This window comes from Lactuca saligna, chromosome 8, assembly GCF_052625555.1.
Source record: "Lactuca saligna cultivar CGN05327 chromosome 8, ASM5262555v1, whole genome shotgun sequence".
In the NCBI taxonomy this organism is placed as follows: domain Eukaryota; kingdom Viridiplantae; phylum Streptophyta; class Magnoliopsida; order Asterales; family Asteraceae; genus Lactuca; species Lactuca saligna.
Genome location: NC_136424.1, coordinates 262,986,635 through 263,058,723, shown reverse-complemented (window position 1 = coordinate 263,058,723; position 72,089 = coordinate 262,986,635). Strand labels below are relative to the sequence as shown.

General features: G+C 34.4%; 2 protein-coding genes across 3 annotated transcripts; one reads left to right on the top strand and one right to left on the bottom strand.

The window, feature by feature from the left end:
- Nucleotides 1-33,878: 33,878 nt before the first annotated feature.
- Nucleotides 33,879-39,836, top strand: LOC145013394 (uncharacterized). Of its 2 annotated transcripts, XM_078972186.1 has the most exons (18): nucleotides 33,879-34,334; nucleotides 34,634-34,688; nucleotides 34,798-34,886; nucleotides 35,000-35,232; nucleotides 35,510-35,558; nucleotides 35,900-35,961; nucleotides 36,104-36,152; nucleotides 36,850-36,905; nucleotides 37,283-37,337; nucleotides 37,574-37,617; nucleotides 37,695-37,727; nucleotides 37,823-37,918; nucleotides 38,012-38,096; nucleotides 38,189-38,286; nucleotides 38,389-38,511; nucleotides 38,648-38,762; nucleotides 38,965-39,072; nucleotides 39,271-39,834. In XM_078972186.1, the coding sequence occupies exons 1-18, from the start codon at nucleotides 33,987-33,989 to the stop codon at nucleotides 39,388-39,390; spliced, it is 1,818 nt and encodes a 605-aa protein (XP_078828312.1). In that variant the 5' UTR covers nucleotides 33,879-33,986; the 3' UTR covers nucleotides 39,391-39,834. The 2 variants fall into 2 exon arrangements, with proteins under 2 accessions (XP_078828312.1, XP_078828313.1); XM_078972187.1 differs by lacking the exon at nucleotides 38,648-38,762 and having other exon boundaries at nucleotides 39,271-39,836.
- A 24,968-nt stretch (nucleotides 39,837-64,804) lies between these two features.
- LOC145012023 (uncharacterized) lies at nucleotides 64,805-69,664 on the bottom strand. The gene is made up of 19 exons (XM_078970786.1): nucleotides 69,394-69,664; nucleotides 68,284-68,321; nucleotides 68,184-68,206; nucleotides 67,958-68,064; nucleotides 67,824-67,875; nucleotides 67,652-67,736; nucleotides 67,217-67,307; nucleotides 67,087-67,122; nucleotides 66,920-66,987; nucleotides 66,741-66,803; nucleotides 66,479-66,534; nucleotides 66,314-66,387; nucleotides 66,138-66,230; nucleotides 65,968-66,069; nucleotides 65,759-65,839; nucleotides 65,555-65,646; nucleotides 65,442-65,457; nucleotides 65,198-65,308; nucleotides 64,805-65,101 (listed from the first exon to the last, which is right to left on the bottom strand). The coding sequence occupies exons 1-19, from the start codon at nucleotides 69,502-69,504 to the stop codon at nucleotides 64,994-64,996; spliced, it is 1,407 nt and encodes a 468-aa protein (XP_078826912.1). The 5' UTR covers nucleotides 69,505-69,664; the 3' UTR covers nucleotides 64,805-64,993.
- Between the last annotated feature and the right edge of the window lie 2,425 nt (nucleotides 69,665-72,089).

Genomic DNA, 72,089 nt, shown 5'->3' with positions numbered 1-72,089 from the left:
TTTTTTAAAGAAAAGAGTTGCGGAATTTGTTCCGAGAAAAACATGATAAATATATTATCAAAGTATTTCTGAAGAAATGAATTTTATTCATTTTTAAAACATTGGGATGTCATCGTCAATACAGAAACATAAGCATAAACAGACCTTACAATCATTCACACTAGTGATCTACATCTCCTTAGTCTCTCAGTGTAATGTAGCTTCGTATCCACACCTATGATACAAATAAACTGAGTGGTTAGCTTGGGAAACCTGGTGAGTACATTGGGTTTTCAACCCACAATAATATAATTATTATGTTTAATCATCAAACAATTAACCCAATTACCCATCCCCAATGTCTTCTTTATTCTTAAGGGTTTACCCTAAGAATCATTTATACTACATTCCTTCAATCTGAAGTCCATTGCTTCCAGGGTTTATACGACTGGCACTAAGTCCATAGTTGCCGATGCTCGTTCGTAAAGCACTAATTCCATAGCTGCTAAAGTTCATTCATCGGGTACTAAATCCATAGCTACCAGTGTTTATCTAATAGGTACTAAGTCCATAGCTACCAACGTTTATCTAACAGGTACTAAGTGATGGATTTAGCCATAAGAACATCATATGTGCTAATGCAAACCCTGATGCTTGGATCTAGGTTTCTCTATTGTACATGCAATTCATCCAAGACTTTAAACCCCATATCTAGCATGTGATAATCAATATTTGTGACATCCCCAAAATCACGGCCAGAAAAGACCAATTTTGTTTATGCTTTATAAAAATCAGAGTACTTCATTTTATAAAAAGGTTGCGGAATTTGTTCCCAGAAAAACATGGTAAATACGTTATTAATACATTTTCGAAGAAACGTATTTATTTCATTTTAAAACATTTGGGATGTCATCGTTAATACAGGAACATAAGCATAAACAGAACTTACAATTATTCACACTAGTGGTCTACATCTCTTTAAATCTCTCAGTGTAATGTCACTTCATATCAACACCTGTGGTATAAATAAACTGAGTGGGTCAGGTTGGGAAACCTGGTGAGCACATAGGGATTTCAATCTCACAATGTTATACCATATATATAGTTTAAAATTCACAAAATATACAATTTCACCATACATATATATAAACAACTCTTATCCCACCCCGTCGATCCTCGCAACGAGGCTATCCATACTCTCGGACCTAAGATTAGTCGTTTTACCTACTCCATACTCTCGGATAAAAAATGAACGAATTTACCAAATCCATACTCTCAGACTAGGGACGAATGACTAATCCATACTCTCGGATTAAAGATGAATGATTATGCCTAATCCATACTCTCGGACTAGGGACAATAGCTAATCCATACTCTCGGATTAACGACGAATGATTATGCCTAATCCATATTCTCGGACTAGGGACAATGACTATGTCTAATCCATACTCCCGGATAAGTGACATATACTCACTTCTATTCTCTGAGTTTAACTCACTTGTACTCGTAAGAATATACTACCCAATATTCCTCATATTTACTTTAGGTCTACTATTTATCCTAAATTATCAAATATAATCAGGTATGTTCTTTAACACGAATTTCAAGCAACATCAATTAACTCGCACATAAACATATAATTAATACTTCAATCAATACTTGTATTAAAATCATGTTCATGAAAGGGACTATGCACTCACCTGAGAAGGTGGTGACTCAGTACTCGGACAACGCTTCGTTTACTTTAAAATAATTTCCTTCAACGAAACCTAGTATTATCACCAATAGATTTTAGTCTATTATTCGCCGAGACTAATTAATAGTCTAGCTATTATTACTATTATATAAGCGTTAAAAAAAATACTTATATAACCCATAATAATAGCCCAAGTATTTATTATATGTTCTTAATAACGTTCATATAATTAAATAAAAACTATATTAAAAATAGCGTAGACGTAGCTCACTTACAGCGGGTTTTATAGAAAACCAGGCTTTGCTTGGAGCAGCGTTTCCGAGCCGAAAAGCTCTTCTTCTCGGAGCCGTCGAGCACTCCGGGGCTTCCGCCTCGTGCTAGGGAGGTTCCCTAGGCTTTTCGGGGGATTTCGGGGCTAGAGAGAGGTTCTAGAGAGAGAGTAAAGAGAAGAAAGAATGGGAAAGGTGTGAAGAAAATGAGGGTGGGAGAGGTGGTATTTATAGGGTGAAAATGGCTGAACTTGGTGCCACATGTCACCATCTAGTGGCAAGACTTGGGGAGAAAGCAATGGCCAAGATTGTGCCACATCACCCATTTTCGCACAACACACTTCCGACTTCTAAAATCCGTAACTTTCACATACAACCTCCGTTTTTGACGTTCTTTATATCCACGCGTAGGTAAAAATAATATCTACAACTTTCATTTTGACTCCGTCGGCTAATTCTCGACCGATCTTAAATTTAACAGTACGAGGCGTTTAGACTGTTAAATGACCGCGAAGAATTCGTAACTCCTTCATACGGACTCCGTTTTCGTCTGTCTTTTTACCGTTGAGTTCCTATTAATGAGATCTTCAACTCTCATTTATTTCACGTAAGCCAAAAACCGCTCGAACTAAAATTCGAGTTTCAGGCTGTACACTGCTAAGCCGAATCTTAGAAAAATCATAACTTCCTCATACGAAGTCAGATTTGGGCGTTCTTTTTATCGACGCTCTTATTTTAACATATTCTACGACTTTTGTTTAGATTGCTAAGGCTAAAAAGTCTTCTATCCTAAATTCACTATTTACGTCTTCCGGTGCTGTGCCGGTTTTGCCGTAAAACTTCGGCGGGCCATAACTTCTTCGTTATAACTCGGATTTCGGCGTTCTTTATATGTACGGAAACCTTGTGACATATTCTAAAACTTGGTTAAGACTACTCATTCTAAATAATCTTTTGTCGAAAAGTCATTTTTGACCCCTATTGCCTCTAAATTGACTAGCCCGGATCTGCGGGCGTTACAATATTAACATAAGAATGGGGTTTAGATATTACCTTGATTGTTATGTAGCAATAACAATCTTAAATCCTCATTGTAATGGCTTTAGAAAGCTTAGAGTCACAAGTGTCACTGCTCTAATGGCTTATAAACACCAAGAGCAAGAGGATGAAGAATGAGAAGAGTGGAGGCACCCAAAAACATGTTGAACCCCTAAGGAATCAGTTAGCCACGTTTTTGGTGCCCTAGGGATCCTCAAATAGTGAGACTATTAGGGTTATCTAACAAGGAAACCCTAATTTGACTGCTTAGTCCCTAAGCAGCCCATGGACTCCCTCCTTAGAGGCCTTGGACGATTTCTGTGACAACCGTCAAATTTCGGTCAAGTCAAAGTCAACTAAAGTCAACAAGTCAAACCGTTTGACTCAATTTGCCCGTGAGTACTAGAATTTACATTATGAAACTTCTACATAACTCTCTATTCTAATGAGAAATCATAAAGCAAAAAGTGCGAACATCTAGATCTCCTTAACCTAAAACTGTGGTACGTGGTGAGCCAAACCGATAAAACAATGTTGCATACTCATCGGGAGTGTGTAAGATCCTTAAACAAGGTTTAACAGGGTTTACGAATCATGCATTGTGATGCCGGACACTCACAATTGTCACACATGGAACCTCTCTCAATCGTTTTCACTCTATCTCTCTCTATGTCAAATCTCTCCCAAATCTCTCCAAGTATGTGAAATCTCTCTCAAATATCTCTCTGTATTAGAAATCTCTCCAAGAATGTCAAATCTCTCCCAAATCTCTCCAAGTATGTGAAATCTCTCTCAAATATCTCTCTGTATGAGAAATCTCTCCAAGAATGTCAAATCTCTCCCAAATCTCTCCAAGTATATGAAATCTCTCTCTAATATCACTCTGTATGTGAAATCTCTCCAAGAATGTCAAATCTCTCCCAAATCTCTCCAAGTATGTGAAAACTCTCGCAAATATCTCTTTGTATGAGAAACCTACTCCTACCTACTGCCATAACTCCATCTCGGGAGCGTTAGCAGAAACACTAAGAATAGTACAGTAATGTGCAAAAATTTATATGCGTAAATATAAATTGTAAGGATGCACTTAAGACAATCATTTCCATTAACGAAGTCGTTTTTCATCATGAAACAGAGCTATGTCTTCACCAAGAGGCAACAAACCAACTAGCAAGGCGCCAACACTTCAGATAGACGTGGCAGCCGTCATGGTGCATTTCAATACTAACAACGTCAGCAGGGGTGGAAGCGGTACTAACAATACAAATTGTGGTAACAATCAGGGACTCCAATGGGTACCTACCAACGAAAATACGTCAGGCCACGAACCTACGAATAAGAAGTGAAAGTTTTGGAACATGAAAGAGCGCCACCAATCTCAAGGATACACTAAAAGACAACAACCTAGGGCCGCCCCTACCATTACAACAGCAGTCATGACACATGCCTCGACACTAGCCACGGGGTCTGCCACCCAAATGTCTGCCAGACCATATGAGGGATCACTCCCAAAGTGCAACCAATGTGGCTTTCATCACCATGGGGCTTGCCGGGAGATGCACTGTAAAAACTGCAGCAGGAAAGGGCATACCGTTCGTTTCTGTAGGGCCTCGGCCCATCACCTCCCTTCAATCACCTGCACCAAGGTAGGCCCAGTATGCTACCTATGCGGTGAAACGGGACACTTCAAGAGAGAATGTCCAACTGAGAATAATGACGAAGGAATAGGAGGAATGTGATGAACACACCAACAGGAGCAACAAGGGAACCATGTTAGGACTTTTGTAATGTTCCCAACGACAATACGTTTAAGTACTATATGTTTGTAATGAATTTGGTACGCTTACTAAAGTAACCTTCCTTCTAAAAAGTAGCTAAAATATTTTCTCTCTCATACAAATCAAACCAAAGACATTCATATGTGACCTTAGGAGCATTACCTGTAAGTTGTGATGACCTTGTCCATACATCGGGGTTAATTTAAAATCAAAATACTGAAGTCTTGAAACAGATAATTCCATCCTGACTCCGATTCCATGTCTAGTATTAGGGGTTGAGTGGGGTCACCCACTCGACGATTGCACGATATCAATTTACATACGACGATCATATACCGCTCGATCATGAGGAGACCTGTCAGGAATCATGATATCAAGTATCATTACTGGCTATCGAAAACACACCCACTACCAGTGTTAGACACTGTAGTATGAATCATCTGCAATAATCATAACATTTAACAAAACGGAACACACAGAAAAGAAATACAGGACACTCTATCACTCTAGTGATCTCTTCCTTCGAATACAACTTATCTCATGTTATCTAAAAAGATATTGTTGTCGTTATCCAATTTTGATTGATATAGCCCTCGTTTTCCCGATTTAACGACTACAAAAGGGCACTTCGCCTAACCCCCCGAATATCGAAACTATCGTCTCTCATAAACATCCAGCACGGACCTTTGGGTCATCTCTCGCTGTGGAACTCCAAAACACGCACCAGAGGAGTGTTATACTTCCCGAAGCCTTATCACATGTATATACAGGAGACCTTCGGGAATGTCGCGCATGTAGCAGACAAGATTCAAGCATAGAAGCTTGGGACAGATATGGTACGAGTCCTGCCATGAGCTTCGGGCTAAGGTTGCCCAGAAGGACGAGTAAATGTCCTACCATTCAAAAAGGCCTAGTCGCATAAACCAAACCCACATACTTCCTACCAAGCTTCAAGAGCTGTCAGGTCAAACCTGTCGAACTACTCAACAATGAAATTGAAGAACCAAGCTTCTCACCCTGGAAAACTCTGGTCTTATTCGTCAAATAGAAAATCAAATTGCTCATAATTCCATCGATTTCAGAGGCCCCGACAACATCTCTAATAGAAACCTTTACTATCTGCCTCGCATAGACGAATAGGCCGATCAACCGCAACGAACGAGGTACCCTTCAGGAATTGGACCTGAGATCTGAATATCACCAGTCACGAGTATTGAAGAAGGATGTCCGAGAACAATCCTCCAATTTCGATGCAGACGCTGAAAGTTCGTAGTGATAACCCTCGGATAGGACCAAACCCACTCGTTGGATTCATGAACGTAATAAATAGGATATGCCATTCTTGTTAGGATCAGTTCATCATCGTCATTACAAATGACTTACTTATCTACCCTCGTAGTAAGAAGGAAACCAAGGAGAGCAGCTACAACAAACCGCGAAAGCATTACGATCAGAGAAGTATTACCCGAAGTTCTCTAGATACGAGTTTTGGAATTGAGGAGTTCAATTCTCAAGACACATCGTTACCAAGGTGGAAATTCATAAGGACCCTTTCAATTGATCAAAACCGTTGAGAAACAGTCAGCACCGAAGGTGTTAGCAGAAATACACCAAAATTTTGGGTCTCGCTGATCTATCGTCTTAGTTCCTTTGGAACTTCTCGAAAAATACGGACCCCCTCCCAACTTTGACCCTAAAGGGAGCAACCCTTAACAGGAAGAGAAGCAAGAGGAAGAAACCTTTAGAACTCCAGTATAACCGACCAAATTCCTCTAGAAACACTCACTCTGGGAAGGCTTAGTACGCTTCGGAAAGCGTGGAAAGCCAATACCCCAAATAATTGTGTCTTTCGAGATTCTTGTCAGAATCATCCCTGTAACTCGCTACTTCAATCTACTCCCACGAGCTTGGTAAAGTACACCCTACCCAACACGTCCCAAATTTACAAGAAGTATCTATCCGACGAGACTCTTGCAATTCCCGTCGACGAGATCGAGTTCCACAAGAGCCTCACTTTCTTGGAAGAACCATAGTGACCATGGATCGAGGTCAAGCGGATGAAACAACGCCACTTCCCATTAGTGAAAGTTCACTGGAATACTAACCAAGGACGTAGAGTCACTTGGGAGCGCGAGAATTAGTCGATTAGGAAGTACCCCCACTTCTTGGCATGATTATTCATGCCTACTCCTTGCCTAAATTCAAATTTCGGGACGAAATTCCCTCTAACGGGGGGATGATGTGACAACCGTCAAATTTCGGTCAAGTCAAAGTCAACTAAAGTCAGCAAGTCAAACCGTTTGACTCAATTTGCCCGTGAGTACTAGAATTTACATTATGAAACTTCTACATAACTCTCTATTCTAATGAGAAATCATAAAGCAAAAAGTGCGAACATCTAGATCTCCTTAACCTAAAACTGTGGTACGTGGCGAGCCAAACCGATAAAACAATGTTGCATACTCATCGGGAGTGTGTAAGATCCTTAAACAAGGTTTAACAGGGTTTACGAACCATGCATTGTGATGCCGGACACTCACAATTGTCACACATGGAACCTCTCTCAATCGTTTTCACTCTATCTCTCTCTATGTCAAATCTCTCCCAAATCTCTCCAAGTATGTGAAATCTCTCTCAAATATCTCTCTGTATTAGAAATCTCTCCAAGAATGTCAAATCTCTCCCAAATCTCTCCAAGTATGTGAAATCTCTCTCAAATATCTCTCTGTATGAGAAATCTCTCCAAGAATGTCAAATCTCTCCCAAATCTCTCCAAGTATGTGAAATCTCTCTCTAATATCTCTCTGTATGAGAAATCTCTCCAAGAATGTCAAATCTCTCCCAAATCTCTCCAAGTATGTGAAAACTCTCGCAAATATCTCTTTGTATGAGAAATCTCTCCAAGAATGTCAAATCTCTCCCAAATCTCTCCAAGTGTGAGAAATCTCTCCCAAATCTCTCTCAAAAGTTTCCCGTAACTTTTTAGAATCATTCGGGTCATTCCGGCCCTTAACCGGGTCAAAAACGGCTTAAAACGGGGTAAAAACGAGAAAAATGGACTTTAGGAACCGAAACCCTTCTTAGGAACCGAAACCCTTCTTAGGAAGAGAAGCCTCTCGGACCGAAAGTAAGGAGAAAAGCCTCTCGATCTCTGCTCCTTGCCTCTCGGTCTCTATCTCTCTACTCGCCTCTCTGTTCTCCTTCCCTCCTCTCGGCTCTCTGCTTCGCTTCTTGCTCTCTGTTGCTTCTCGCTCTCTGCTTCGCTTCTCTCCTCTCTGTCGCTTCTTCACTCTCTGTTCCTTCCGCCTCTCTTCCCCTCTCGGTCTCTGTTCTCTCTTCTCTCCTCTCTGTCTCTTCTCTTCTCTCGGTCTCTCTTCTCCCCTCTCGGTTCCCTATCTCTCCTTTCTCCCCTCTCGGTTCCTGCTCTCCCTTTTCTCCCCTCTCGGTTTCTGCCCTCTCTCCTCTCGGTTTCAGCATCAGAAGGCCGAACCTCGGCCAGATTTCGGAAATTTGTCACTTTTAGCCCCTTTTTGATATTTTTAACATTTTAAGCCCGTTTTTCGTGATTTTAAAGCGGGATTTTCTCCAGAAATTATATTTTAACATAATAAACTCTAAATATTCATAATTTAAACATATTTTTGATGAAAATCATTATTTAAATAATAAAAATCAAATGGGTGAATTATTAAAGGTGGAGTGTTGACTTTGCCTTATCCAATGTCACAAGCAACCACCCCACACCCACTCTTTGACTAACCACACCTCCCCACCTTACCTAAGTCACATCAATGCCCCTTGAACTCATTTTCCACCCATTCCCACGTTTTTAGAGCTGGAACAAACATCCTCTCTCCTCATTTCTCTCATTTGCCTCATTTCACTAAGTATCAAACACTACTTTTCTCTCAAACTTTTTCTCCACCAAACTCGAGATTCAAGGTTGATTATCAAGTGTTCTTCCACATTTGGTAAGCATAATCCATTCTCCTTGTGATTATCTCACTTATTTCCACACAAATCAAAGATATCTTACACAAACTCCATCATATTTGTGTTAGATCTTCAAATCTTCAAGCAATCTTCCCAAGTGTTCTTGAGTTGAACACCCCTTATCTCCATCATCCATCCACTGAAATCACTCAAGGTGAGTTCATACCCCTACATTTTCATGTTTTCTCAAGTTTTTAAGGGGGGAATACAAGTTAAAACACCAAGAACATAACTAAATTTTTCTAACAGCCTTCATCAGAAAAGTTCAACTCCATTCACAGACTGTTTTGGGCATCTTAAACATTTTTGTTTTCAAAACTGTACAAGGTGAAAATAGTTCAAGTTCTTAGATTTAAAATGACTACTTGCACATCTCCATAAGATTTTTCTACAATTTATGGTGATTTTTACAAAACTGACTATCATTTCAAACAACAATCCAGACCAGTCTGTGATTTTGGACTTATTCACCCAAGTTGGAGGTCGTTAAAAATCGTGATAAAAATTATGAGTAAACTAGACACATTTTGTGAACTCTCAGAATTTACGGATCTAGTTTTCGACTTCGTATGATTTTTCTATGATTTTTCCAAAACATGGCAGAATGGCTAAAGTTAGCCAACAACATGTAAATATCATAACACTTTGTATTATGTTGAGCAAAGTGTATAATCATAAGTTCTAATTATTGAATGTGTTTCCTTGTTAGTTTGTCATCATGAACTGAAACTAAGTAATTCATAATAAATATTAATCATTCATTTTAGAACACGTATGTTAAACTATAAAGGTATAGTTTGATAAATTCATAACACTAATACATTTTCATAAAAGAGTTTATACATATTACATACATTTTAGATAAACTATAATAGGTATAGTTTATGATACATCACTCAACACACTCGTACAAAAAGGGTACATTTATACAAGAAAGATTTATATTCACACACATTTCACGTAAACTTGTTAACCTATATTGTGAGACTCTCTCTCTCCCCGTACGTCCGAGTGCGGGATATAATTCCTGGTAGTTATAATCAGAATCTCCTTGAGGGAGAACGTGATACTTGTATATAGATCTATATTGGGTTTGACACCCCACACCTTGCTGCTAGCTACAGTGGGACCTGCAGGTCTACGGGTGACAAATATCATTTCAGTTTTCGCGACGCCTGAGAACGTCGTGGCAGGTTCACATAGTCATAGTATGATTTTAGCGACTCACATAGGGATATAACAATCCATAAGTTTACGGGATTTTATTTTTAAAACCTAAATGAGTTTTATGTCGATTTAAAATCGCTTTTTATCTCTATGAGTACAGATATTACTGTACACTTTTGGTTTTGGTAGTTACGACTACACATCATTTGAAACCACATTTATACCTTTAAGTATGGTCAATACTTGTTATTATTCGGTCCTCTAATTTAGGACTACATATATATAAATTATTAACAAACATGAGAACATACAGAAATTTCATTTAATTCAAACGCGTCCATGTCCATTTAAGTACATAACATCTTCTATTAATAAGAAAGGTTACTTATACATTTTGGTCTTCAGTCATAAGACTACATTACACAAATTTTAAAGAAAATATCGGATTTTCTGGATACATATTCTAACGCTTTTACAAGGAAAACGATTTACTTTTCTAACGAAATCTCTTATGAACTCACCAACCTTTGTGTTGACACTTTTCAAAACTACTTGTATTCTCAGGAATTAAGTGAAAACAGGAAATCAACAACGTTTTGAGGATGGGACGATAAATCGTCAAACAGTTCATTTTGTATCATAATGTAATTGATGTGAATCATGTAAACATGTGCTTTGATGTAACGTTTTCAATTATATTTGTGTTGGTTGTATTTACTTTGAGCACTATTATACTCATTGTTGTGATACTCTACATGAAGTCCTCCACCCCCGGACGTTTCCCCCATCCTTGGTTTGGGGGTGTGACAATTTCTAATGGGTTTCCCCATAGAATTCATCCACTCCATCCTTTATGGAGTCCATTAGCCCAATATTTAACTACCACACAATTGATAGTTCTAGTCCCTTAAGTTTAATTAATACCTTTTAGCCACAAAAATTAATTCTTATTTAATTATTGACTAATATTAATTAAACAATATGATTTCTCCTTTAATATATTATTTTCATAATATATTAATAAATCATAATTAATCCTCTCTCTCCTTAATTCATCCTATCAAGTTGCTTCGGTGAAGGCAACCAAAAAGGACCATGCACCATCAGGTCAAGTACATACCAAAATAGTTATAGACTTAGACACTAATCCAACAGTCTCCCACTTGGATAAGTCTAATAACTATTCTGCGTATGACTTCAGATCCTGATCCGCAATCGTAGCTTTCAAAAGCCGTTGTCAACTCTGATCTTATCAGATACGCGCCCTTTAGATAAGGGATCATATATTCCTCCATTCTAGATATCATATAGACTGAGACATGGATTTAAATCATTCTCTTTGTCTATGTGTTGTTTCCCGATTTCCGATTTATGATGACTAACAATAGACTACAAGTGAACACATCAACTTAGTCTCAGCTTAGCCAAGCGCTTAGGTGTCATCACTAAATCATCGAGGGGCCAACAAATATCGCTTTCATCCCATTTTGGATAAAAGGAATGGATAAAATTTGATTCAATTCTTGCTTGCACTCACTCACCAAATCACACACAACAATATGTTTTATAACACCAAGTTATTGGTGCGTTTACATATTATCAATGTGTAACCGACTCGCAAGATACAATTCACACATCTCGGTTTCAAGAATATAAGATGTTATCGTCTCACCAGTCACTCGTGATAAAATCCATGAAGTGATCCAAGTGAGCGTGGGTTTAATCCAATGCTCAAATCATATTCATAAACACTCATGAACGTTGCAGCAAACATTTTCTTATGTATAATACACTTTAGACAATCCACACACCAATTCACGACAATCTTCAAATACCTACTTCCAACATATGAACGACTGTGGACCGTTCAAATAATTTGATTATTCGAAAATAATTTAATTATTCAGGAAGTCAAAACATGCAAAGTGAAACACAAGAATAATACTAATCCCATATGGCCCCAAACTCTGGGCATAAATAAAATATTTTATTTAATCACCATATTGATTACTCATTATTTGTTGTTTCGGGTAATCAACTTCTTACTTGAATTATAACAACAATTGTCCCATGCTCTTAGCATGCACACTATCTTTACCTATGGCCCTTACTTTGTGAAATAGTATAATTGAATAACATTTTCAATCACACTCATTTCACAATTCCTAATCCATTAGTGTAAGAATACAAAATTTTCGCCACTACTAGAATATGTTATAACATATGCAATTCCTAATCAATTAGAATGGTCGAATATTATAACATATGCAGTTGATCCTATACCTGAAGCATATGGGATGCAATTCATAATAAAAACAGGATACTTTACCAGTTTGTTACTATAATATCGTCATAATATTTCTGTTTGTCGTGTTCTCAAAAATTCAAACTATGAAGAGGGATGTCGTAACCAAAATCGTATTTTGAGAATGCAAATAATAAATATACACTTGACTAAATACAATTAAATTTCTCGATCTAAGCTTTTAGATTGAAAACGAAGTATAACATTCTCTCCCTTAATTATAGCAAAAACATCTCTTCAAACCCTACAACCTTGCAAAGTGAAACTTTTGTTTTTCTATAATTAATATTGCCAACTTGCAATACTTAAATCATGCTCCCACTAACATGATGATTATATTCATTCCAGCATAACCCTTATGCTCCCACTAGCTTTGACACATATTTAGGAACCAACAAAACTTCTAGGAATCAATACTTATTGACTTCCAGAGTTCATTTGTTTCTAATACGATATGCTTCGATAAGCCTTTATCTAAGCTTCTTAAAATCACACACCTTTCCTTAGACAGCTCATATGCGTGTCTAAACTAATTTAGAACTTATCTTACGAAGTCCTAAATGTTCTGACTAATTGCTAAATCTCACAATCCGAACTATGAAAAGGGATGCCGTAATCATAATCGAATTTGAGAATGCAATTTACATAGTTGCTATCTCCTCAAAATCTCTCTTAGTGAAAGCGTTTCCTCACAAACATTTTCATGAAGGAGAGAAACCTTATGAAACTTAGATTTTATGGTGTATGTGTTCCTATCTATGTGAATTTTCCATTACCATAATCGAAAGATAATGTTTGTGGCAAATTCAAACTCTTATGGACAGAACTTGTTCATTCTTAATTTATTGCCATCAAGGGTCCCACCATTGCTTCCAAGTTATCCAGCAGCTCACCTATGCCAGTTAATGTACTTTCATTGAACAAGGTGTTTGCCCTTATGCAACCTATTGAGAACTCGTTGAACTCATATGCATAATCACTCAGCTGGATTGGCATAGAAATAAAATTTGTCAACACGATAGGTTACAAACCCCAAGTTGTGTGCTAGTGTTTAATAATAGGTTTACTCTTGATTAGTTCTTGAAACTTTTCAAGATCATTTAGACTCCCACTGACCTCTTGACATATAAGATTCTCTTATGAAGAAACATTTCTTCACAAAACAAATATCCAAGAGTTAGTGTGTGTCTATATCAAGACATTACACACATTTGGTTTTAGTTGGTCTTTGTCTTCTCCATGACATCACAACTTATCAATTTCAAATGTGAAAGAGTAGGAAAAGCAATTTTCTACTTCACATTTGATGAGTGTGTGTCACTCAATTCACAATCTTGGAATACGATTCTAAGACTTGATTTTGGAACGAAGTATGACTCATTCTTTTGATTTAACCATTTCAACAATTTCTGATTCCTCTTCTTAGCCATATCAGTGCACTAAGATGTCCTTAGAGGATCAATTGTGATATGGTTCTTAATCATTAAGATGATTATAAAACCGATACAAAAGTACTCTCCATTCTTCTTAGATTGGAGAAACCTTTATCTTTCTGACTAATTGATTCTTCTTATTCGTTCTTCCATTCATTGAAACCTTTTCAATGATTCAGAATTCTACTTAATCTTGTAAGCATAACCACATTTACTAGACTTTTAGTAAATTATGACGAATAGTTTTATTGTTATTTATGGTGGACTTGACTAGTGCACAACATTATGTTCTATTCCTTTAGTCCTTTACTTGACTCACATACTTGTGTGATCAAGGAGTTAGTCTTAATTTCCTAAGTACCAAGATTTCCATACATCACATGATTCAAATCATATGATTCCAAGTTTCTATCCAATTGAAACTTGGGCGATGGGAATCTTTCCTTACTTAGAAAATTTGACACTACCATAAATAACATAACTAAGAATCACATCCATTTATAGAAATACACAAACATCAATTTTTCACAACGATTTCATTGCAAGGATAAGATAAATCAAAATTTATTTTATTCATAAAAGCAGCAGAAAACATGTCCTTACAATGCAAAATCAACTGAAAAACTATGTAATCAAATATTCCTAACAACTCTATCATAACTTTCTAATCTCAAAATCTGATCTTCGAATCCATGCGATCGTGATCCATTTCTTCGTGATCAAACTCATCCTGCTCTTCCATCAAGCTTCCTCTCTTTTCTCTGATCCTGCAAAACATTCAAATGCAATCTTATCACATTATGTATTAAGAATCAATGACTAGGAACTTAATGGAGTTAGATAGTGGATTTTACCTGAAGTAGAGCCAAACGTCTTGACTCTCCCATCTCTTAGATCTCTCAGGTAGACTGGGCAGCTTCATCTCCAATGCCCCTTCTCTTGGCAATAAAAGCAAATTGACTCTTTTGGAACAGCACACAGAACTACTTCAGACTTTGCCTTTCTCTTGTGATCAAACTTTTCGACCATGGTATGCCTTTCATTGCCATTGCCTATATCCATAGAGGTCTAGAAGGCAGATCCACCAATCAACTTTGCTTTTCCAGTGCGCCAAATCATTGTTGATTCAGCAGCAATAAGCATATAGGTGAGATTGATGAGGGTCACATCGTGGTTCATCATATAGTACTCTCTTATGAACTCAATATATGAGTCAGGAAGTGACTGAAGAACCCAGTCAACAGCCAGCTCCTCACAGACAACGGATCCCAACATTCTTAACCTATCAATGTGTGACTTTATCTCTAGGACGTGTGCACACATTGAATTTCCTTCTTCATGTTTACTTGCCAAAAGGGCTTGAGTGATTTTGAACTTTTCAAGCCTTTGAGCTTGTGGGTTAGGGAGAACAATAGGAGGAGGTGGAGGAAGTGAAGCATGATCTTGTGTTCCTCGATCGAATCGTGGAATATCATCTTCATGTGGAAAGTTTGTTCCACGATATTTGGGAAGACCATAGTTGTCATACTTTGATATCTACAAAACGGGAGAAAATTCATGTTAGTTGATTGATTGAGTCCTTAATAAATCACCCAAATGAGATATTAAGGCTAGGACCCAACACAATATTCCACAACTTGGGAGAGGGATGGCGTAACCCAAATTGCAAAATATTTTAAGGTAAGTGAATGACGATTCACTAATTTTCCACCATGAAAAACGAAAAGGAGATTAGGTTTTAAATGTATTGAAAAACTCCTAGATCCTTTGAGATTCATTGAACTTTTCGATGGCATGTTTAAATCTTGATATGCCCCTCAATTTGTGACTGGGATGTTGAGGATCACAAAACAGGGTGTGAATAACCATGCAAACTTACATGGTGCCCCCAATGTTACAGTCATCTATTCGATGTGCCGGTTAACCACACACGCTCCACCGAACTATGACAAACATTGAGTCACCCTTTGCTACCTTTGCTTAGAATCATTTAGTGTGCCGGTTAACCACACACGCTCCACTAACGTCTTCACAAGGGTACAAAGTGTAATTTCATGGAATTGCATCAAATTCACTTTTGTCTAAAGTAACTAAGATTGGGAATTTTGTATAAAACATTTAGTTACTATATACTTTATTATACTTTTAATGGAAAGGGTTTGCCCTATCCTACCCGTTTGGCTAACGACCCTCCACCAATCAAGGAAGCGGTGGATGAGAGTCGACACCCATTAAACGGCTATTTTATAGGCCATAACCTTATACCCCCCCCCCCCTCTTATAGATCGGCTTCATGAATAAGGCCTACTAACGGTAAGACTAGCAGTTTAAGTTATACATATATAATATTAGACTTTTAATATTATGTATAGTATAAGGGTGTATTTTACACTTTTAAAATACTAGGTGGTCTAATTTAATAAATTATACTTTTAATTTAATTAAATGCAAACAATATCACTATGGATTTATTAACTCTCGTTTAATTATACACTTAATTAATTTAATAAAACCATAAGGGTGCAATTTGAACTTTTTCAAAACTTAGGGTTTTAGAATTTAACATTTTAAAAATTAAACTTTTTAATTAAAATTTAAATTCAAAAACTTGAGGGCAAGTATTGAAACATTTCAAACCATTAGGGTTTAGAATTTAAATATTTCAAAATCAAACATTTTAATAAAAAAATTTATATTCCAAAACTTGAGGATAAGTTTTGAAACTTTTCAAAACTATCTAGATCAAAAAAACAAATAAGGCAATTAAACAATTAATTGGTGATTATCTAGTTTTGTCCTAATCCAATTTCATGCAAGATAATTGACCAAATAATTCAAATAATTTAACAAATATCAAATAAGGTAACAATTATCTAATTAGATGACAAAAATCTTTTATTTTGAGAAGAATAATCATAAGGAATCAATAAAAATAGTATTTTATTAATTTGAAACAATTATGACAATTATCCTAAGTCAAAATAGGCAGAAATCCCGAAAATCCGCCTGTCTGACAGCTAAACTCGTCGAGTCCACTTTGGAACTCGTCGAGTTCATCCAACTCGTTGAGTTCCTCATGGAACTCGTCGAGTTCAACAGGCAGAAAGCATAAAAATCGATTTTAAAGCTTGAACAAATAAACAAGGCATCAATACAATAGAAACCAATCAAGGCTCTGATACCACTGATGGGATTTAGCCATAAGAACATCCTATGTGCTAATGCAAACCCTAATGCTTGGATCTAGGTTTCTCTATTATACATGCAATTCATCCAAGACTTTAAACCCTAGATCTAGCATGTGATAATCAATATTAACATAAGAATGGGGTTTAGATCTTACCTTGATTGTTATGTAGCAATAACAATCTTAAATCCTCATTGTAATGGCTTTAGAAAGCTTAGAGTCACAAGTGTCACTGCTCTAATGGCTTATAAACACCAAGAGCAAGAGGATGAAGAATGAGAAGAGCGGAGGCACCCAAAACGTGTGGAACCCCTAAGGAATTAGTTAGCCACGTTTTTGGTGCCCTAGGGATCCTTAAATAGTGAGGCTATTAGGGTTATCTAATAAGGAAACCCTAATTTGACTGCTTAGTCCCTAAGCAACCCATGGACTCCCTCCTTAGAGGCCTTGGATGATTTCTAATGGGTTTCCCCATATAATTCGTCCACTCCATCCTCTATGGAGTCCATTAGCCCAATATTCAACTATCACACAATTGACAGTTCTAGTCCCTTAAGTTTAATTAATATCTTTTAGCCACAAAAAATTAATTGTTAATTAATTATTGACTAATATTAATTAAACAATATGATTTCTCCTTTAAATATATTATTCTCATAATATATTAATAAATCATAATTAATCCTCTCTCTCCAAAATTCATCCTATCAAGTTGCTTTAGTGAAGGCAACCAAAAAGGACAATGCGCCATCAGGTCAAGTACATACCAAAATAATTATGGACTTAGACACTAATCCAACACTAAGTCCATTGCTACCAACGTTTATCTAACAGGTACTAAGTCCATTGCTACCAACGTTTATCTAACAGGTACTAAGTCCATAGCTACCAACGTTTATCCAATAGACACTAAGTCCATAGTTGGCGATGTATTTATTAGGCACTAAGTCTATAGCTGTCATTATTCACTCATATCATCTTTCATCTCTCATCATTCATCTACCCATGTTTTACCCAACATATTAGTAAATATAAAATACATATACAATTTAAATTATTTAAAACATGTATAAAATCATTCATCCAGCATAGATATCAAATATACAAGTTATATGTACTTTATATCTATGTCTAAGATGAAAGTAACTATGCACTCACTTGTTATGGTGGTGATTCCAACCTCAGACAGTGCTTCGCCTCTATTAATTTATTTTCTTTCGACGAAACCTAGTATCATTACCACTAGATTTTTGTCTAATATTCATTGCGACTAATTATTAGGCTAGATTCATCATTAACTCAAAGTCTACTTCATGATTTATCAAGTAAGGAATAACCAGCTGGTAGGATCATATCGGAGGTAGGGTCTGTTTGGCATAGGAAGTATACTGTTTGGAAATCCCACTTTAAACACCTCACTAAATCACAACCTAGACATCATCCCCGTAAGTAGATCAATCAGTATAACGACTTTAAATCACTAATAAATCTTATTTATAGGTTCATAATAATGATATTATATTTAAATATAAGCTATATTTAAAGTATGGTAGGCGTATCTCACTTACAGCGGGTTTTTATTAAAAATCGGGCTTCGCTGGAGCAGCATTCCAGAACCAAAAAGATCTTTTCTCGGAGCCTTCGGGAGCCTCAGGGCTTCCTTTGGGTGCTATGGGGTTTACCTAGGCTTTAAGGGGGGGGGGGTTTAGAGGCTAGATAGAGGTTCTAGAGAGGGAGAGAGAGAGAGAGAGAAAGGGAGAGAGAGAGAGAAAGAGAGAGAGAGAGATGGCTTGAAAGGTGTGAATAAATCGGCAGCCCTTCATCTTTATTTATAGGCTGAATTGGGGTCAATTCATGTCGTGAACTAGCTTGGGCAACAAGTCACAGCCTGGTGCTGACACGTGGCATCGCACACAGGGGGTAAATCAGTCGATTTTTCAAAAATTCATAACTTTCGCATACGAGCTCCGTTTTCGACGTTCTTTATATCCACGCGTAGGTAAAAATAAGATCTACAACTTTCATTTTGACTCCGTTGGCTAACTCTCAGTCGATCTTAAATTTAACAGTACGAGGAGATTATACTGTTAAATTACCGCGAAATTTTCGTAACTCCTTCATACAGACTCCGTTTTCGTCTGTCTTTTTATAGTTGAGTTCCTATAAATGAGATCTTCGACTCTCAATTAGGTTGCGTAGGCCAAAAACCTCTCGAACTAAAATTCGAGTTTCGGGTCGTGCACTGCTATGCCAAATCTTAGAAAATTCATAACTTCCTCATACGAAGTCATATTTGGGCGTTCTTTTTATGGACGCTCTCGGTTTAACATATTTGATGAATTTTGTTTAGATTACTAAGGCAAAAAAGTCCTCTATCATAAATTCGCTATTTATGTCTCACAACGTCGTGTCGGTTTTGTCGCGAAACTTCGACGGGCCATAACTTCTTCATTATAACTCGGATTTCGGCGTTCTTTATATGTACGGAACCCTTGTAACATATAATGCAACTTGGTTAAGATTAATCCTTCTCAATAATCTTCCATCAAAAACTCATTTTTGATGCTTATTGTCTCTAAATTGACTAGCCTGAATCTGCGGGCTGTAACATTCTGTTTATTTATTAAATAAATTAATTAATAATTGATTAACTAATAGTCGCCATAAATTGATATTATTAAGTGGATTGTGGGTTTTGAGGAGCCGAATGTTATAAATTGGATTATTCGGGGGCTAAAGTGCATTTTTGGGATTTATTTTGTGAAGACTTTTAGAAGTCAGGGGTTGTTTGGTAAGATTGGGACTTAAATTGAAAATATATTAAAGTGTTGAGGGCTGCTTGGTAATTATTAGGATTGTTTATGAAAGGAATTATGGAAGGGAGGGCTAAAGGGTAACTTTTGGAGTTAAATTGAAAACAAATGTTGTGGGGAGGGATTGAACTTGGTAAATGTACAAAATTTGAATAAACATGGGACTTTAAACTCGTCACCTCCCATTCTCACACTAACCCTAACCCTCACCTCTACAACCAGACGCCATCTTTTTCTCTCTCATCTAACCGTCGTTACCACCCCAACACCCTCTCATCTTTCCGATCGGTCGAAGTCCCAAGCCACCAGACGACCACCTCGTGTCCAACTTCGCTGTCGGATGTCATGAATGGCTGAGAGGGAAACGTTGAGGCCGATGAACGACCACCACCGCCAAAGATTGAAGACACACCACAATCCCACTGTTGCATCTGTTGCCATCAGCTGTCGCCACTTTTGTGGTGGCTGAAGAAGAAGACCGACGATTTGATGGTGGGAGGATTGGTCAGATTTGCTGCTGTCAGGTTCTTTTCTATTGCTGAAGAGCATCGCCGGCAGTTAACGATGTTGTTGCTTGCGGTTCTGTCGTCCTCCGATCGCTGCACGCCACCAGGTGGGTGGTGGCATCCGTTTTTGGCATAAGGAGTCGAGTGTCGCTGCTACTATTGGTGTGTATGCCTTTTTCTTTTGACGGAAGTGGAAGAGAACCACCATGGCCGCCAACCATGGTGGCTGCCACCATCTTTTGTTGTTCTGCTAACACCAACCGCCATGTGGTGATGGCTGTGTACGTGCTAAGGTGTTCGTGTTCGTGTTCGTGTGTTGTGATGGTTTAGGGCTTCAAGTGTGCTTCTTGGTTGGAGATCCAAAGGAAGACCCCACCGCCACCACCGTAAGGTGGTGGCTGCCGCTCTCTACCGTCGTTTGCTGCCACTAGGTGGTTATGTGTGTTTGTGTATTTTAGTGCGTGTGTGAGTGTGTGAATTTGGTATTTTGCATTATAACTTTGCAACCGATGATTATGTCATAACTAGCGTTTTGGCTAGGAAATTTCGTCCTTAAGTAAGTAAGGACTATTATGAGACTTATGCTAACACATCTACGTGTACAATATGAGTTCCTAATGATCCATGTAGAGTTAGAATGCAAATCTCTCCTAAATCTCTCCAAGTATGTGAAATGTCTCCCAAATCTCTCCAAATATGTGAAATCTCCCCAGGTATATCCAATCTCTCCCAAATCTCTCCAACTATGAGAAATCTCTCCCAAATCTCTCCAAGTATGTGAAATCTCTCCCAAATATCTCCAAGTATATGAAATCTCCCCAAGTATATCGAATATCTCCCAAATCTTTCTAAGTATGTGAAATCTCTCCCAAATCTCTCCAAGTATATCGAATCTCTCCTAAATATCTCCAAGAATGTGAAATCTCTCTAAGTATGTGAAATCTCTCCCAAATCTCTTAAAGTATGTGAAATCTCTCCTAAAGCTCTCCACGTATATCAAATCTCTCCATGTATATCGAATCTCTCCTAAATCTCTCCACGTATCTAAAATCTCTCTAAGTACCTTCCTCAGGCGAAAACAACTCAAAACCGAAAGAGAAAACCCAAAAGAACCCTCTTGGTCCGGATACTTACTAAGGAGCCAAGAAGGTTCTCACTTCGAATTTCAGCATGCTCCGGACAATCTCGCTTCGGATCCTCCTTAGTCCGAACTTTCCTCCTTCTTCGGAACTATATTCTGACTCTAGAAGATGTGGGGCGGTTCGGACCTCCAAGCTAAACCGGACAGCTTCGCTCCTGACCTCAGATCCGAGAAGAACACTCCGGACCCCGCCTAACGCCTCCAGAATTTCTTGGTTTCCACTTCGGACCCTCGCAGCCCTAACCCTCCCCTCCGGAATTTGAGATATAGCTTCGGAACTCACCCAACAACTTCGAAATTCATGCTGTGGCTCCGGATTTCACCTTTTGACTCCGAATTTTGGACTATTTCGGACTTTTTCTCCATTTTGGGGTATTTTGACGTTGGGAATCCCATCAAACGCGTGTTTTTCGTAACTTAGACCCCTAAAACCTCTAATTTATGCCAAAATTGATTATTTAAATCATATTTACATAAAATAAAAGTTTAGAATTTATGAAGATCTTATCCTAAATCAAGATAAGGACAAGGAGGTTTGACCTTGTGATTTGATGTAATCTTCCATTTCCCATGCAAATCACAGTATCTAATGTTTTAACCACCAGACAACCATGCATGAACCATCAGATCCCCATGCACCAAAGTTCCTTCCTTTTCTTATACTCTTAAAGCAACGTCAGTAAAAAGAAAATGGGGCTTCACATTCCTCTCACTTTTCTCCTATTCTCTCACATACTCCTCCCAAGAGCAAAAATCAAGGATCTTGCTGAAGCAAGATTTCTCAACTTCTCTCTAGAGTTTTAAGTAAGTTTCTCCACTCATCTAACATGTTATGTAATTTTCAAATGAATCCATATTATTTTATTCATAATAATATGTGGTGATCACCTTTAGGACAACATTCCTCCCAGGAAGTTACTCATCTCAGCCAAAGGTCTAAGCTTGAGATCTTCACTCCATCCTTCCAAACAACTCACAAACTAACTCAAGGTGAGCTTCATACCCCCAAACTTTTTCTCAAAGTCTTATTGTTTTTGGGGGGAGAATACAAGTCAAAGTCTTGCTTAAATCAAAATCAATTTGTTTAATGTGTATGCATGCCTTTTTACATGTGCTTAAGTATGAAATCCCTTAAAAATAGTCCAAAAACTCGAGATTTTGGTTAAGTCTCAAGAGTTTGGATTATATTTCACAAATCATGTTTGGAAACAAGAACTAGTATATATCTAGTATAAGTCACGAATTTTGGATAACAACAACTATAAGGAATTACTTCTAGCACATGTAATAAGGCATGCATACACATCAAACATAAATATAAAGGTTATCTTGGAATGTTGAGTCATACTCATGACTTTTTACCAGATTAACAAACTAGTTGAGATTATTTATAAATATTTAAAACACATAATTTATCAAGAGGAGTATATGAAAACAAAGTTTTCATGACAAAAGTATTTGCATGTCATAAACTGTTGTTGTAAAACCTTCAGGAACATAGGTAATATGTCATGAAACAGAAAATGCGTGTCATAACCTGGCGTCACGAATTTACACAACTTATAACTTGGCACTTTTCCTTTTGACTAATATGAGTTCGAGCCGACCATTTATAGAAAGGAAAGACCCTGTTTGCCAATTTTGAAATGTTGGGTCATTTTGATAAATGTCCAAAATGGCTTATTTTTCAATAAACGAAATGGAACGAACACGAGCATCCAGTTAACAAGCACAGTAAACGATATGGAACGAGAATGATATTTCTATTCAATTAGTACAAATTTCATTATTTTTCTAATAAATAATGGATCTCCAACGATTGCTCAAAAGGTTGCTAATATATTCTAGTCAGAAAAATCTCAAAAGTACCTAAATATAAAAATATTAGTGTGCGTCTAAAATCCTGTAAGGAGTTATAGCCAGAGTCTCCTGGAGGGAGAGTGAGAATTTGTGTATAAATCTATATGGGGTTGACACCCCTCACCTTCGTTGTTTGCTACAGCTAGACCGGCCAGTCTAGGGTGACAAATGTCTTTATCCAAAATGAGGGCGCCGGAGAAACGCCAAAACATTTCCGTCATATTAGTATGGTTATAAAGACTCACTAGAATATGTTATGTTATCTAGAAATTTATGTAAGGAAAACCTCATAAATAAATTTTGGCATGTTGTGTCGACTGTCCTATACATGGTAGTGATGGTCCGCAATTGTTGCCTTGACTGTCCTTTTTCATCGCGTAGGACGTCCGCAATCGCCATGTCGATTTCTTTCGCTTAACAAGTATAAAGTCTTAATACTGCTGTTTTACAAATCAGAAAACGTAGGACTTTATGGAAAGCGTTTTTACATGATTTTGAAAACAATAAACTAACACACACATATGCAAGTACACACAGTTGGAAACAGAACTTACGAATATTTTATAGCAGAAAATATGGGATTTTTTGGAGAAAACGATTTTATACGATTTCGATAACGATAAACTAGAACGTACACTCAATTTTACTCGATAAGAAAAACAAGATGTTCAACTATGTTCTCTTTTTGAAAATAGGGGATTTACTAGAAACGATTGACTATTACTATACAAAAGAACTGTTCTCGAACACAGCTCGCCTTTACAAATTACACTACTTTTCAAAATCACTCCTTATAAGGATGAACAAAAGTAATGACGTGCACATATATATATATATATATATATATATATATATATATATATATATATATATATATCCATGATTTTTAAAGCAAGACTTCAAACGATTTCATAGAAAATATCGGATTTTCTGAAAGTGCGATGAGAACGATTCTAAACAAGTGTAAAACTATTTATACAAAAATGCTTATGAACTGACCAGCTTTTTAGTTGACGCTTTTCAAAAAGACTTGTATTCTCAGGGATCTAGTAAGCATGTAACAAGGGACGCGGATGCTGGACTATTTAGCTGTAGTTTGGAATTTTTCTGCTTATGTCTCTTTTGTGTAACTCGAAGAACAAATACAATATGTAAACAATGTAACTTTGATATCTCAATGTATGATGTTTGGATTGCTCTGTTTCATTTATAATCAATTGTTATGATACTGCAAAATGAAGTCACCCACCTTCGGAAGTTTCCGTCGTCTGGTCAGGGGGTGCGACAAATAAGAATAATGAGAATAAACCCTAACCACCACCGTGAGGTGGTGGCTGCCACCTCCTGCCGCCACCAGCCACCGTGTCGGGTGGTGGTGTGCTTTGCATTGTTGTGTTTAATTCGTTTGGGGTACTTGAAACCATACTGGGCCCAATGAATCCCTAATGGGCCTAATGAACCCTAATTGGTCGAAGGACCTAACTTTTGGGCCTATTTGGCTAAGATGGGTTGGAAACTCTAATTAGGGTTAAGAAAACCCTAATGCCATGAAACCCTAATTTAGGACTTATCAGGACCGCATCAGAATTATTTAATAAACCCAAAATATTAATTAACAAACATTGGCAATTTAACTTAAAGACAATATTGGACTTAATGGATTAAGTCCTTAATGGGTTAAGTAGGAACACTTAACCCTAATCGACATTTTATGGAAATACCCTAATATTGGGTTTATGGGCTTGGACTTATCGGGACCCACTTTTGGGCCATTGGAATGGAATTGTGTATTAAGCCCAATCATACCATATAATTTATCTAGAAGAGTGATGGACTTAATGGATTAAGTCCTTAATGGGTTAAGTTAGAAATACTTAACCCTAATCGTCATTTTATGTGAAACCTTAATTTTACTTGGGTTTATTTTTGGGCCTTTCTATTGGGCCTTGATGATTGGGTTATTGGTGGTCCATCCACAAATAATCATACAGACTAGAATATTTAGATGGGCTTTAGGGTAAGGCCCATATGTAAGGGTTTGGGCCCAATTTGGAAAATTGGGTCATAGATGGGCCATAAATGGGCCTTTATGATTATGAGATGTTGGGCCACTTGAAATGCCAAATGTTTGGACTAGACTAAATAATTGGGCCTTAGAATAATACCATGTAAAGGTTTGGGCCCAATTTGGAAAATTGGGCCATATGTTGGGTTTTGATTCATAGTTTAACTTTTGGGCCTTGAGTTGAATCAAGCTAAGATAGGGGTAAAGCAGTCTTTTACCCCGAGCTTGGACTTATGATTTTTGTGTTGGAACTCAATTATTAATTGGGTGATGTTTTTATATTGACAGTTTAGGAATCTGTCATCCAGTAGTTGGGATTGTGTCTATGGGACTTCAGCAGTGTGAGGTGAGTCTTCTCACCATACCAATGGGTCTAAGGCACCAAGGTCGACCCATTTTATGTTATGTGGTATGATAGTTAGCTTTATGCTAGGTGGTATGCTAGTAATTATATGATGTGTGGTATGCTAGTTGTCTTTGTGATACTTGCATGGAAGACCCCGTTTAGAATTTATTCAGATAGAGGAACAAATTATGGTTAGGCTATGACCAATTTCGTGAAGATGATATCATATTTTAGATCAATTTTTATAAACCTACAACAAAGTAATTAACCGGTAAGAACTCTGAAACCAAACGACATCAACATATATTTTAGTCGAAGCAGAAGTACCTTGTCAATGAGGTATCTGATCACGAAATCTACCACTTGTTGCAAATTTAGGGTTCTTACCGGGAGGTTTCCATGTTCAACCATCAACGATCGGAAGCAAACAAAAGCGACCCACTTCAATTTTTGTACTTATTTCGCTTTGATTTCTCGGTAGTTGCTCCTGAATATATATTAATATGTCGCTCGGTTCAATAACAGATGTGTATAATTTATATAATGAATGTAATAAGTACAACAACATGTATGTACACCTAAAATGGAAAAATATCAATAAACTCACCTGGGAAGTTGGAGTCTCTTTTGGTGAGTGTTTCGCCTCCTTTGTGGGTTTATCCAATCACCCTACTTCCCATTACTCGTGTTTTAACCTGCAATCTTGCTATCACTATATTTCAAGATATCATCATATTGATAGGAAGCTGAAAACTTTACATAGAAACACATTGAGGGCTTACATATCGAATAAGGAAATACCTGTTGACCTGAACTTTGGGGTTCACAGTTGGACTTGAAGCCCTATCATTTCAAATCAAAAAATTTAATTTTCATTCTACATCAACTGAAGTTTTGAAACATTATTAAGAGAATTCTTTCATCGAACATGCCACAATTGTTAAATTCACTACTAGAAAAACAGTCTTTTACGACGCTCATTGCGCGTCGTAAAAGGCTCAGACGACGCGCAAATGCGCGTCAAGGAAGGCCCTGTCATAAAGAGAGACGACGCTCATTTACGACGCACAATTACGACGCGCGTTTATGACACGCAATGCGTATCAAGGAAGGCCCTGTCATAAAGGAAGATGACACGCATTCGCGTGTCGTAACCTTATGACGCGCGTGTTAATGACACACAATGCGTATCATTAAAACCCCTGTCAAGAAAGGCCATGTCATAAATGAAGATGACACACATTTTTGCGTATCGTAATTTTTATTTTTCTTTTAAAAAAAATTATTTATAGATTTACTATTTTTCAAATTAAGTTTGCATTTCATGTCTCATAATAGAAAATAAAATACCATATACAAAAAATACAATCCATTACACAAAAGTTAATGTCATACAAAATACAAAATAAAATACAACAAATAAGAAAGATAATTCTTTGCACTAAAATGTCAAATACAAATAATCATTGCTAACTATATAACCTAGTACTACATTGCTATTAAAGAACATCATCATAACTCACTGAAGGTCTTGGAACAATGTTCTCATCATCAACTCTTACACCAACCTTGCTTTAGTAAATGACTTTCACGCAATCAATTTCAAACAATTATACAAATAATTATAGGAGGCATACAAGATATCGAAAAATTTATAAGATTATCCAACCAAAATAAAATAACATAAAAAAAAACATACCTGTTATGTGGCAGTGGCAGCAGGATTTCTCCGGGTTGGCATTAAAGGTGGTCTTCCGGTGGTGGCTGGTGGTCACCGAAAAACAACACATCAGTAAAAAAAAACAAATCAAAGAATCCTTACCTGTTCTGTGGGCAGTGGCCACCAGATTTTTGGGGTGTTCAACAGTGGTCCTCCGGTGGTGGCTTGTGGTCATCGGGGATATACTAGAACACATCAACAAACTTCAACAATTGTATACCAACAAGAAATTACTAACCGTAACTCTATATGGATGATTGCTTTTATGAGGATAAACCTCAGCACCAACAGAAAAGCACTCAACACATACATCAAAATCAGAGCAACAAGCACTCAACACAAAGAAGAGGACCTAACTTTAACTTAATGTAATTTTAGTTAATAATAGAAAAGAATCCTCTCCCTTTGTTACTTCCTTTTCCACAACCACTCCCTTTGTTTTTGCTTTTTCACCAACACCATAGTTCCCCCCTTTTCTTTCTTTCCACTTTTATCTGCAAACATTATTAAAATTAAATAATAATAATAATAATAATAATAATAATAATAATAATAATAATAATAATAATAATAATAATAATTACCAACCCTTTTGCTTTCTCACTAAATATTCAGAGGTTCAGGGTTTTCAGGTAAAAATGATAATGACCTTTATCTTTATCTAAATTCACTCGATTGAAATTCCCTTTGTTTTTCTTACTTCGAATTGTGATACTTGCTAGAACAGAAGAAGCAATCTCATTGGCTCCATAACTAATTGAACTCAAGATTCCACTAGATGATGATCTACCAAGTCCTTTAACATATAAAGGGGATAAAATCAATTTTTAAAAAGGATGACCCCTCTGGTTGATCTATCACCTCAGTCCACCTTATAGCCCATTGGTGTAAAACTTGCCCAACCTGCTGTTATGAGTCTAAAGCAATATTCAGTAGAAAACTCAAGATTCAAATGAATCGTATTATACACCTAGCTAGCTTGTTTAGCTATACATATAATTAAACAACTTTAAAAAGGGTACATAATGAGTGAACATACTGCCAACTGGCTATTAATTTTAAAGAGTATTGCATGTGTCGTGTAGTGTTAATTTAAACAAGAAAGAAATCAAGTGAAACTCCATCATATATATATATATATATATATATATATATATATATATATATATATATATATATAGAGGGAGAGAGAGAGAAAGAACCTGTTGTGCCTGAAGACAAGCATATTTCCAAAAATGCCCTTGCACAACAAGGTGGATTGCAACCATTACTGGATTCCAAAAATGCCCTTGCAGGACAACAACCTGTTGTGCCTGGAGACAAGCATATTTCCCTTGGATGCCCTTTGCAAGCCAAAACGGAGAACAGGTTGACAAGGGCAATATCGGAAGGAGGAGCTAACAAAAACCATGTGTTAAGAGTTAGAAACTTAGACTTCACAATGAAGAAATAAATAAACAATGGTTTGAGAAAAATTTGACAAAAATAGACAAACCTGCCATATGCATATTGTGGAGAAATGATTTTGATTCCTCTTTAGTAAGTGATCCAACTAACCATGGTAAAACACATTCAGTTACTCTAAAAGGCATTACACATAAACTTTGGTATAAGAGCTCTCGTTGTCTTTTAGGAGTAAAATGCTTGTGTGCAAGTGGGAGAACCTGAAATTGAAATCACATAAGGGCGTTATGGTAAATAAAAGTCATAAAAAGAAAGACTAGTGATTCACTATTTCACTCATTCACCTGAAGTTCTTCATTTTGAAATGTTTCTCAATGATGGACATGATATGATCAGCATGTGAGCATAACTTTGAACAAAATTCAGATAAAGATGAATTTGCTCCATCTTTTTCTATGCTTTCAATCAAACATCTAAATTTTTCAAAGTCACTCTCTTCTTCTGTGTGTTCTTGGGCGAATGACAGCTCAGCATCTACAGCAGGGAATATAACTTTATCTTCTTCAATAATGCATTCAAAAGGATAAAATTAATATCAAAGTATCAATGTTTCAATATGCAAACTTTTCAAATTCACGTGATTGCTACAGAAGGGTACCTATGGAATATGCAAACTTCTGGAATAAATTGGAGTCTTTTATTAAACGCGGATATATCTGAAAAGTCTCCAAATAACTGTATCCTTCTAGCTGTTTCAGCTATATCAATTAATTCTTTTATTATAGCTTTGTGCCAGTGTAATATTTCATCTACAGGGCGATCAGGTAGTGAATCTATGGAATCGTCAATTGACCTCAAGAAAGATTCTCGTTTTTTAGGTCTGGAAGATAAACATGGACAATAATGCCCTTCCTCACACTCTTCAGAGCTTTTTCGCTTTTTAAAACCATTTGCACCATCCATCCACATGAATATAATCTTAAATTAGTATAAGAAGTAATTTGTCAAATAGGAACGAGAAAATGAGTAAAAGATGAACATGGACAAAAATACCCTTGCTCACCTGTTGAAGTAGCTTTTCTTATGGGATTACTTTGCATAAACAATTATGCATCTCATGGCGTTCTTCAGAAAATACAGAAGCTGAAAGCCATGGAAGAAACTCTGCCATCGTGTTTATAGGAATGCTGCATAAAAATTGCCAAACTAACGAAGCTTGTTCCTCAAATGAAAATTTCTCAACGAGCAAGGGGAACACCTAAAATGAGAATTAACAATTTTTTTGTTTGAATATTGAGATAATAACATGATTCTTGGATAAACTTGTTAGACATTATTACCTGTTCTTCTTCTTTGGACATGTGTTGATTGATTGATGTTTGAAGGGCACCTGTGCAGGATGCTAATTCTCTTCTAAAGCTTTCTTCATTTTGCATGTCTGAATCCAGTAATGTGAACAATTGATCAAAGATGACACTTTCGCCCTCGTGTTCAAGAGAATACATTCTAGCCATGTTCTTGACACGGTCGTCTAAGGCTGGAAAAATAACCTGAAAGTATGAAAGAAATAAACATGTTACAAATCTTATGCAGCATAGCACCATATCATTTTAGAATGAAGCCACTGATAAGAAAATTAGTAGGATTATTATGTGAAAGTGCAATTCTTCTGTAGTAGCTGGAATATCCCCTGAACACAATATTTCGAACATAACCAAGTTAACATACAAAAACCCTAACAACTTACACATCCATGAAATCAATAATAGATGTGCAAATCGCAAAAACATAATCTTCCCTGAATTCATTGAATCTTCTAAGTTTCTATTCACTGATATTGCATTCTTGAGGTCAACAGAAGGCATCAAATTCGAATCTTGACTTGTGTTCATATGATGAATAAACATATAAGCAAACTCAAAGAAGACGATGATAAATGGAAGGAGAAGAGGGGTGATGGTTGAGTACACGAGTCCAAGAAAGTGTAATCGAGGCTCGGTTACAGGCCAAAGCAATGAACCAAGATCCATGGTTTCCTCTGTCTTCGCCGGGATGGTGACTGATTCAAGAACTCTTTTAGTTGCTGAAGCGCGGTTCCAGTTATGATGCTTCTGGGAAACACGTTGAGATGTAAAAAAAGATGAAAGAGATTAGAATGTCGCATACGAAGATACGTCCTTCATATGGAGCCTAAATAGAATTTGGATCAAAGAGATTAGAAGGTAGCATACAAATAGTATACAACAAAGAATAATTTGATTTATTACCGATAGATCTTTGAGGAGGTGAAGTGTGAAGAAAGCTGTGGGGACTAGGTTTCCTTTACGATTCTAGGGTTTGATGAATTGTGTTAATCGAACGATACATCCTAGGAGATAACTGCTTGCTCTTTCATGGGACTTTCTTTGAGAATTTTAACAAATAACGAGCATACACCGGTGTTCAACACTCTCAGGATTACGACTAAGCAATCCGATTGCAGACGCAGTGTTCTCCTGACCTTCTGGAGATTGAGAAATGAACGAGAAGAAAATGTAGAGAGAGAAAAAAAAAGTCTGAGAACCATTTGAAGAAGTTAACGAATTCAGATGAGAAATTAGGGCTCCTATGAAGTTGTATCTCTTCCGTCGAGAACCCCTATGGGTTTGATCTGTTCAAAAGACGGGATTATATTGCGATTTTGTTGTGGGAAAAAAGAGGATTGGTGATGCTATTAGGGTTTTTTTTGGGTATCATAGTGAGAAAGATAGAGAGAGAAAGAGAGAGAGAGAGAGAAGAGAGATGGAAATAAGGCAGAGGGAAACAATGGCGGTCTTTCAAACTTTTGGGATTTTCGTTTCCCCCCAGCTGCAAAAGAAAAGAACGCGCCTTTCATTAAAAAAATATAAAGTGACATTTCTAGACGACACCCATTTTTAAATAAGTGCCCTCCGTGTTTTTTTTTGTTCGACATTAATTTTAGGGTACGCATAAAAGCGTGTCCACTATCCTTCAAATTTTAGAAGAGATAACATTATTTTTAGGGTACACGCTTTTGCGTATCTTAAATCACCGCGTGTCATTGTTTGCGCGTCATTAAAGGGCTATTTTCTAGTAGTGATTATAAACTTCCAAAGAAGTAATTGGAAATTTCTTGAACTATAAGCCCATAATAATGTCATGTTTATTTACCAAAATCAAAATTAATGGGTCATCAGAATCACAAAACAACATAAGAAGTAACTATTATCTCAAACATAAATGTTAAGTGAAAAACAACTTTATGAAAAGCCATGAAAGATCGCACCAAGGTTCAACCTTCTCATGTGTATAATTCTAGAAGGTTTGATTAGGTTAACTTACCGTGAATCCTTGTGAACCACTATATCAAACCAGTGGGTTTTTTTTCCTAATCGTAAGGAAAGCAAGATGGAACTGAAAATCCCTAATCAGGAAAAATTAGGGCAACACAGAGACAACTCTAGGATTATTGATTGGAGATCAAATTCTTCAAATGAAAATTTGAATTGATTGACCATGGTCACGGGATGATACCTTAATCGTTACAGCTTAAGCTACTTGGAATTGAACACGTGGGTAGGTAATGCTTGTACTTCCGATGGAGATTACACACATATAGTTAACATACAAACAGATGAGGAAGAACTTTGATTCAACAATTCAATCGATCGATGGCTTGAAAAAATAGAGTAATAACTGGAAGGGAAAGAAGTTAATCGAGTAGAGTAGTCGCACCCAACAATCAGGACGGAAGTGGAGCGGGTACCTGGTTCTTCTCCACCTGTGTGAACATCACAGGTTTGAACCGGGATCAGAACAAATAGAAAGAGAAAAAAAGCGGTGGGAACAACAAGTGGAAATGGAATAATGGCGGTGGGGGATTGAGATACTGAACGGGGATACGTGTGGCTTTAGCTTACGAAATTGGTGCTCCACACCGGTTTCGTCTGTTTTTTTATCAGATGCCGGCATCACTAATTTTCGATCACCCTATATTGGAGCAATCCGGAGGGAAAGCATTGGGAAAACGGAGTAGATAGAAAAACGATCAGATGAAAATCGGAGTAAGAAGGGAGGAGGTGGAATATTGGAAGATAAATAGACAACGTTTGATTGGAAGATGAGGCGCTGAGTCGATGGGAGGAGCACAACGTGTCCAAAATGGGAAAATCCATATAGAGGAAACGAACACGTGGGCACGCATTTAGTTGGGAAGAAACCAGGGACTAACATGGAAGACGACCGACATACACACAATTGGAAATTTAATATATATATATATATATATATATATATATATATATATATATATATATATATATATATATGAGAAAAAAACCATCAAATTAACTGTAGCTAACGTAGGAGAAATTTAATATATATATATATATATATATATATATATATATATATATATATATATATATATAACATTTTATCATGTCATAATGATCAAAATCAAGATAGATATAAAATAACATATTTTAATTTATTTGCTGAATTATACATGTGTTATTGTTGTCCTTTTTATTTTATGTTATTAGTCAAGGTTCTAAATAGCATGAGGTGTGACTTGACGGTAAGGTTAAAGTTAAGTTATAACACATGCAAACCATTTCTTTTTTCAAGGGGTTGACTATTTTATATACACCAAAAGATACAAATCATATAATTATCGATTTTTATCAAATATATCAAGTTTTTATAAGTGTTATATTAATATTTAATATAAAAAGTTAACAAAAACTCAATTAATTTAGTCTCGATAAAAAAAATCTTGCGTCTTGAAAAAAACTCGCGTCATAACTCGATAAGGTTCGCCTTGACACGTTATTTAGACGCCACACTTAACAAACTTGCCTTAGATGTTTTCGTAACGGCTATACCACACCTCGTGCGTGCCACGCTTTTTAGAACCATGCTATTAGTTAATATACATGAGTAAAAATAGAAAAAAAATAGAAAAAGCAAATAAAATAAAAATGATAAAATAATCTTTTTACATGGACCTCATATTCAATATAATTTAGGAATGTGTCACGTTTTTAACGATTGGACCAAAAGTATAAATATGACTAATCCATATGGACCAAAACGGTAATTTACTCTAAAATTAGTGACCATTTCGAGAAATTACAAATAGCTGGTTACCAGTTTTAACTTTTAACCCTAAAAGTATCACCTTGCATACTCGGTCTTCAGTCAATCCCCCGTCTCTGCAACTCTCTGCAAACTACCCTCCAGAATTCAAATTCACCTCCGATTTCAAATGCATTGATTGATGATATGGCAGAAATGAATCATTTCAACACTAGCAATAGTAAGATGCCCTTGGACATTAACTGGGGATTGCTCTTAGATGACTCTGTCGACGATCGTCCACCGGACATCGTCATCACCCCCGCCGAGAAATCGAAGGGCCGCGGTGGAGACCTGCAACAACCTGAAATGGAAGAGGAAGACCCGGAGTACCGAATGAAAACGGATGGCGAACTTGAAGGCTTGAGAGTGAGGACAAAGAGTAACATTTTGATGCTAGGTCCTAAGTTGTCGGATAAGGGAGAGAAACTCAAGGCAACGCTACGGAGATGCGAAGCGGAAGTCGAACGACGAAAGAGAAACCGTTTGTGCAAGGTTTTCACCTGCATCCCCTTTACAGATTTCATGTGCAATGTACTTAAATTTGATCACATGAATCGGCTAGTTATATTAGGGCCTGTAATCTAATAATGGAATTAGGGAAATGCATCAGGAATTTGTAATATGGATACATGATTGAGGCTCTGGAAAAACGAGTAAAGTTTCATGTCTAGGTTGAAGATCATCGAGATATCTTAAGCAGTAAATCATTACATGACATGACTGCTTTGATGATGTATTTACCTGGAGCTTGATATCTGACCAATGCTTTGTTATCATATTCTTTTGATCAGGGTAGTACTACCAGATATAAGGAGACTTTACAACTTTCTAATGAAAGTGATGATGGTGAGATATTGATAGCTTCAAGCAAGTTGTATTAAAGTTAAACTTTATATATATTATAATTTATATCAATTCATATGTGCATGCTCTCAGACAGAGCTTTCTCTTGTAGGTGTATCATGTGGGAAAAAGAAAAGTGATCAGAAATCTTCAGCTTCACCAAACTTTACAAAACTATTTTCTCAAAAGCTAGATGAAGATGTATGATCCTCCACCATTACCTGATTTTTAGTTGTTTTAAGTTTCCCCTCTGGTTATTTATCTGATACTTGAGAAAGAAAATGAGTATTCACATATATTTGTTTGTTTAGCAGAAGACATCAAGAACTGTCAATGCATTTCAAGGTGAATTGTCTTTCTTTAAACCCTTTCAAGGAAAAAAGATGAAGCAAAGTTGTCAGCATTTATCTTCAAGATCAAAACAATTTAGATGCTCAACTAGTTTCAAAAAAGATAGTGAGAAACAGAGAAGCTCAAATGCTGATAAAAAAGTTAGTCATTCTGCTACCTCTTCTTCTTCCAGAAATATGTCAAGCTCTTCCCTCAAGTATGAAATGTTTACCTTCATCTGAGTCTTATACTCTTATTACCAATAATTTCTTATAGAATCCTGCTAAAAATCTTGCAGCAATTCTTGAATTATCATCTAAAGGATAACCACAAAAAGACCAAAAATGGTGATCCGATTTGACAAATTGATTACTTTTTAACCTCTTAACAAAATGACCAACTATTTTGCAATGGGCCAATTTACATTCATGTAATAAAACTTGTATTCGGTTTACTTGTTTATGTATACTAAGATTTCTCTTTCTTTTATTTAGGGCAAATGCTCCTATTAACCAACCTTCAAGAAAATTGAAGCATACACATGTAAGTCATTTCCACTGTCTTTCTCTCATTACTTCTTCATACTTTTTCCCCCCCATTATTCCCCTGTATTTTGTTCACAAATCTGTAGACTCTCCATGGATGACAAGACATGGTCATGAGATTAAATTAAATGACTTTTTTACCCCTGTTTATTTATGTGAGAACACAGTTGATAACAGTTAGGGGAGAAACATGGTGAGTCTTTGAAGGGATTCTAAGTAATAATGAAGGAGGTTTTAGGCTCTGTTGTTTGTAGCTTTGTATAGGATTTGGATGTGTGCTTTTTTGCTTATACTTTTCATTTTATTCAATTGTTTATGATGTTGTTATGTCTCTGTTAGGTATCATCAGTTTATCATCTGGTAGATGAGGAGGAGCCTCTTGAAGAAAATATGGATGATTGGTATACTTTTCATTCTTCCATTTATTTATTTATATTTATATATGTTTAAGCCTTCTTTATAATTGTTCTTAACATTGATTTCTCTCTCTCTCTCTCTCTCTCTCTCTCTCTCTCTCTCTCTCTCTCTCTCTCTCTTTGATAGGGCACATGCTCCTCAAAACCTGCCTCCAAAAAAATTGAAGCCTAAACATGTAAAGTCATTGCCATTGCTTATTTTTCTTCATATTGCTTCATAATTCCACCATATGTTGCTTTGATTGTAGTTCTTATTGTTTGGATCAAATGACGTTTCTATCCCTGCTTATGTGGACACAATTAGTAACCTAGAGGAGTAGTAGCATGCTGAATCATTATATGTCCAATGAATGAAGTAAAATTAGACCCCATTTGTTATGTGGGACAAAATTTGCAGTTTTTTTTTATCCCATCCAAAAAAAGGTGTTCTTGTCTGTGAAAAAGACATAAATGCCCTTTTGATCCGAAGATAGCCTTGAAAGATTGTGCAATCCCATGTAACAAACACAGCCTTAGATATAAAACCACCATATTTTCATCCTTTTATGTTAGTCTACATTTTATATATATATATATATATATATATATATATATATATATATATATATATATATATATATATATATATATATATATATATATATATATATATATATATATATATATTCTTTTCTTTTCACTATGCATTATTACTAACACTTTTACTTCTCCTACTATTACTCTTACTCTACTTCTAATTGTAAACAAAATGGAAAGGTTTTAAAGATAGCATACATGACAAAAAAAAAAAAAAAAAAAAAAACTTTGAAATTTCATTTTGAATGCTTATACTTTTAGATTGCTGAATTCTATACTCTATCAAATGTGTATTAGGTATCGGCTTATTGTCTGGTTGATGAGGAGCCTCTTTCAGAAAATGATGATGACTGGTATATTGTATATTTTTTCCATTTATTTTTTTAAAAAAATATTTTTGTATTAGGATATTTATACCCTCAGATTTAGAGAAAATGATGTTTTTCGTCCCTAAGTATAGCTGATTTTTGCAATTTTGGTCCTTATTTGAGATTCTTTTTATCCCTATTCTAAGTAAAATGACTTTTTTGGTCCCTGAGTATATCTGATTTTTGCAATTTTGGTCCGAAAAACAGGCATTTTACTTGGAACATTGACCATAGATGTTACAAAAACCTCAATAAGGACCAAAATTTCAAGATAAAACTTTTAAAGACCAAAATTGAAAGAATCAACAATACCCAGGGACCAAAAATGTAAATTTATTCTAAGATTTATCTTTCTTTGATAGGTCGCATGCTCCTCACACTCACAGCCCACCTTCAAGAAAATCAAGACCTAAAGATGTAAGTCATTCCCATTCTCTTTTCATGATCAAATGACCTTTTTACCCCTGTTTATGCACACACACTTGATAGATAACCAACATGCTGAATTATTAAACCACTTATAACTTTTTAATCCTTATATTTTATATATATATATATATATATATATATATATATATATATATATATATATATATATATAAAACTAACATTATATAATATTTATATATTTCTGTTCATTTCACCTTTATTAGCGTTCAGCTTATGAGGAGCCTGTTGCAGAAATATTAGATGACTGGTAATTTTTTCCATTTATTTTTTTTATATATATTTTTATAATCTGAGACATTTAATGTAATTTTTTTTTGTTTTCAGTATGCAAGATGTTATAGTCTACTACCCTTCAAGGTAAACTACACAATCTCCTCTATCAAAATTACATATTTATCACTTTACATATTTCCATTTATTTACCATTTTACCCTTGGATTGTGAGCTTTCAGGGATGACCATGATTCAGTTGAAGTTAATTATAGAGATATGACATGTCTTGCTCCTCAAGCATACCTTTCATCAACTATTATGAACTTTTATATAAGGTATCATCTTTAACAATTAAAAAAAAGTATTTTACAAATTACAGATATACCCTTCAAAAATATGTCTGCCTTTTTATTTTATTTTTTGGGTAGATATCTTCAGGAGATGACATCATCAGAAAACATGATGGACAATTTTCATTTCTTTAATACGTATTTCTATAACAAACTCCAAAAGGTATCTATCTACTTTTTTTAAATATTTCTATAAATTATACTTATTTGTTTTAATGTGTAAAGTATTAATAAATTAGTGGTGTTTGGTTGCAGCTGAGTTATAAGGAAGATTCATTTCTTAAGTTCAGAAAATGGTGGAAAGGTGTCAACATATTTAATAAACCTTATATACTTCTTCCAATACATGACAAGTAAGCTTTTTTTTTTTTTTTTTTTTTTTTTTTTTTTTTTATTATTAAAAAAAATAATAACTTTTTATATAAATATTTAACTTTTTTTTATTTATTGTGAAGGGTTCATTGGAGTTTGTGTATTATATGTTTTCCAACCAAGAAAAATGAATTAGGCCCAATTGTGCTTCATTTGGATTCACTTGGACTTCATGATAGCAGATCAATTTTCAAAAACATTAAAAGGTATTATATATATACATACATACATACATACATACATACATACATACATATATATATATATATATATATATATATATATATATATATATATATATATATGTATGTATGTATGTATGTCTGTATAATGTTTTTGTAGGTTTGTGAAAGAAGAGTGGAGGTATCTAAAAAATTCAGAAGAGAATTTAAATCTAAAAATCACAGATGAAATTTGGGAAAATCTTGATAGTAGAATGGATGATAGAAGAATTTCGGTAAATAATTTTTTTATTTCTGTTTATTTATAAAAGAAAAAAAAAGAGTAATTCACTTATATATGTATTTTCTTGTGAAATCTTCAAGATGGAATTTTACCTTTTTGCGAATTGACACTACCACTACAAGATGGATGAAGTTAATTAATTGTTTTTATTTATAAATTTAATAATATGTTTTAAATTTAAATCTACAATTTAGGTTCCACAGCAGAGAAACGAGTATGATTGTGGGCTGTTTGTTCTTTATTACATGGAACGTTTCATTAAAGAAGCTCCCGAGAGATTTAAGGAGAAAGATTTATCCATGGTAAATTTGCTTTTTTATAAAAAGATATTTGACAAAATAAAAAAAAAAAAAAATGAAGGGAATTTGTAATAGGTTAGGACGTAAAAGGGAAACCCTACATTTTTCTGACTTTCTCGTTTTTATTATTATGTAAAAAAAAAAAAAAAAAACCCTATATGTTATTGTTTTTGAATCGCTGGTTGTTATTTTTTTATGTAGTTTGGGAAACAATGGTTCATGCCTCAAGAAGCTTCCAATTTAAGAAGAAGAATAAGTAATCTACTTGTACAACAATTCAAAATTGCAAAACAAAAGGAAACCATCTCGTCTTCTGTATAGATTTTTGAAGGCCTTAAAAAAGGTGAATTTTTGGTGTTTTATATGTTACAATACTATAAATAGTAATGGGAATTGGGAAGTGAAGTGATGGTAGGATCATCGGTTTTTGGAGGTTATTATATTTTTGATTAATTAATACATAGTTTTAAAAGGGTTGTTGAAGGTTAATTGTAAGTAAGATGAAGGTATTTAAGTTAAAGCTTTATTTAGAGGGCTATTTGGCGTTTATGTATATGTTTATGTGATAATTTTTTGATCGATAAGTTGTCTGGTTACCAAATGTCTATTCAATTTTTTAAGTGATTAGTTTTTTTTTTTTTTTTTTTTTAAATTACTTTTTGAATATAAACTTATAACATAAACCTTTAAATATCTACTTCGAAAGTGTTTTTAAGTTGGGGGGAATATATGAAGATATGTTCTTTTTACATTCAGTTTGTCCAATGCTTGATTAATTAAAAGTAGATATTTCTAAAAAATTATAGAACGATATTACATATGTACTTTTCCCATTTAATAATTCTTGAATAAATAAAACATTGACATCGTGTCGTTATTCAGGATGGCAGTTCTGAATCATGAGATCAATTTGGGTTTTATAATAAAATTAAAATACTTAACCAAATTAGCAAGTCAAATGGGTGATTAATGTATTGTTATATTTTAAATATTATATTTATAAAAACATTAACTTTGGTCATATATATATATATATATATATATATATATATATATATATATATATATATATATATATATATATATATATATATATATATATATATAAAAGGTTGAGATCGATTGAGAACTCATAGTTTTCTGAGAACCTGAGAATTAAATGTGGAACCTTAAATCAAAATTAACTCATTAAGGGTATGATCGTAATCTTATCGATCTCATTTAATGTTTATTTTTTTGTGTTATTGGATAAAATTAACATAATAAATCAAGTTTTGGATTTTAATATTTTTTTAAATGGAGTTTTTTTAATTTTTTTTTTCAGAAAACAAGATTTTTTAAAAAAAATGAAAAAATCTAATTTTTTTAAAAAACTGCAAAATTTTTCAAAAAAAAAAAAAAAACTACATTTAAAAAAAACTACAAAGTTTTCAAAAAAAAAAAAAAAAACCTGCAATTTTTTTTATAAAAAAACTGCAATTTAAAAAAAACTCCATTTTTTTTAAAAACTGATTTTTTTTTAAAAAAAAAACTGCAATTTAAAAAAAAAAACCTACAATTTTTTATAAAAACAACTGCATTTTTTTTTAAAATAACTGCAAATTTTTTATATTGTAATATTCGTAAGTAAATCATAAAAGATCTTATTTTTATTAATCAATCTAAATACATAATGGTGCAAGTATTTTGTTCGATACAAAATAATATATAAAAAATAAAAAGAATAAAAACTTCAAAGATTCACAATGTTATCATTTCTTCATATCAAGATTTCCATATTTTCTTCAATTTATCACTTTTTGCATCTTCAAAATTTTCCATAAATTCTTTGAAATCTACAAAAAAAAAAAATGATTAATAAAAAAACACTCACAAAAATGCATATGTATATATATCATGTAAGATTCACATTCGATTATATAATGTAATATTCACATGTGATTGTAACTTTTAAAAATCAAATGTGAAATTCGTAAGAAAATAAAAAACGAAGAACACTCAAACAAAATTACATGTGATTTATATGTGAATCACATGTAATTCATATTTGATTCACTTGTGAATTACATGTGATTCATATGTAAATTACATGTGATTTATATGTGAATCACATGTCATTCATATTTCATATGTGATTCGCTTGGGAATTACATGTGATTCATATATGAATTACATGTTATTTATACGTGAATCACATGTGATTTATATGTAAATCACATGTGATTTATATGTGAATAATATGTGATTTATATGTGAATCACATATAATTCATATGTGATTCATATGTGAATTACATATAATTCATATGTGAATTACATGTGATTTTCATCAATCAGACATGTAATGTAACTAACCATCTAAGTTACTGTCAAGGAATTACATGTGATTCAAGAACAATAATTAATCAATAAAAAAGGAACGGTTTTTAGTAACTTTTTAATTCTTTTTTAAGAAATGAAAATTTTTTAGTCAACTAGAAAATTACCTGTGTTTTGGCTTTGAATCATAAATAGCTAATAGTTAAAGACGTAAAGATACTTTAGACATACATATTTAGCCTGTAATTTGCAATCACAAAATAAACAAAGTGTAGCTAGTTGTACCTATGCCTTCTGAGATGGTGTAATCCAACATCATATAGTTGTGTGTGATAATATTTCCAACTATGTGAATGTTTTCCGATAATAATTGAGTGCAATTTCAAGAGCCCATCCATCAATCACAAAAGCCACATCCTGCAACAAAATACATACATATCTTATAATTAAATTCAAAACAAACAAACACAACAAGTAATTGCATCAATAATAAATTTAATTCATTTGTTACCTTAGGTTCTTCTTTTGTTATCTTCACCGTAAGAAAAATTCTTTCCATATTTCTATAAACTTCATCTTTTGTTTTTCCATTAACTAATAGAAGCTGGCCTTTGGGTTCTATACATGATTGAAACATAATGAAAATTGAAAACTAAAAACAATTCATAAATTCTAAAATTTAATCAAACATGGAAAACTATCATTCCTACTCAAGATACAGGTAAACTCAAGAAGTAATAACATAATTTTGTTCATTTGTTTACTTTATAATTGAAAAAATAATTGAAATGGTAAGAAATAGGGCATCGATAAAAGTAAAATGTGTGATTAGGAGGTGAAGTGATCAATTAAATCATTAAGTTGTATTTAAATTGAAATGGTAAGAAATAGGGCATCAATAAATAACACATTGACATGGTGACATGTTATTTAGGGATGGCAGTTCTAAATATGAGATCAATTTGGGTTTATAATAAAATTAAAATATGTAACCAAAGTAGCAAATCAAATGGGTGATTAATGTATTGCTATATTTTAAATATTATATTTATAAGAACATTAACTTTGGTTATATATATATATATATATATATATATATATATATATATATATATATATATATATATATATATATATATATATATATATAGTTTCAAATGTTTCTAGCAACTATTGTGTGCATATATGCACCAACGAGAATTCATAAAATAATTAAATCATTAATAAATAATAGAAGGGTATAAGAGTAATCTATACTATAATTAATTATAGTAAAAAAACAAAATCAATTAATATCCCATTAGTTTAGGTTATTAGTTTCATAAACCTATAACACCACAACCGATTCCCCCTCTTTCTCTAAAAATCATCATCTAGAACCACCATCATCTCGTTCTCCCTTCACAAAACCAAAAACCCTTCTCCTCTCCTTATTTCGACACCACCAGAGCAGTAGCACCACCCCATACCACCGTAGAACCACCAACTTTATGGATCAGAGAATAAGGGGTTTTAACAGTGCTTGGCTACCAAACAATTTCCCCTAGGTGCGAAATTTCTAGGGCTCGAAAAACCCTCAGATAGAAGGTTGTTTCAGAATCGTTTTCCATTTATTCGTATGGCATCGACATTGTTATTGGTTGTCGTATTCTTGTTCAGTGTTGTTTATTTTCCACTTGTTGCTGTCGAGAAGATGAGAACTTTTGTGAGTTTTTTCATTCTTTAAAATTTCTCCAACTTCATCTGTATCTATGTGCAAGTTCCAAATATATTTTACAATTCTTTGGATGAAATTGGATTATATAGTTTGTCTAATAATCGATGAGTTAAATTATCGTTGTGTTGGTTCATTTTGGGTTCAAATTTTTTTAGAGTGAATAACCGACAGTTTTTGTATTTCAATCTTGTTTTCTCTATTTTTTATTAATGTTTTTACTTTATTATCAATTAGCAAAATCTCATTGTATATGTTATGGGAACCAAAATCTCATTGTCTTTGCATTGTCTATTTCTTCATTGGACCTTTATCAACCCTAGTTTCTTCATTTGTTTTTTATATTTGATTGTTGTAAATTTGTCTTTGATGAAAAGGGTTAAGCTGACATTCTATCAGAATTTGCATGAAAAGGGTTAATGATGTGTGTGGAATGAACTAGTTTTAATCCTACTAATTTAGATACAGAAACAAACACACGAAAGGCAGTGTACCTATCGATTAACAGCTTAGTTCAGGTAAGTAGGGTATCAAACACAGAGAACGGTAAACAATTAAAATAAATGCTAATATTATCTAAATAAAACAAGTAATAGAAAGGGGGGTTTTCTCTAGTTTTACAAGACTAGAAACTTAAATAGACTAACTAACAGCTAAAGCAAGTAAATACCGCTAAATTCAATAGTTAAGAGGACTTCTGTTTAGGTTCGAATGATTTGTTCCCATGGATGATTTTATGGTAAATGCATCGGATTAATTCTTCATTGGTTACCAATTAAAGTGATTAGGTTCACATTCACTATTGCTAATCCTTATAAAACATATTAATTCAAGCAATGACCAATTATCTAAATTAATGTATTTCCTAGTTTATTGATTTGGATTAAGTAAGACTTGTAATTAGTAATCAAATTGGTGATTCAATTAACCTCTTGTTGATGGTGTATCACACAAGCTCACACATTAATTTACCTATCTTCTAGTTAATTCTAGTTTCACATTCGTTATTCCTAAACATATAACTATGTGGTCACATCAATCATATGAAATTTATAACTAAGAGATGTTCATACAACTTAATTACTGATTTATTAATAGAGAATAATTGTTATTGTCACACCCCCGAACCAGACGGCGGAAATGTTCGAGGGCTATTGTGACTTAATTGAATACCATCACAATGAATATACATGAATCATAACATCATTCACCACCATGCATTGAAATATTACAACCGATATTGTTTACATTCAGTACATTGTTTTAAAGCATTACATTTCCAAAACATAAACCGTTCGATATTAACTAAACAAAACATCATGATATCACTGGATACATTTTCTTCGATTTACATGTTACCTGAGAATACAAGTATTTTGGAAAAACGTCAACATATGAAATGTTGGTGAGTTCATAAGTAATGTTTGAAAAGTAATGATTTGTATTATTTTTGAAAACCACCAGAAAATCCAATATTTTCTGAAAAGAGTATTGTAAATAAGAAAAAGTGTGAAGATCCGTAAGTATGCTTGTTGATTTCTGTAAATGTGAATAATTGTTAGACTTTGTATGCATCTCATAGGTGAAAGTGTTGAATTCCCTAGGAAAACCCGATGTTTTCCTAATCCATCAAATTACGTGTCTTAGTTAGTCTTATTCCGATAGGACGTTGTTTTCTATAATTCCATGTGACATTGGATTAATTATGGGTTGTGAGTCGTTATAATCACACATTAATGAAAATGACTAGTTTACAACTATACAAACGGTCCCTTAGGCGTCGTCTATACTACTAACTTAATCCAACCACCCTGACTTCTCATAGCCCCACAACCGAGGAGAAAAGAGGGTGCGAAGCCCCCGTTATTTCCATAAGTCGTTCAAGGCTATCGTGAATGTGAAAAGCACTTGGCCCGACTCGCATTTGACTTCTCGACTTTGCTAGCAGTACCAAAGGACCCTTGGGGCCCAACAACACAATAAAGCTATTGAAAGTCCTTTTACACGGAATTAGGTCATATATGGCCCAATAACATGTAAGCGCGTTCCCTTCAGGCCTAAAGATCATGTCATTGGGCTAGCTAGGCTCAACAAGCACGATTTGAAACTTTCGAGCCCAAATATGGTGTATTGACTTCTCGTAAATTTCCGCGTGTGTATTGAAGTATCATTGTTTATTGATTTTTGATTCGTTATTGATTCGAGACCGAATCAATTCGTTTAGTAACGATTTTGGTGTTGAAGGTGTATTTATTATTACGTTTCGCCGGTAGACGTAGTACTCGTATTTTTATTTTAAGGGATCTACTGTTTTAAGAATGTGAGTTTATCTTCTTAAGCCCTTTCTCGGATAAAATTTACACTTTTAACCCTTTGTGTATAAAAGAATTTCCGGTTTAGTCCGTAAACTATTTTTCTTGACACTTTAGTATCAAAACTTATTGGAAAGACATTTTTAGCACAAATTTACTTGATAAACAACTTAAGTCCTTCAAAAATGAAATTTTCTCGGTTGAAACCTCCATTTTCGCAACCTTTACAATTTTGACCCAAAATGGAAATTTTTTGCATCTTTGGTCCCTTTTTAATTTGAAAAGAATTTTTGACCCTTGAAATAGATTTGGTACACTAGTAATCCTCTGCTTTACCGAAATGTGCAGTTTCAGCCCCTCCAAATCAAAAATCTCGCAATTTGGGGCTTTATTGGGCCGAAAAGTCCATTTTGGCCCATTATATTTAAAATTCACATTTTTAACCCTTCAAAAGTGTTAATATTCAGAAAATACATATTAGAAACTGTTTAGACTCATCTCAACCTTCAGAATTTATATTTTGTCGTTTTGGCCCCCTTAGTTTTGTATTTTTAACATTTTGAGCCCAAAAATGGGTTTTTAAGTCCAAAAATGTTCATATTAACTAACTAGATTATTTTTCTAGACTTGATTAGTGTGAAATGGTATAAGTTATACTTATTTCATTCTTCATATTGTAGATCTCGGTTTTTAGGTTCTTGTGGCTAGTATAAACATCATAATCACACAAGATCATACATATAAGCATAAAAATCACACAAGGCATACATATACTCATAGATCTACACATTTGCTTGTATTCTCCCCCACAAAACTTATAAAAACCGAAAAAGAGGGGGTATGAAGCTCACCTTTGGGTGTGGTTTCGGTTTTTGGAAGAAAATGAGAAGAAATTCGGCCTTAGTAACCTTCCTTGGAAGATTTCAAACTTGGATGCTTCTTAGGTGCTAGATCATGAGTTTGAATGAATTAAGAGGTGATTTTTGGATGAAATGAAGTATCTAGCTTAAGGATCTAAGAGATTTATTACCTTAGATGATGATTTTTGTGTAAAAATCCCCTTGATTCCTTCTTAGATCTCGAAATATGGATGAGTTATAAGATTGTTTACTTGAGAGAAAAGTGAGTGAAATGTGTGTGTGCTTGGACTTGGCCGAGAGCAAGAGAGAGAGAGAGAGAAAAAGAGTAGCTAGACTTGGAAGTATGTGAGTGCATGGATGTTTGGGTCTTCATGCATGGATGTCCCGTGAACAATTGTGAGGTGTCACTCACAAAGTCAACTCTCCTCTTTCTTTTGGGCTTGGGCTGAGAATGGGGAGGGTGAGAGGAGGTTCTTGGGCTTTTTGCCCTTAAGCCCATTTTATAGCTAGGTTGGATGATTTTTGGCCCTGAAAAATATAAATGTGATTTTTATGACTTATTAGGCTAGATGAGGTTAATTATGGTCCAAAATGGTTCATATAATTAATCTATTTCATTCTAGGCCCAATATGACCCAAAATATTAAATTAAATGGAAGTGGGTCCAATTAGAGCCCATTTAAGAGTTCTAAGCCCAAGATAGTCAAATTAGAAGCTTATTGGTCCATTGGGCCCAATAAGGAAGTCCTAGTCTAAAATGGACTTAAACAAGGACTTCTAGGGTTTCCAATTGCTTGTTGACTATTTGTAGTGCTTGTATGATGTGTTTGATTGAAGTTTTGTTGTTATAGAGTATGCATCATACATGCTCTTATGTCTTTGATTCATAATTTGACTTAAGTGTTATAGTTACAAGGCACAAAATTTCTAGTTGTGATAGTTATTAACATATAAGGTTCTTTAACAAGCTTAACAAAACAATATCACCAATTAAAATTTATCCTAACCATAAAATCAATCCATGTTCACAAACTCATCTAGCCTAAACAGAAGTTATGAGTTTTTAACTCATGATTACAGCAGAAACAAGCTCAAAAACGAAATCAATTGGTAAAAACATAGTTCAAACAAGAGATTAGATAAAGAGTAAACTTGATTTTTCCTTGATTCTTCTTAAAATTGAATATAGGGTTGATTACTTCGCTTCCCACGCTCCAACAGCACCTTTAGTCGACAATTGGCCTCCAAGGGTTCATCTATATGCTAGGGTATCGGGCAAGAATGCCCTTTATATATATATTTTCACAAAACATAGGTGACTCGTCAAGTCCAATGACCTACTCGGCGAGTCCGTCACTTAAAACTCGTGTACGACAAGTCAACGACTCCAGAATCGCGAAGTTCGACGTAACTCGTCGAGTTGAGGCCCAACTCGTCGAGTAAGTTTTGAATCAACATTTTCTTAAAACACGAAAGTCATCAGAAATCGTGTCTAGTTTTCAAAACATTTTGAATCTCGTCATTCGGAGTTACGGTACATGAGATATGGCCAAAACATTGACGAGGGGTCAAGCTGTCTAGCAACATCCTTCTTTCTTCAAAATCCAAGATCCCAGCCTCCAATCGCTAGTTCCGCTTCCTTTTCCATCCGAGCATGTCATTGTTGCTGAAAAATGAAATTATAAACTAATTAAGCACCTTTTGTTCATTAAATGAGATAAAATCAACGTAAAGTATTAAGATAATGCATGAATTTTATAACTAAATATGCCCATATCAGTTAAGTAAGGTATATATATATATATATATATATATATATATATATATATATATATATATATATATATATATATATATATATATATATGTATATCAAAATGCAAACACTGTTGGAATAGTGTCTAAGGCTACAACTATATTAGGCAAGTATTTGATCCGGTTGTGCATGGTCCTTTTGGGTTGCCTTCACCATAGCAACTTGATGGATGATTTGTTAAGAGAGAGTAAATATTATAAGGAATAATATATGGTTATTTGATTAATATAAGTCATAAATTAATTGGAATTAATTTGGTGACTTAAAGAGATTAATTAAATAAAGGGGTATAAACTGTCAATTGTTTGATAGTTAAACTTTAGACTATAAATCCATTGGGATATGCTTTGGACGAATTCTATGAGATATAGGATAGCTAAAATCATCCAAAGGTTTATCTATGGAATGGATTTGGATAGCCTTAAGAGAAGATTATCCAATTAGGGTTTAGGTTGTAACCCTTAAGGAGTCTACAAGTATAAATAGACCCTAGGGGTGAGGGAATTCGAGACACCATCTAAAGTAGAGATACTCTGGCCGAATTCCTCCCCTCTCCTCTCTCCTAAATCATCTTGCTTGCTATTGGTGTTTGTAAGCCATTAGAGGAGTGACATTTGTGACTCTAGAAGCTCCAAGACAACAAGATCAACAAGGAATCCCAAGGTATGATTCTAGATCTATTTCAATGTTGTTATTTAACCTAATTAGCCATTAGAAGTCTTGGATTCAAAGCATGTTTAATTAGAAAGCCTAGATCCAAGCATTAGGGTTTTGCATGCGCACATAGGAAAGTTCTTATGGCCAAAACCCATCAGTGGTATCAGAGCCTAGCTTGGTTTTCTTTAAATTGTTGCTTGATTAACTGAAACAAACCTGCAAAATTCAATTTTGGGTTTATGAGTCATGGACTCGGCGAGTTCCAAAGTGGACTCGGCGAGTAGGCCTGTACTCGGCGAGTCCGGGCATCTGGATTAGGCAAAACCGAGATTTTTTCATGTTTATCTTATGGAAACTTACCTTAAGCATATTAGATCAACCCTAATCCGTTTTTTGATATATATGACTACAATCTTGATTTGATTAAAGATATTTATCATCTAATAAAATATTTAATTTCCTTATGTGATAAATGATTAATTATTTTGATAATTATCTTAAAAGAAATCTTGGATAAATCAAATAAAGATAATTAGGATATTAATTGTTAATTGGAATTATTTGTTATTTGATCCTTCATGTTTTAAATGTTTAAAACCTACCCTAAAGTTTTGAAATTTATATTTGTGATTAAAAGTTTTAATTTAGACAACTTAAATTTCAAACCCTAGATTTTAAAAGGTTTTAAAATACAACCCTATACTAATATGATATTACTAGAATAATATATATATGTATAACTAAATGCTAGTCTTACCGTTAGTAGGCCTCATTCACGAAGCCGATCTATAAGGTGGGTATAAGGTTGCGGCCTATAAAATGGCGCTTAATGGGTGTACACTCACACCCACCGCTTGCTTGATTGGTGGAGGGTCGTTAGCCGAACGGGTAGGATAGGGCAACCTCATCTTCTCATTAAAAGTATAATAAGAAATACAAAGTAACTACACATTTTAAAATTTTCCCAATCTTAGTTACTTTAGGAAAAGTGAATTGATGCAATCCCATGAAATTACACTTTGCACCTTGCTAAGAAGTTAGTGGAGTGTGTGTGGTTTACCGGCACACTAATTGGTTCTAAACGAAGGTGGCAAAGGGTGATTCATTGTTTATCATAGTTCGATGGAGCGTGTGTGGTTTACCGGCACATCGAATAGGTGATCGTTACAATGAAGGCACCATGTGAATTTGCATGGTAATTCACACCCGCTTTGTGATCCTCGGCATCCCAGTCACAAACGAGAGGGGCATATCGAGATTTAAACATGCCATTGAATAGTTTCAATGAATCTCATCCGAACCTAGGAATTCTCAAAAAGCACTTAGGACTAATAGTTTAAGTTTTGTAATGGAGAATTAGTGAATCGTCATTCACTTACCTTCAATTTATTTGCATGTTAGATTACGACATCGCTTTTCTAGTATGTAAATGTTATTGTTGGATCCTAGCCCTAATTTTCTTATTGGGTGATAATTAGGGATTATTATTCTAATCTATCTTTGTCCTTTTTCTAATTGAAGATGTCGAACGCAAACAACACTGCTGCTAGTTCTTTCACGTTGATGAGCCTTTGCCAAAAGGTCACCTTCAATGGAACGAACTTTAGCGAATGGATAAGATACATTCGCACCATTGCTCGCTATGAGGATAAAGAGTATGTCCTCGATGAGAAGCTCGAGAAAATCAACCCCGAAGTTGCTACTCCCGAAGAAATCACCGCCTTTGAAACTCATGAGCGAGATGCAACGAAGGTACATTGCATCATGATCGCCACCATGAACTCCGAATTCCAAAAGTCCTACGAGGACATGTATCCATACGAGATGAATCAAGACTTGTTGGAGAGATACCACCAAAACGCGAGACAAGAGCGTTACGAGATTTTCACTAACATGATCTCCGCTAAGATGGGTCATGGAGAATCTCTTACCGTGCACCTGCAAAAGATGCAAAGGTATGTCGACCGCCTTCGCAAGTTAAATGTTGACTTCGGTGAAGACTTGGCGATCGATATGGTGCTTCACTCTTTGCCTCCGATGTACAACCAATTTAGGATGACCTACCACATGAATAAAGAAGAGGTCACCCTAAGCAAACTCCAAGGTCTCTTGAGGGTCGCTGAGAGCAACTTTAAGGACAAGTCTGTTGCACCTACTCCCAATCCATCCGCTGCTCCTGTCTTGGCTATTGGTCAAGGGAAGGGAAAGAAGAGGAAAGCTTCATCGAATAACTATCGCAAGGTGAAAGCCCGAGATGGTGCCTCTTCTAGTGGGTCCAAAGTTGATCCCACTAAGCCCTGCTCTAACCCAAAGGAGGCAGAGTGCCACCACTGCCACAAGATAGGACATTGGAAGAGAAGCTGCCCGGATTACCTGCAAGCGATCAAAGAAGGAAAGATCAAGCCATCTTTCGCAGGTATATACACGATCAAATCTAACGATTCTAATCATGCTATTTCTTGGGTTCTTGATACCGGTTGTGGTTATCACATTTGTTCTAATGTGCAGGGACTAAGAAGAAGTAGGGATGTAGAGCAAGGAAGGATCAATCTAATCATGGGGAACAGAAGATCGTCGCCTGTGACCAAGATTGGAGTGTTTTCTTTAGTGCTTAGGAATAGTTTGGTTTTAGATTTTAACAATTGTTGCTATTCGCCAGAAATGGCTAGAAACATCATTTCATTTCATGGTTTATATAGACAAGGATTTAGATTTTCTTTTAATAATGAGAATGGTTCTATTTTGGTTTATCTAAATGGTGTCTTTTACTTTGAAGCTATACCATGTAATGGAATATACGAAACTGTTATGATTGTTGATAACTTAGGAAATGATGTTTTGAATATTGATTCTTCCACTAGTATGGATAAAGCATCCTTGTGGCATTGTCGTCTTGGACATGTCAACAAGAAACGCATAGGACAACTCCAAAAGGATGGAGTGTTGGAGTCATTCAACCTTAGGGAAGATGACACATGCGAGTCTTGTTTACTTGGAAAGATGACTAAGTCACCCTTCACGAGTACTTGTGAAAGGGGTGAGGGGCTATTGGACCTAATACATACCGATGTATGTGGACCCTTTAGATCAACCACGAAGGATGGGAACCGCTTCTATGTGACTTTTACCGATGACTATAGTAGATATGGGTATATCTACTTAATCAAGCAAAAGTCAGACACCTTTGAAAAGTTCAAAGAGTTCAAGAATGAAGTGGAGAATCAATTGGGCAGGAAAATCAAGATGCTTCGATCCGATCGAGGAGGAGAGTACCTAAGTCTTGAATTCCACGATTATCTCAAGGAGTGTGGAATAGTTTCGCAATTGACGCCTCCTAGGACACCGCAGTTGAATGGTGTGGCAGAAAGGCGTAATCGAACCTTATTGGATATGGTTCGCTCTATGATGAGTCGTGCTTCACTACCTATCTTCTTGGGGGTATGCCTTAGAGACTGCCGCCCATATCCTTAACCGAGTCCCTACTAAGAAGGTTGCCAAAACACCTCACGAGATGTGGACAGGGAAAGCTCCCTCGTTGGCACATATCAAGGTTTGGGGTTGCGAGGCTTTCGTAAGACGAGATACTCACGGCAAGCTTGAACCTCGAAGTGAGCGATGTATTTTCATCGGCTACCCGCAAACATCCTTTGGATATCTCTTCTATAGACCGAAAGACAATGTTGTCTTTGTTGCGAGGAGAGGAGTTTTCCGAGAGCGAGAACTCATAAGCCAAGGAAACAGTGGGAGGCAAATCGAACTTGAAGAGATTCAAGAATCGATAGATGAAGGAACCTCTACCGCTGGCATTTAACCCGAGGAGGAAACTCCGGTTGAACCGATTGACGAATCCTTACCTCTTAGACGTTCCGATAGAGTTAGAGTTCATCCCCAGTTTTATGGTTTTCATATTACTACCGAAGGGGACACGTATATTAGTGATGGTACACTAGTAAATCTTGATGAACCTAATAGCTATAAGGAAGCCATGGCAGGCCCGGAGTCTGCAAAATGGAAAGAGGCAATGGATAGCGAGATCCAATCCATGTACGATAACCAAGTTTGGAATTTGGTTGATTATGTGCCCGAACGTAAGACCGTTGGGTGCAAATGGATCTTCAAAAAGAAGACCGACGTGGATGGGAACGTACACACATATAAGGCACGATTGGTCGCGAAGGGCTTTACTCAAACTCCCGGAGTTGACTATGATGAGACCTTCTCACCAGTTGCGAAGATTAAATCTATTAGAGTGATGCTAGCAATTGCCGCATTTCATGATTATGAGATTTGGCATATGGATGTCAAGACCGCTTTCCTTAACGGAAAGTTGGCTGAGGATGTTTACATGGCTCAGCCAGAGGGGTTTGTGGATCCGAAGCATCCGAATAGAGTGTGTAAGCTTGAGAAGTCCATTTATGGACTTAAGCAAGCGTCTCGCAGATGGAATCTTTGCTTTGATGAGAAAGTCAAAGAGTTTGGATTTGTACGAAGAGAAGATGAATCTTATGTAAATGTCAAAGCCAGTGGGAGTATAGTAAGCTTCCTCGTTCTATATGTCGATGACATATTACTCATAGGAAACAACATCCCGACTCTGCAGGAAGTCAAGTCATGGCTCGGGAAGTGTTTCGCTATGAAGGACCTCGGAGAGGCTTCTTACATTTTGGGAATAAGGATAGTAAGAGAAAGAAGTAAGAGACTAATTGGAATTAGTCAGAATACTTACTTAGAGAAGGTACTAAAACGTTTTAGTATGGAAAACTCAAAGAAGGGAGAATTACCGATACAAGGAAATGCCAAGTTGAGTAAGACTCAAAGTCCGAGTACCGAAGCTGAGATAGCAGAAATGAGCCGAGTACCATACGCTTCCGCAGTTGGCTCAATCATGTACGCTATGACTTGTACTCGCCCTGATGTAGCCTTCGCTTTGAGCATGGTTAGCAGATATCAAGGGAACCCTGGCAAAGCACATTGGATTGTGGTGAAGAACATCCTTAAGTACCTTCGGAGGACGAAAGAATGGTTCTTAGTCCTTGGAGGGAGTGATGACTTGAAGGTGCGAGGGTATAGTGACGCCAGCTTTCAGACCGACAGGGACAACTACCGTTCGCAGTCGGGCTGGGTCTTTACCCTAAATGGAGGAGCAGTGACATGGAAGAGTTCCAAGCAGGAAACCGTAGCTGATTCAATGTGCGAATCAGAGTACATTGCAGTGAGCGAAGCGTCGAAGGAAGAAATATGGCTAAAGAACTTCATTGGTGATCTTGGAGTTGTGCCGGCCATAAAGGAGCCCATGGAGATTTTCTGTGATAACGAAGGTGCGGTTGCCTTGACCAAGGAACCGAGGGATCATGGTAGATCTCGACATATCGACAGCAAATATCACTTCATTAGACATCGTGTAGAAGAAGGACAACTCGTAGTGAAGAGGATATCATCAGAAGATAACCCAGCAGATCCGCTTACGAAGGGACTGAGTAGGGTTAAGCACTTGCAGCATGCTAGGAGTATTGGGCTGAAGGATGATATTAGTATAGATTAGATAGTATTAGAAACGTATAATAGATAAATGTAATTAACATTTGATGATTAAATAAAGGAGTTTTATTTATGAGTAAAGTTACTGTCACATGTTAATTGTTTAACTATTGTTTCACTTTGCATGTTTTGACTTCCAGAATAATTGAGTTTATTAGGAATAATCGAATTATTCAAATGGTCCACAATCGTTCATATGTTGGGAGTAGATATGAATGAAGATTGTCATGAATTGGTGTGTAGAATGTCTAAATGGTGTTAGACATAGCAAGGGTTGCTGCAACGTTCATGAGTGCTTATGAACTGGTTTTGAGCATTGGAATAAACCCGCGCTTGCTGGAATCACTTTATGGAATACGATATAAAAGGTGATCGCAAGATGATAATATCATATAGTCTTAAAACCTAGATATATGATTTATTATTTGTTAATTGATTGTGCATTGATAATGCGAAAATGCATCAGTAACTTGGTGTTATAAAACGCATTGTTGTGTATAGTTGGTTAATGAATAAGTAAATGCATATAAGTCGAAGTTTATCTGTAAATTTTATCCTAAGAGGGTAGAAGAGATATCTTGGCCACTCAATGATTTGATTTGACTTATGTGCCGGGCCCGGTCAGAACTGAATTGATGTGTTTGATTAAGTTCTATGTCAAATAAATCAGAGATCGAGAAATCTAAATGCTTGACTAACCATTCCATAGGATTGTCAGCATGATATCTAACAGAGGACTGTAAGATCCCTTATCTAAAGGACAAGATTGATTAGATCAGAGTTAACAGCGTCTTTGAGAGCTACGATTGCAAACCAAATTGTACTTGTATAGTTACTAGACTTATCCAAGTGGGAGACTGTTGGAATAGTGTCTAAGGCTACAACTATATTAGGCAAGTATTTGATCTAGTTGTGCATGGTCCTTTTGGGTTGCCTTCACCATAGCAACTTGATGGATGATTTGTTAAGAGAGAGTAAATATTATAAGGAATAATATATGGTTATTTGATTAATATAAGTCATAAATTAATTGGAATTAATTTGGTGACTTAAAGAGATTAATTAAATAAAGGGGTATAAACTGTCAATTGTTTGATAGTTAAACTTTAGACTATAAATCCATTGGGATATGCTTTGGACGAATTCTATGAGATATAGGATAGCTAAAATCGTCCAAAGGTTTATCTATGGAATGGATTTGGATAGCCTTAAGAGAAGATTATCCAATTAGGGTTTAGGTTGTAACCCTTAAGGAGTCTACAAGTATAAATAGACCCTAGGGGTGAGGGAATTCGAGACACCATCTAAAGTAGAGATACTCTGGCCGAATTCCTCCCCTCTCCTCTCTCCTAAATCATCTTGCTTGCTATTGGTGTTTGTAAGCCATTAGAGGAGTGGCATTTGTGACTCTAGAAGCTCCAAGACAACAAGATCAACAAGGAATCCCAAGGTATGATTCTAGATCTATTTCAATGTTGTTATTTAACCTAATTAGCCATTAGAAGTCTTGGATTCAAAGCATGTTTAATTAGAAAGCCTAGATCCAAGCATTAGGGTTTTGCATGCGCATATAGGAAAGTTCTTATGGCCAAAACCCATCAAACACTTGTTCATTTTGTGAGAATATAAATATTACATAAAATATGTGTTGCTTGTAATTCTAACAGAATACATTTATACATGCTTTAGAATATTTATACATATAGAAGAAAAAACTACGATTTAAGTGCATTATGTAATGTATTCTATCAGAATTTATTTGTATAAACGAATTCTGTTAAAATTTCTTTGAGAACGTTTGTTAACAACAAATATATTTGTTTAACTGGTAATATTAACGAGTAATACATCTTATTCTTTCATAATGACATGGAGAAGGAATTCAATATTGATCATACTAGATGAAGATTTGGAATCGAGTTCAAGAACTAGTATATATGCGAAGAATTACATTCTTATGATGATACATCACATTTTCGTAAGAATAGTTTGAATCAAGTGGATTATCTAAACTATTGAAGAACAAACATGTATTCTAGCAAAATGTATTTTGTCATAACGTGTAAAGCGTTTCTTAAGAATAATATTTTTTCAGAATTGATTAGTGGTTTTGTAACACCCCAATTGTGGTATGATATTTATATTTTTATTTATTGTTATTTTCTTCAAGTTTTAAGGGGAACTCAACGAGTCGGTAGCTGGACTCGTCGAGTAGATATTTATATTTTTATTGATATTTTTATTTATTGTTATTTTCCTCAAGTCAGCCCCCATCACCCCTCACAGCATTATTCTCGAAACCCTAGAGCCCTCTTTGCATTTTGTATGATTTTGGTGTGTTCGTTGAAGATCTTGAGAGATAAAGGAAGGTAGATCAAGAGGAGAAGAAGGAGATCCTAGATCCTTGAGGAATTTCAGAAGATAGTAAGGTATATCTTGGCCATTTTCTGTTTCTATGCTTAAATCTCCTTTTTGAAGCCATTAAAGCTATTCTTGAACCATTTCTTAGCTAGGTAGTAGCATAGAGGACTCATGGAGTTGATTAGCCTTTGGATCTAGCTAGGTTTGAATTCTAGAAGCTTAGATCTAGCACCTTTATGGATCCATTTTGCATGGAAGCTCTAGATCTACTATTTTAGTGTGCTTTGAACCTTAAAACCTTCATTTGATGTTATTTACACATAAAGTTGGAAACTTTACGTGTAAATCAAGTCCCAGGAACCTAGATCTATTAATGGTATGGACTGGTTTCAAGCAGAATCGAGTATATAATGTTTGCATGCATACAACTCGGCGAGTTGAGTCGCGAGTTCCCTGTTTTTCCTTTTTGAAATTATGCCGAGTGGAACCAGTGAGTGAGAGATGGACTCGGTGAGCTAGAGGGTTAGACTCATTCGTGGAAGAACTCGGTGAGTCAATGCCTTGACTCGGCGAGTTCAAGGCAATCTTCATACTTCAAGAACAGACTCGACGAGTTGTTCATACAACTCGGCGAGTCACAGCTAGAATGATCATCTGATGAAGGAGAACTTGACGAGTTGTTCATACAACTCAGTGAGTCAGATGTAGAATGTCAGAGTGTTAGTAGCAAAGAGGAACTCGCCGAGTTTGCGCCAAAACTCGATGAGTAGTAGCAAGTGGAATCAAGAAAGTAAGACTAAGGAATCGATGAGTTGGCGATTCGACTCGACGAGTCAGGTCAACTGAATGTTGACTTTGACAGTTAGGTTGACTTGGATCAGGGGTAGGAGAGTCATTTTACCCTCAGTATAATTATTATTAGTATTTGATTGATGGTTCTCATGGATATTGTAGCCGGGCTGAAACTGGAGACACATCAGATAGATTCCGGAGCAGTCCTTTCAGCAGCTAGGCTACGAGGTGAGTTTCCTTCCAGTAGGAACGAGTCTAAGGCCACAATGCCGACCCGTTTAGTTAGTAGTAGTTTTTGGACTTCGGTCCGATGTAGTTTTTAGTGCGTTTGATGCCTTCGTGGCTCAGACAAGATTTATGTGTTATGTGTTCTGGGCTACGGCCTAACGTAGTATGCAATATATAAGTTTATGATGATGTGTGTTATCCTAGTTGATATATGTTTATGCTATGCTATGATCAGTTAGTTTCGGACTTCGGTTCGATGCAGTCAGTTCCGGACTTCGGTCCGATGCAGCTAGTTTCGAACATCGGTCCGATGCAGGGGACAAGGTCCCAGTCAATTCCGGACTACGGTCCGATGCAGTTTCCGAGCTTCGGTCTGATGCAGTGGGCAAGGCCCAGTACGTGTTTATATGTTATTGTATGGTATGTGGTAGTTTGGGGGAGCTCACTAAGCTTTGTGCTTATAGTTTCAGTTTTGGTTTCAGGTACTTCCACAAGTAAGGGGAAGAGCTCGGGATGATGACATCGCACACACCACAGCTTCAGTCTTTATCCTGGGAGTTTGTTTTGATTCATAGTTTGATTTGATACAGCTGTTTCACGACATTTTATTATGAGTTGAGATATTTGACGTATGTTTTTTATGATATGACAATCAGTATATGATTTTTATTACTATTAAAACAAAAAGTTTTAGGTCGTATTTTAGGATGTTACAGGTTTTGTTAGATTTTAATGTTTTTTTTAACCATTCTTAGTTTTACTCTTTAAGAATAATGTAATTCTTAAACCATTATTAGTCATATTTTTTTTTCAGAATGAATGTAATAATTGTTTATAGTCTTATTCTTTATGAATTAGTGTTATTCTTGATAATATGTGGTATAATTCTGTTACACCCCCGAACCGAAAAGATGGCGGAAACATCCGGGTGTTGGGTGACTTCATCTTGTAATATCATCACAGTGTATATAATTGAAACAAGGCAAGCATCATCATCACATATACAATATAACAACCATCATTGATTACAACAAGTATTATATCATAAATTTACATGCCAAAATATTCGGTGTATGATGATAACAAAATACGAGAAAAGTCCGTGTGTCCCGATGACCAAATCTACTTAACGACTCCCTAAAAATACAAGTTATTTTGAAAACGTAAACATATATAATGTTGGTGAGTTCATGAGCATGCATGTTGTAAGAAAAGTATTGTATCACTTTGTAAACACTAGAAAATCCAATATTTTCTGTAAAATTGCTTGAAAGTTTTGTATCAAATCTTGTGTTAAAGCATGTGTGTTTCTATTTTGAAAATGTATACAAAATCCTATATTTTTTGTTGTAAGTAGAAGGTACTGTATAATTGTATGTTTTCCCAAAAAAATCCGATATTTTTTGTTTATAAAAGTGTTGTGATCTTAAAACCCTAAGACCGGATACCAGTGAACGTATGTATGTTTTTATATCATCAAAATTGTATGTGTATTCCGTAAATTTTACAGTGGAGTTAATCTTTATGTGAGTCGTTATAACCATACTTGATAATGATTGATCTGCCTGTCATGACTTTTTTCAGGCGCCGACTTTTTTAAGGTAAGGTTTGTCACCCTAGACTGACCTAGTCTAACTGTAGCGAACAACTCAGGTGTAGGGTGTCAACCCTGTATAGATCTATACATAAACTCTCGCTCTCCCTCCAGGAGACTCTGGTTATAACTACAAGCTACGGTTGTACACTAGATAGGTGCGAACACACGAAATGTCTCATAAGAGTAAAGGTGACAAAAATTAACATGACACGAAACCCGACACGAACCCGATATGAAATAAACGGGTTTGGGTAAGATATTTCAACCCGTTTAAATAAACGGGTTGACACGACACGACATGAAAATTAAATGGGTAAGGTTAGGGTTGAGAATTTCAACTCGAATATGACTCGAAAATGACCCGTTCATTTATATGCAAGTATTTTGAATTATTTAAATAAACTAGAGAGATACAAAATAAAAACCATAAGTAAAAGAAAGCCTTCGAATTAAATTGTTTTGTAATGTTGAAATGACTTAGCCATCTAGATCAAGACTTCATTTCAATTTTTCATAATCTCCTAAACTACCCAGTCTCTTTCACCACTCTCGCATCCTCATGACATTTGTCATCCGCCTCCCCAACTCCCACTCTTTTAATTTTGTCATCTGAACTTGCTATGACTTCATCTATTCTGCCTCCAAAGTATTAGCTTTTCCTTTTTGCCTACCAAACTCCTACTCTTTCAATATGCTCAATCTTTTAACCTCACATGACACGACATATTTCGAGCTATAGCCGTAACCCGAAACCCGACACGAACTCGACACAAAAATAAATGGATTGACACGACACGACACGTTAATTAAATGGGTCGGGTTAGGTCAAACACTTTCAACACGACACAAACCCGACACGAACCCGAGACGATACGACACGATTGCCACCTCTACACAAGAGCCTTAATTGAATTCATGCGAATATTGAATTGCACATATATATTGTTTCCGTGTATGTTTTTAGTTTTTCAAGGCCCAACGAGTATGTATGTGATTGTGCGAAGCCCAACAAGCATGTAGATGGACCACGAAGGCCCAATAAACATGTAATGTATATTCCAGGCCCAATAAATATGTAAGAGAAAGACTAAGGCCCAATAAACATGTATGATATATTCCAAGCCCAATAAACATTTAAAAGGGCAACTAAGGCCCACTAAACATGTAAATTATATTCCAGACCCATTAAAAGTGAAAATGATGTAATTAATCTGTTTGTTATTGTATTATTTGTTCTAGTTCAGTTATTTACCAAAATAACAATAAAAGCCCACTTCTGTAATAATGACATTTTTGGTCCATTAGACCGAAACTTTACAATTTAGACACATTCTTGGTAAAAATGACACTTTAGGTCCCTTAAGACCAAAAATTTACGTTTAAGGGCTTGTTTCAAACAAAATAGCATTTCTAACCTCCCTTTTGTTATAAATAACACTTTTGGCCCAAATTTTATGAAAATTGACATTTTCGGCCTAATTGTGTATAAATTTATCTTTTCGGCCCAAGTTTAATAAAATTTACATTTTCAGCCCATTTAACCGAAAATTTACATTTTTGGTTCAAATTAGTTTAAAATGAAAATTTTATTCATAAAAGCTGAAAATTCACAAGTTTATCCCATGAAATCATGAAGGCCCAATTTGAGGCCCATTTTGTGGAAATCTACACTTTTGGCCCTTTTAAAACCATGAATATCATAAAAACCCATTTTTATTTAAAAGTAACTCTTTTAGTCCTCTTTAAATCATGAGTTAACAAAGGATCCTCACTTTTTGTTTACTTTGTCAATTTTAGCCCTTTACACGAAAATTTTAGTTTCAAACATCATTAACATGTTTTTAATCCTTTCATCTTCATAATAAGTTGCATAAAGTGTTTTAGTTTACCAATATCACCATATTTTAGTAGATCTTTCAAAATCTATGAAGTTCCAACACATAAGCACAACATATAACATTGAAAAACACACATAATCATGCTTAAACACATAGATCTACACAAAGCAACTTGTATCCTCCCCCAAAACATAGTAAAAACCGAAAATAGGGGGTATGAACTCACTTTAGGGTGATGGATTGGTTTTTGAAGAAGTGAAGAAGGTGTTTTCACCCTAGCAAGCTTCTTAAGAGGAAATCTTCGAACTTGTAGAGTTCTAAAGAGCATAAAAACGAGATTGGTGAGGTGTTGAGGGAAGATTTTAACACAATGTGGATTTATTCAACTTAGGAGTGAAGTACCTTACCTAGTATGTGAGTTTGGAGAACCTTTTTGGGCATCACACAAACCACGATTTGTGATGAGAAAATAGAAGGATTGTTTTGTGTTTTTGAATGAGGTGTAAGGGGATTGTTAGTGAGTGTGAAGTGGGAAAATAGGAGTGTTGTGGGTGTTCTCGGCCAAGGTATAAGAAGAGTAGAGAAGGAGTAGTTGGGTGGGTAATACATGGTGGTTTAGAGTGTAGGTGCTTAGATACATGTGAGATATATTACATAGATTACCACTAAGATGAGGTGTCAAGGTTTTAATTCAAATAAATTTTCTTCTTTTTTTTTATTATTAAAACCGAGAATGGAGGGTAGAAAGAAAAACATGCTTTTGGGCTTGATAATGCATTGGCCCAATAGAGATTTTTTTGATCCATATGGGCCCACATATGAGTTTACGACCCAAAATGTAAAAGGAAATGGGTTTTCGGCTCATTACAATTAACTATATGGTTTTCGGCCCAATAAGGTCCATGAAAACAAATTAAGACATTTTAGGCCCATGAAAAGTCTTATGGCCCAAAATGCTATAGTTTAATGAATGTAGGTCCAATTAGGGCCCAAATGAGGTTTCTTAACCCAATGTAATCCAATTGAGAGTTTATTGGCCCATTAGGCCTGGTAAATGATTCCTGACCCAATAATAGGTTTGAACCGTGAAGTTAGGGTTTCAACCCAAAGTCGAGTGGATGTAGTATATTGAATTAGATTTAGGGCTTCATGAGTGAGTTTTGATTCGAAAAGTTGTTTTTGAATTGAATAACATGTATAACATCAAACTTTGAATTACAAGATACATTGATCATACATAGATAGAATTCTTAGCCAAAATTGCTAATTGTGACAAATTCTTTAAGCATATTAAATATAAAAAAATATCTTGAATGAAACCATATTCCACAAGAATAAAATCGAGAATATATTTCCTAGTTTATGGTTAACTTTGTCATTCTGACGGAATAAATTTGGTTATTATTAAAAATTATATTAAAATTAAATTTGAATTAATTTAAAAAATTCAGATTTAAAAAAATAAGTGAATTAATTATCCCTTAAAATCCAAAATTTTCATTTTTAATTTAAGTTAATTAACCGAAATACCCTTATGTTGAAATTTGAGTGATTATATGGTGCATGTTAATCTATTGTAATATCATAGATTCTCAGATCATAAATTATGGTTCTGTTCCATCCGGTGGTCCAGATTTGTGTTTACGGGCACACAATAGTTAGTGAAAACAAAATAACTTAAACCTATATAAACATAAATATCTTAATAGTAATAAATGAACATACCTCATAATTTAATTTATCAAACGGTCACAAATATACATGTCAACTCATGCCGTTATTTAAAGCATATTATTTTTTAAAATCAGATACATTGAAAATGAAATTAAAGATGTTTACAAGAAAAACATTATAGGTTATTATTCAGGTTGGTTTAATTGTTTATAAGATAAGAAACAATACATGTCCTTAAATTGTGTGCTTACTTTGGATAAGAAACACTATAAGTTAGATAAGATACAATAATATTCAAATGTTACATTTATAGTCCTCTTATTTAAAAGTTATTTTTGATTTTCGTCCTTCTTATTTTTAAAACATTATTTTTATATTTTTATCTTTTTGTTTTGTTTACTGTTGTAATATTTTTAATTTCATCATTTTTGGGTACATATATAATTGTAAAACCATATAATGTATTTAAATATAACACAATACGATGTGTATTGGTAAAATGAATTTAAACAATGTAAAATATTCAAGGTTGTCATATCTAATAGGGATTTATAATAATTTTGGATGCCAATAAAATCCCCCTTTCGTTTCCTTCCTCATCATCAATGTTTGTGACGTATTGATGACAAACATTGATGAAATTCATTTGGAATTTCATTCATAAATGGATATGTATTGTGCCTCTCAAGATCCTGATTTATATCAAACTTATTAAAATCCATATAACATAACATATACAGTTAAACAGACAAAAATCATGTTTAGATTCCTTTATTTGTTAAATAAACGATTTTTTGTCAAAAGGTTTTGTTGTTTAGAACACTTGGATATAAGTTAGGTTTGTTTATCCTTGCATTTTAGTGAATAACTATAAATTTGAATATGAAAATGTTAAATGATATAATGATTACAACTTTATAAAGGGGGTGAGTTTAGAACCACCTATGTGTTATTATCAAGGTTCTAAATATATAAGACGTGACTTGACGGCTATGTCAAGTCTCAAGCTTTTCCGAACCTTAGCGAGTCATATCGTTTGTAAGACATGACTTAAGACGACAATTTTATATATAATTAATATTTTTATATGTATTTTCAAATATTGTTTATTTTTATGCATATATACGAATTAAGACGACGTTTTGGTAAAACTTGATGGCAGGTACAAACTTTGAAACCATAACGTGTCATGACAAACTTTTTAAAACCTTTCTTATTATTGATTGATATATGAAATAGTTGGAGAGAATGACATGGCACAATTAAAAGATGAATTTGGATAGTCTTTCTCCTAAATTATAGATTATTACTTAACTAGGTATGAGATCCATATAAATACATGAGTTTATTTTAAAGAATAATTAAATATGAAATTTTAAATATTTGAGAAGTTTGATTTTATAAGAAAAGTAAAAAAAATATATTAAATTATTAAAATTAAAGTGTTTTTTCTCTTTTAAATTTAAACAAATAATTTAAATAAGAAAAAAACTAATGAGACTTTAATTAGTAATTTTAAAATTTGGGAGAAAGTTCATTAATAAAGTTGATATGAAATTTTTTATTATGTTTATAAATATTATATGAAATTTAATAAAATTGAAAAACCATAAAATGACATAGAATAAAAATTAATTTAAAATAACCATAAAATAAAATGTAGCAAAATGAATAAGAATGACAAGTATATATATATATATATATATATATATATATATATATATATATATATATATATATATATATATATATATATATATGTTACCGTATCCAACCCAGCCCATGTTACCCAACATGTCTGAACGTCTAAATTATATATATATATATATATATATATATATATATATATATATATATATATATATATATATATATATATATATATATATATATATATATATATATATATATATATATATATATATATATATATGTTACCAATTATTATGAGAACTAATTTCTAAGAGTCATGTTACCCAACATGTCCGAACGTCTAACATGAAAAGCTATAAAAGTAACCATGGACTCTGTTTCCAATACCACAATCCATAACCTTCTATATGAAATAAACTTTTACTGTAGTAAATCCAACATACAATCATCCTTCACTAGTAATGTCCATGTGTTTTTACTTTTTAACTGTGTTAAAAGCAAGAAAGAAAGCACACGTATATATGTATTCTGTACGTATTCACCTTCTACTTGAGAATCAAAACCCATCACAATAACACCCTGCACCTCTTCCTTTCAGGTGTTCCATGTACTTGCGCTTTCATCCCATACATTTTTAACTGAAAATTCTCAAATGCTTCCGAAACCACTTCCACCTAAAAAAAATCCCATCATGGAGAAACATTTCAAAATTTTATTTAAAAAAAAAAAAAAAAAAAAGAAGAAATTTATTTATGGAGAATTATGTGTACCAATTCGGGTTTTTTGGAGTACACTCTGACTAGGAAATCCTGATTATATTCTGGCAGCAAGTGACTTATTTGGTCTTTGGAAATAGTGAATTTATTTTTACTGTTGTAATCCTGAAGAAACAGAATCAGCTTCATTTTATTAATCCATAACAGAAATGTACTATATATGAAATGAGAAAAATTAGTCCGCTATGTTTTATAGTCTTAAAAGAAGTGGAATTAATAGTTGAAAAAAAATGTGTACCTCAAAGAAGTTGATGCTGGATTGAAAAAAAAAACAAAAGGAGAGAAAATAAAGTTAGAAAATGGAAATAAGTGGTGATAAACACTAAATAAAGAATTTTTGCAATTATATACCTTTCAAGTGGATTGTTTGTTCCTCGTGTGAAATCAATTTTGACATTGCTCACTGCTATATCTTCTTCTCTTAGAGTAACTCCACCAGATTTCTGAATAACAAGTAAAAAACAAGGTAGTAATGTAATGAGTGATTACATTCCATAATCAAAAGTCAAAACACTACTTTTAACTAAAATTTTGAGAGAAAAAAGGTTAAAGAACCTGTGAACATATGATATCTTGTGGTGTGACATATTTGAAATGGTGCAACTTATCCTTAGGAACAGTAAACTCATTGCAGAACTGCCAAAAAATAAATATCAAATCAATAAATCATTTTCAGAAAGGTGTATAAAATCAGAATTTTCCAAAAACTTTATGACAAATTTTTTTTTTTTTTAATAAAATTTAACTGTTCATTGAATATAAACCTGGTATAAGTCCCTTCTCCGAATTCTTCGGATCAAATCTCTAGATTCCTTAAGCTCATCAGCATCATCAGTTTCAATGGTCTTCAATATTGAATCATCTAACTGTAGATACCATAAAAATATATGTGAGAAAACCATTAAACTTTTATATTTTTTTAAATAAGCACTACCTTCCAGTACTGAGATGGGTCATCAATGAATGAAGAAACACAAAGATAACTATCAGCCTTTACAAGAGCGTCTACAAACATCATTTCTACTGCCTACAAAAATGAATAAATATATATATAAAAAATCTTACTTTTTTCTTTTAAAAAAATCTATGGATTTTTATATTGAAAATTACCTTAACTTTTGCATGTGTGTAGACTGTGCGATGCAGATCAGCACGAGTGTTGAATAGCTTGTGGACAGTTAGATCTGATCAATAATTATTTGAATCAATAAAAAAACGGAATAAAAAAGAAAACATTTTTAATAAATAAAAGGTTCAGTGAAGTGAAATACTGACACTCCTTTGCTCGATAACATATTTCATTGTCTATGACTTGCATAGTATCCAACAGCCTGAAATATTACAAACCATGATTTTTTAATATAAATGAGGGTATTTTGGTCTTTTATAGAAAAAGGAAGAATGGAATTGAATTTCCATCCATCAAAGAATCGAATTCAATCCATGTGTAACCAAAGACACCACCATGGAATGGAATCTTGAATTCCAATTCCACCTGATTCTTTCAAAATCCATAAATAAACCAATGTTTTTTTACCTTTCAAACTGAAAGTTACACCCAAGACCACAAGCTCGAGAGTCACGAACAATGTAATCAAATCTGCAAAACAGAAAAAATAAAATACAAATTGATTTTCTGAATTATGTTTAATCACCAAATTGTAAGCAAGAAATTGAATTTTGAGGTCATGAAAATAGAAAAAAAAAAAAACGTACTTATCAACATCTATACCATTTCGACCATTTGCAACAATGTCATATAAGAAAAGCTTCTCTTTTGAAGTCTGCATAAAGTAAAAACAATAAATTCAGAAAGGAGGATCAGATTCAGATATAGTCTACTTATATAGAGACAACATGGACATGAGCTATCAATTACTTACCTTTACAGGCGCATTTTCGGAAGCAACTATCATCTCCTGTAAAGTAATACAACACGCAAACTATTAAGTTCAAAAAGATACTTTTGTTTTACTTTTTTCCCTTAGAACATAGTAATTAAAGAATGTTGACCTTGACTTTCTTAAGGCGTCCAGAATCTATATCAATGTTGTGCTCATCAACCATGTAGTCTATTAAGTTCAAAGACATTTCCTCATGGGACCTGAAAAACAACCAATCAAGGTGATAGTGAAATTCATAAAGGAATTTTTTTTAAATGATTTTGAAGGGAATGGAATATGTTAAAGGAATTAGAATCCAAAGGAATCATAATATTTTACGTGTTTGGTTGGCAACAATGGAATGGAATTCAATAATAAAACATAAGTAGCTTTTATATCTTTTAGTCTTTAAATATATATATTTTTTGTGTAATGTAAACATCTATAACTATTTTTTTTTTTGAGAAACTATATAATGAGGGCATTTTCGTCTTTTAATAAAAAAGGAAAAAAAGATTGAATTTCTTGCACCCTCAAAAGTATCTAGAAGGAATGTAAGAATTACCATTTGCATCCAGGGATAACCTGAGGAAGAAACTCTCGCTCAAACAAATGGCTGAATGGACCATGACCCACATCATGCAATAATCCTACAAAAAAAAAAAAAAAAAGGATTAAAGAAAATTGATAACAGAAGAAAAAAAAAGTGATATTAAGATCATATAATAAACTTATACCAGCCAGTTTTACAGTCTGTATATCTGAATGATCAATGTCCAGCTCTAAGCCCTACATTCAAGGAATGTTAACTGAAGTGTTAACAGAATGATTGAAAGCAGTTAGGAAATCAAGATATGATTCTATTTCTTACTTGGTGTGCTTTGAGTCTTTCAACAGCATTACCAGCAAGCCAATAAACACCAAGTGAATGCTCAAATCTAGAATGTACTGCTCCAGGATATACCATGTTTGTAAAACCTGTTGAAGATATTAAAAGAAAAGAAAAAGTTGTGCATTATGAGCAAGGAATTGAAACCAAAAATATTATATTTTTAAAAGCATCTTCAAAATGACAGTTTTTAAGTTGAGGGGTTTACCAAGTTGCTTCAAATCCCGAAGCCTGCAGATTGTTGAACAGTTAGAGGAGTATATTCATGTAAAGGAAAGTAAAAGTATCTACAGAATGGATAAACTTGCCTTTGGAACTGCTCGGTGTCAATAAACTTCAATGAGAGCTGCAATTCAAAGGAACAGTTTATAAACTTTGATTGAAATGTCATCTCAAAATCATGTTTAGAATGCACTAAGCATGAATTAGTTTCATGCTCTTAAATATAAGCCAATGAAAGCAACCAACATGACTAAGAGTGTCAATCAAGATTCATGTCTAAGAGTGTCAATGAAGGAAATTTATATTTCCTTCATTTGAGAGAAGCAATTTATCAAATCATTGGATTTGGTTTATGATTCTTCAACATACAATGAAACTTTAAGGTCAGATAGGCACATAATATAAATACTGCATTTGAGTGAATATAACTAAAAAATCACATACGAAAAGTGAAGTGGCTTAATAACAAAGTCAAAACCTTAAAATTAGATTAAAAAAGAGCTAACATGATTCAAAGAATTACTTTTCACATATTTAATTGAATACATCACAAGCAAATACATGATTCTGAGGATATCCAAAATAGAGCTACAAATACCAACTAATATAACATATAGACCAGAATATCGTCAGAATTGTAAAATAAATAGAATAAACACCAAGGTAATCATCTGTAATATCAAACCTAACCAGAAATTCAGCAGTTGAAAGCTGATGATATCCTAAATAGAGCTACACTAAGACTATAGCATTAACTAAGAAACACACAGATCGGAATATCTTTGAAAGAACAAAATCAATAAGATAAAGAATACTGTAATCGGCAATTAAATTTGAACATAACTTCAAATTCAGCAGTTAAAAGTTGATAATATTCTAAATAGAGCTAAACTAACGCTACAAGATTAATCAATAAACACATAGATCGGAATATCTTCGAAATAACAAATCTAACAAAATAAACAACCGAGCTACATTTCGAAATTTACTATATATAAACTCAAAGCAACAGCAGATACACTTGTAAACTTCCAAATTGGAAATAAAAACGAAGAAATTCCGCAACTTAAGGCTTAAAGTCGATAAAATCATAAGAACAGCTACACTAAAATTCAAATAAACACAAATAACAACAGAGATGAACATATGTCCGAAATGATTAAAAAACAGAGAAAAAAAAAGAGAATATGTCATACAGGATCGAGATAAATGTTTCCGTGGACGTTATCGTGAACGTGCTTCCATAACCGTCGATCCTCCATCGACGGCGACGCGTAGTTGCTACCTCCGTTGCGAAAAGCTCCCATTCGCAGTCACAGTCGTCGATTTAGTTACTCAAAAGAATCGAAATCTTCGAATTTTAGGGAGAGAAAGGGTGAATCATAGGGTTTATTGGAGGGAATAAGAGAATGTTGCAGGAATTTTGGAGTTGTGGTAAAGTGGTGGAGCAATATACCTGGCGCCAAGTAAAATAAAATAAAAATGGAAATTTGTAATTATGAACGATAACGGAAACAGCCCCAATTAATCCACAATTTACAAAATGCACCTTTAAGTTTTAAAAAGTGACACTTATTAGCCCCAACAATTCAATGTTGTGTGTCTTGTGAACATAACAAACACATGTATGGTTTAATTAAATGGATATGTGAGATGATTCAATAACGAAATAGTAAATGCTACTGGCAAAACTTATCAAATCGATAAATTGTACAATAATGGTGAAATAATAATTTTAACTATACATTTTAGCAAAATATTTCATTTAACATATAAGAATTATAATGTTTGATTTGACACATTGTAAGATATCTCACTATTGGTAAAATATTTGTACTACAAACTCATTTTTGTGTAAATAACTAAATTTAAGAATAGTTTTTGCTAGAAAACAGAAACTTGGAGTTTATTATACAAAATATAATTCAAAACTTGGTTTTGGTAAAAAAAAAATTAATATATGTATTAAAGACTTGTATTTTTTTTTCTTGTGTTGTAAATTCCACGAGTAGATATATTTTTTGATTTTTAGGTTGTATTTATGTATATCTATTGGTGAATTGTTAGATGATTGGATATAACTCTAGATAACAAGATGTTTATTAGAGAATATTATCTGAGTTTACATATCATATCAAATTTCAAACCTCAAAAATTCATTTTTATCTTTTTTAGATACCATAATTGTCCCTAGACTCTGTACTTTTTTTTATCATAATATATAGCTCTTCTGGTACATTTATCAAAAGAGATTTGATAATAAATGATTTAACTCAAGGAGAGGGGGAAGGGGGAGTTTACAAAACTAAAGGGTGAGTTATGTCAATTAAAAATATTGAGGGTGAATTCAGTTAATATCGAGACAATAGGGTCATGCCAGTTACTGTACGCAATCACTTTAGAAGGGAAAGAAGCAACAAGGAAATGGAGTGGAGAAAAGGATATTCCCTTTAACACGTTTGTGGCTTGTATTCAAAGGTATTTTAACTATTGATAAAGTGGCTTGTATTTAAAGGGATTTTAACTATTGATAAAGTAAAAAGTTTATAAAAAAACATATGTTTAATGATATACATGTTTCACGTGTGTGAAATGTATCTAGATAACTACGAACAAAATAAAATTCAGGACAAAAAACAGAACTTTTGGTAGAAGCAATGTTATTTATTACTGTAGGTGTGACCCTAAACTTAACCTTTAGTTTGTGATTAACATTCAATTTAAAGCAATCTGCAAAACATAAATATTTTTTATATGTAACTGATTCTCTGATAGTTAATAAATTTTATTACTCATCCAACAACTTTGATTTTCTGTTTAACTTATCAAGATAAAACAAATGGTAAACAAAAAAAAAAGTAGTTAGTTATTACTGTGAAAATTTCACACGTATTTTGTGGAACGACTAAATCTACAACAAAAAAAAAAAAATGGTAAACTACTGAACTACACACATCTGACAAACAAATAGTTAGTAATTAGTGTGAAAAATACGTATTTACGTTGGTTTACAAATCTTTTATAATGGATTCACAATAATTAACGATTTAACGAGATTGAATAGTTAATTGTGCAATGCATAGAGTGATAGATAGAGAAGAGAAAGAAATAGGCTTCATTTTCATGGGCCGTTCTATGATAGTCATGGGCCAAACAAAGTAGAAGTTTGAAGAAGAGCCCACTATGAAATCTAAAGTGTATACTTAGTTATTATCCTAATAGGATTTATATCTTTCCTAGTTAAAGCCCAATTACATTTTTTTAAAATAAATTTCAGCCAGTCCAATGGTCTTGTCATAACTTAATTATCAGATTTGGTGTATCATTTTATTACTAAAATTTATTTCAATAATTTTCAGAAACATAAATTGTTGGTATTTTAAAGGAATTTCGATCTTATCAATTTAAATAATGTTAAAACAAGTTTGAACCGACCGGTCGAATCGGTTGGACTGGGAACTAGGTATGAGCATCGGAACCGACCCGGCCGAAATCGGTATAAACAAGAACCGGACCGGGAACCAAACTTGGTGGAAAATAGGAACCGAACCGGACCGCCGATTCTATTGGTTCCTATCGGTTCTTGTCGTATCTTCAATGTTGGAACCGGTCCTTGAAAAATAAGAACAATTGGTTCTGGTTTTTGCCGGTTCTACCGATTCCGGTTCTACCAGTGTCGGTTCGTACCGATTTCCGGTTCCAAAAATCCACAAGAATATTGTATCGGTCCTTGTCCGACCAGTTCTGACTGGTTCCCCGATCCAAATGCTCATCCCTACCAGGAACCGAAGAAAGGAACAGTTCAATTAGCACCAATTTTATGTTTATTTCCGAATTGGAATGAACTGACCAGTTTTTACAAAAATTCGGTCGAACCGGTTAAATTGAACTG

What these genes read in the sequence shown, in the direction of transcription:
- LOC145012023 (XM_078970786.1), bottom strand. Translation starts at nt 69,504, where the DNA reads ATGGGAGCTTTTCGCAACGGAGGTAGCAACTACGCGTCGCCGTCGATG. An exon ending in TGTAACTTTCAGTTTGAAAG is followed by an intron (nt 66,535 to 66,740) that starts GTAAAAAAACAT and finishes GTAATATTTCAG; the next exon opens with GCTGTTGGATACTATGCAAG. An exon ending in AAGATATCATATGTTCACAG is followed by an intron (nt 65,647 to 65,758) that starts GTTCTTTAACCT and finishes CTTGTTATTCAG; the next exon opens with AAATCTGGTGGAGTTACTCT.
- LOC145013394 (XM_078972186.1), top strand. Translation starts at nt 33,987, where the DNA reads ATGGCAGAAATGAATCATTTCAACACTAGCAATAGTAAGATGCCCTTG. An exon ending in TGGATGATAGAAGAATTTCG is followed by an intron (nt 38,763 to 38,964) that starts GTAAATAATTTT and finishes TCTACAATTTAG; the next exon opens with GTTCCACAGCAGAGAAACGA. An exon ending in AGGAGAAAGATTTATCCATG is followed by an intron (nt 39,073 to 39,270) that starts GTAAATTTGCTT and finishes TTTTTTATGTAG; the next exon opens with TTTGGGAAACAATGGTTCAT.